The sequence below is a fragment of the Arachis hypogaea genome, chromosome 4 (genome assembly GCF_003086295.3).
Source record: "Arachis hypogaea cultivar Tifrunner chromosome 4, arahy.Tifrunner.gnm2.J5K5, whole genome shotgun sequence".
In the NCBI taxonomy this organism is placed as follows: Eukaryota; Viridiplantae; Streptophyta; class Magnoliopsida; order Fabales; family Fabaceae; genus Arachis; species Arachis hypogaea.
In genome coordinates this window covers 7,462,630-7,523,577 of record NC_092039.1, presented here as the reverse complement: position 1 = coordinate 7,523,577, position 60,948 = coordinate 7,462,630, and the positions used below count along the sequence as shown (strand labels likewise).

The 60,948-nt window shown below is 34.4% G+C and overlaps 8 protein-coding genes and 3 long non-coding RNA genes across 14 annotated transcripts; 7 read left to right on the top strand and 4 right to left on the bottom strand.

Annotated features, from left to right (window-relative positions):
• Positions 1-337: 337 nt before the first annotated feature.
• Positions 338-6,371, top strand: LOC112796104 (ferric reduction oxidase 6). Its single transcript, XM_025838393.3, has 9 exons — positions 338-1,005; positions 1,087-1,180; positions 1,450-1,638; positions 3,301-3,535; positions 3,762-4,089; positions 4,256-4,514; positions 4,649-4,904; positions 5,166-5,604; positions 5,781-6,371. The coding sequence occupies exons 1-9, from the start codon at positions 768-770 to the stop codon at positions 5,948-5,950; spliced, it is 2,208 nt and encodes a 735-aa protein (XP_025694178.1). The 5' UTR covers positions 338-767; the 3' UTR covers positions 5,951-6,371.
• A 9,322-nt stretch (positions 6,372-15,693) lies between these two features.
• On the top strand, positions 15,694-19,005 carry LOC112796100 (endoglucanase 25). The gene is made up of 6 exons (XM_025838387.2): positions 15,694-16,318; positions 16,741-17,054; positions 17,153-17,614; positions 17,735-17,870; positions 17,961-18,133; positions 18,254-19,005. Exons 1-6 carry the CDS (start codon positions 15,940-15,942, stop codon positions 18,653-18,655), a joined length of 1,866 nt encoding a protein of 621 aa, XP_025694172.1. The 5' UTR covers positions 15,694-15,939; the 3' UTR covers positions 18,656-19,005.
• A 385-nt stretch (positions 19,006-19,390) lies between these two features.
• On the top strand, positions 19,391-23,182 carry LOC112796102 (MLO-like protein 13). 2 transcript variants are annotated; one of them, XM_025838388.2, is made up of 14 exons: positions 19,391-19,705; positions 20,274-20,331; positions 20,484-20,704; positions 20,858-20,974; positions 21,064-21,121; positions 21,226-21,317; positions 21,453-21,527; positions 21,635-21,723; positions 21,821-21,870; positions 21,948-21,988; positions 22,088-22,279; positions 22,464-22,531; positions 22,619-22,679; positions 22,773-23,182. In XM_025838388.2, exons 1-14 carry the CDS (start codon positions 19,583-19,585, stop codon positions 23,040-23,042), a joined length of 1,515 nt encoding a protein of 504 aa, XP_025694173.1. In that variant the 5' UTR covers positions 19,391-19,582; the 3' UTR covers positions 23,043-23,182. The 2 variants fall into 2 exon arrangements, with proteins under 2 accessions (XP_025694173.1, XP_072091048.1); XM_072234947.1 differs by lacking the exons at positions 22,619-22,679; positions 22,773-23,182 and having other exon boundaries at positions 22,464-22,535.
• On the bottom strand, positions 21,727-23,875 carry LOC140184385 (uncharacterized). Its single transcript, XR_011880897.1, has 2 exons — positions 23,723-23,875; positions 21,727-22,349 (listed from the first exon to the last, which is right to left on the bottom strand). It is a non-coding gene; the product is annotated as an uncharacterized lncRNA (long non-coding RNA).
• Positions 23,876-24,994: 1,119 nt separating this feature from the next.
• LOC112796103 (uncharacterized) lies at positions 24,995-29,131 on the bottom strand. Of its 3 annotated transcripts, none has more exons than XM_025838389.3 (5): positions 28,587-29,131; positions 27,435-27,720; positions 26,448-26,684; positions 26,116-26,333; positions 24,995-25,320 (listed from the first exon to the last, which is right to left on the bottom strand). In XM_025838389.3, the coding sequence occupies exons 2-5, from the start codon at positions 27,687-27,689 to the stop codon at positions 25,089-25,091; spliced, it is 942 nt and encodes a 313-aa protein (XP_025694174.1). In that variant the 5' UTR covers positions 27,690-27,720; positions 28,587-29,131; the 3' UTR covers positions 24,995-25,088. The 3 variants fall into 3 exon arrangements, with proteins under 3 accessions (XP_025694174.1, XP_025694175.1, XP_025694176.1); XM_025838390.3 differs by having other exon boundaries at positions 28,640-29,052; XM_025838391.3 differs by lacking the exon at positions 28,587-29,131 and adding an exon at positions 28,294-28,485.
• A 1,320-nt stretch (positions 29,132-30,451) lies between these two features.
• On the bottom strand, positions 30,452-33,907 carry LOC140184387 (uncharacterized). The gene is made up of 3 exons (XR_011880899.1): positions 33,554-33,907; positions 30,911-31,828; positions 30,452-30,671 (listed from the first exon to the last, which is right to left on the bottom strand). It is a non-coding gene; the product is annotated as an uncharacterized lncRNA (long non-coding RNA).
• Positions 30,517-32,446, top strand: LOC140184386 (uncharacterized). Its single transcript, XR_011880898.1, has 2 exons — positions 30,517-30,726; positions 30,948-32,446. It is a non-coding gene; the product is annotated as an uncharacterized lncRNA (long non-coding RNA).
• Positions 33,908-34,247: 340 nt separating the features above from the next.
• Positions 34,248-43,587, bottom strand: LOC112796099 (vacuolar protein sorting-associated protein 53 A). The gene is made up of 24 exons (XM_025838386.3): positions 43,109-43,587; positions 42,860-42,954; positions 42,163-42,219; positions 41,854-42,004; positions 41,415-41,485; positions 40,806-40,930; positions 40,435-40,595; positions 40,188-40,329; positions 39,742-39,805; positions 39,290-39,475; positions 39,150-39,191; positions 38,494-38,598; positions 38,352-38,411; positions 38,082-38,159; positions 37,590-37,697; positions 37,398-37,463; positions 37,242-37,319; positions 37,034-37,167; positions 36,855-36,948; positions 36,535-36,612; positions 36,242-36,304; positions 35,629-35,697; positions 35,445-35,540; positions 34,248-34,796 (listed from the first exon to the last, which is right to left on the bottom strand). The coding sequence occupies exons 1-24, from the start codon at positions 43,155-43,157 to the stop codon at positions 34,509-34,511; spliced, it is 2,460 nt and encodes an 819-aa protein (XP_025694171.1). The 5' UTR covers positions 43,158-43,587; the 3' UTR covers positions 34,248-34,508.
• Positions 43,588-43,885: 298 nt separating this feature from the next.
• On the top strand, positions 43,886-46,404 carry LOC112796098 (ASI1-immunoprecipitated protein 1). The gene is made up of 3 exons (XM_025838385.3): positions 43,886-44,401; positions 45,275-45,718; positions 46,049-46,404. The coding sequence occupies exons 2-3, from the start codon at positions 45,275-45,277 to the stop codon at positions 46,199-46,201; spliced, it is 597 nt and encodes a 198-aa protein (XP_025694170.1). The 5' UTR covers positions 43,886-44,401; the 3' UTR covers positions 46,202-46,404.
• A 1,056-nt stretch (positions 46,405-47,460) lies between these two features.
• Positions 47,461-53,989, top strand: LOC112796097 (sodium/hydrogen exchanger 6). The gene is made up of 22 exons (XM_025838384.3): positions 47,461-47,490; positions 47,759-48,252; positions 48,346-48,405; positions 48,538-48,562; positions 48,678-48,763; positions 48,874-48,985; positions 49,505-49,567; positions 49,696-49,715; positions 49,813-49,907; positions 50,151-50,179; positions 50,290-50,321; positions 50,420-50,467; positions 50,570-50,630; positions 50,710-50,807; positions 50,900-50,975; positions 51,078-51,097; positions 51,242-51,339; positions 51,475-51,584; positions 52,262-52,363; positions 52,733-52,833; positions 52,912-52,991; positions 53,451-53,989. Exons 1-22 carry the CDS (start codon positions 47,476-47,478, stop codon positions 53,525-53,527), a joined length of 1,902 nt encoding a protein of 633 aa, XP_025694169.2. The 5' UTR covers positions 47,461-47,475; the 3' UTR covers positions 53,528-53,989.
• Positions 53,990-54,846: 857 nt separating this feature from the next.
• Positions 54,847-58,104, top strand: LOC112796096 (protein ENDOSPERM DEFECTIVE 1). The gene is made up of 4 exons (XM_025838383.3): positions 54,847-56,228; positions 56,746-56,865; positions 56,967-57,083; positions 57,489-58,104. Exons 1-4 carry the CDS (start codon positions 55,122-55,124, stop codon positions 57,825-57,827), a joined length of 1,683 nt encoding a protein of 560 aa, XP_025694168.1. The 5' UTR covers positions 54,847-55,121; the 3' UTR covers positions 57,828-58,104.
• The last annotated feature ends 2,844 nt before the right edge of the window (positions 58,105-60,948 follow it).

Sequence of the window (60,948 nt, the reverse complement as noted above, 5' to 3'; positions counted from 1 at the left end):
CCTCTTTGTCAGAGTTCTTTAATTATGATGTACGGATATTAGTATAGATACATCATATATATAAAATATAGAGACATCATAATATTTTTTAGATAAATTATAATAATATTTTAATATTTTATTGATATTAAAATATAAAATAATTTTTAATTATTTTTAATATTTTTTTTAATTATAAAATATTTAAAATAATTTTTGTTTTAATAAATAATAATATATACTATTTTTAAATTTATTTTAAAAATATATATTAAGAATAAAACTGAAGATGATATATAATAATATTTAAATATATTCAATTTTTATTTAGACAATAGACACGGTAAACACACAAGTCGGAGGAATATTTAATTTACGTAGACTTCTTAATTATTTTCATGTTAACTAGCTTAAGCCGCACCTAATACTCTACTTTAACTGTCCAACATTAATCTTTCATCATAACAATTTAATTTCCGATGTTAATAATGCATACCCTACAATACAACAATGTCCTTGGAAGAGAATTTTCATTTGGGTGGTTCAGAATTTCCCAGTACATATTATGATTAAGATTTTTTTTCATTTTTCTTCATTTATTTTTTTCCCACTTTCACGAATCATGATCAAAATGGGTTCCACATTGTTTGTCACCTTTCCCATTTCACCTCGTATTTGTATGAACCTCTGTGCTTCAATTTAGAAAGCAGGAACTGAAGAACTTTTAGTGGCTGAGTTCACTCTTTTAGAACAATCATACACTTTCCTCAGAGTTCCTGATTATTTCAATGGAGAAAGAAACTGTTGACAGCACTCCATTGTTGTCTCCTACTAAAGAAAAGACACCATCATCATCATCATCATCATCATTTCTTGTGTCAGCAACAAAATGGGTTATAAAGTATTTGATTTGCATAATCTTCATTGGTTGGGCAGGTTTTATTTTCTTGATGCCAGAAGAATCTGTCAATGAGTTGATGTCAAAATGGATCAATTTGACCACGGGGAACCCTCTTGGAACTGCAGGTTTGTTTATCTTCCATCTTCTATTTTTGTTTCTCACTATGTGGCTTGAGTTTAATGCAAAGGAAACTGTGTATTTTTCAGGAAGCATTTTTATGTTATTTAGTGCTCCAATTCTCATAATTGCATTCCTTGCAATTGCATACCTTCTTGTCTCTGGAGAAGACCACATTCCTGAGTATGTCATCACTTCCTCAATTCATAATCATGTTCTAAATTTTAGGGCAATTTTGTTTCATTTAAGCTTTAGTTTTCAATTTCCAACCAATAAGATTTTTCTTTTGAAATTATTATAATTCTAGTTATATCCAAATATGCAAAAATTGATTTTTTTTTTCAATTATAGAAGAGATTTTCTAGCAAAATAACCTGAAACAAACACACCTTTGTTGGGGGGTGCATTAATATTATTTATTTATTTATTTTTGAGTTGGGTTTTGTTTGCAGGAAGAAGAGTACTAAGTATCCAAGCTTTAGGCTATGGACTTTCCCTGTGATTATAAAGGGGCCATTTGGGGTTGTCTCTGCTACAGAGTTAATTGGGATTGTTCTCTTCTCTGCATATGTTATCTTTGCTATCTACAATTACACTATGAGGGCCCTTGCATCTCCTTCTCATCATCACTTAGATAGGAGGTACAACACTCTTGTTTGCCAATTTTCATTCATAATTTTGATTCTGCTGATTTACTTCCATATGTGCTTGTTTGCTTGATTGAGAGGCTTCTGTTTTGGATTTGGATCCTCTTTAAAGTGAAGATAACTGTAAACTAAGCAAGTAGGAAAACAATTACCATTAGTCCAAAAGAACTTTTGAGGGGGACTGTTATGAGTCTAGACCAATACTTTAAAAAATGTCTCAGCCTTATAAGGCCTTGGCCTTTCTCACCATAGCTAACTTTTATGGTAATGGTCCCAAGGTTTTGTAGCTCATTTCATTGGTGTTCTCTTTGAGAGTCGGCCAACTGTAAAGGGCTACCTGTGGAGGGTTATGGCCATTGGAGGATTCTGGTCGGTAGAAGGCTGACTGAAGCACCACTAAGTGAAATGCCATAGAGTCAGGATGCCGGCTCTTAAAGGGGATACTATGTTATGAGTTTTGTGAGACCAATACCTGAAAAGGAGTCTCAGGTTGAGGGGTCAACACCTGAAAAAGAGTTCTATAGGGCCTTGGCTCTCCCACCATAACAAGTAGCTTTTGTGGCCAATACTTTCACTTTTAGAGTCGATTCAAATCCGTTGGCTTTCTTGCTTTGAAACAAATAAAGGGGGAAAAAGGGTAGAATAACTAGTTGATGACTCAATCATAGCTAAGAACTTAGACGTAATATAGCATTTTTCAATCACCGTGTTATTTAGATGTTAAATATTTGAACTAATCCAGTATAACTTCAAAGCTTTCAATGGATAACCACAAATATTGTTAAGCAGATAAATATTTGCATCACATAGCATGTAAAACAGTTAAAGTCTAAACAAAATTTTTTACCCAGTAAATATGAATTAATTTATAAATATCATCAAGCCCCACAAAACAGAATCAAGTTCTAATAAGGAAGTACTATCAAATTCTTATTAACAATCATAACTTTTTGTCTATTGCATGTCAAAATATATTTCTAGCTTTTAAATACTAGCAGCTACCATAGTTATCTTTAAGCGAATTCTTAACAAACTGAATTGTATTCTTCACCTTGAATCTTTCGAAATAAATGCACTGAGGGAGTGTCTTGCATAAGCAGACGACCAGCTTTGAAGCGTTCTATGTGTGTGTGAGTTCATCCATTTTCATCAGTTCATCAGGAACAGGCCTTAAATCATCAAGAAAGTCTTGCACAACTCTCATACTTTCAGTTATTTCACCTATGTTATCAACAAAAGTTTCAACAATTTCTTCAAGATCAGTGGAAAACTTGTCCATGCTATTAGCCAACTCATTTTCGTCGCCTTGATCTTTCTCACTTGTTGTCCTTTAGAATCCATGTTATGAGCAACACAGCACACACCTACATATGACATAGCACATATGATTATCATCTCCAAAAAGGCTTGTTCCATAGGCCATAGTCAAGTAAGCTGACACTACACTCATGAATTTAGTCCTCAATTTCGGTCAAGACTTTTATTAGGACCCATACCACCTAAAAATTGAAAATATTAGAGTAGCAATTCCACCCAAAAAACAACCGCTAATAAACAAGTAAGCATGCATTTGGTTTTTAAGATACTACTCATTTATTCTGAAAATTTTGAATGCATACAATAAGCTAACTTCATCAAATTGTTCTTTCTTTTCAGAATATTCATGTTGGAGATTCTGGGACTTCGGTTTGGTGGAATCGGATTGATGTGCATGGCATTTCTATTTCTGCCTGTATCAAGAGGTTCTGTTCTTCTTCGGTACATAGACATCCCTTTCGAACACGCCACTAGATATCATGTCTGGCTGGGACACCTCACCATGGCCCTCTTCACAATCCATGGTCTCTTGTACTGTGTTGCTTGGGCAATGGATGGTCGCCTTGTCGAGGAAGTAAGTCCTTCTTCCATGTTTCCCTTCTCTTAAAATTTAAAACATATATAGCTTATAATTGCTTTACACATAGAAATAAACTTGTTTAGTTGTGTAAATTTATGTATTTTAGTTACCTCTTATTACTTCAATATGTGAACTTTTCAATTTTAATGAAAAAAAAAGGTTTTGCTTGAATGCATTGCCACTTATCATTTCCATGTTCTTATTTTGGGTCCTTCTGCAGTTAATACAATGGAAAGACATTGGTGTTGCGAACCTTCCGGGAGTTATAGCCCTCATAGCTGGTTTGTTCATGTGGGTGACCTCTCTTCCAGGAGTGAGAACATGGAACTTTGAGTTGTTCTTCTACACTCACCAATTATACATTATCTTTGTTGTCTTCTTGGCCTTGCATGTTGGTGACTTTGTTTTCACCATGGCTGCTGGAGGAATATTCCTCTTCATCCTCGACCGCTTTCTGCGATTCTGCCAATCAAGAAGGACAGTTAAAGTAGTTTCATCTAGGTGCCTTCCTTGTGGAACTGTGGAACTGGTTCTATCAAAGCCTCCAAGTAATTTCATATTACCATTCAGTATTTTTGTTCACACAATATGGTGTAACTCTGTCTTATACGCTAAACCGACACATACTTCAATCTAAGTACAAGACAGAATGAGTACAAATAACACATCTTATTATATGTCACATTTATGACAACTTTTCTTTTTGAATTGTAGATTTGAGATACAATGCATTGAGTTTCATTTTCCTTCAAATCCGGGAACTGTCATGGCTGCAATGGCATCCATTCAGTGTTTCTTCTAGTCCTTTGGATGGAAAGAACCACCTTGCTGTTCTCATAAAGGTTCTTGGCAAATGGACACAAAATTTGAGAGACAGGATTACTGATGCTGATGAACCAAAAGATTTATCTGTCAAGACCATAACAGCTTCGGTTGAAGGGCCATATGGGCATGAAGTACCATATCACTTGATGTAAGTAGTCCTCAATCTTGTATATCCTTTTCACTTTGGTTGACTAATCCGGCTTGAAGGACTGCAACCTTAGCCAAGTTAGCATAGTTTGGTTCTTTAATTAATGAAATGATTTCTGTAATCTTTGTTTTTAGGTATGAGAATCTTATACTAGTGGCTGGTGGTATTGGACTTTCACCCTTCCTTGCTATATTGAGCGATGTTCTCCACCGCGTGAGGGAGGGGAAACCTTGTAGACCAAGAAACATTTTGGTTGTTTGGGCAGTGAAGAAATCAAATGAGCTTCCACTTCTTTCAAGCATTGACATGGAATCAATTTGTCCTTCCTTTTCGGATAAAGTAAACATCAATGTTGATATTTATGTCACTCGGGAATCAGACCCTCCATTGGTAAGTCCTTTTACAAGCTTCAACTTCCTCCTAGTAGTGTTCTACATTGCTTTCTTTAAGAGTAAATTCTTGAATCTTTTCCCTAACCAAAAATAGGAAAAATTCGGCCCTCGCTCTTCTTACTAGACATACTACTACTAATTCGTCACCTTTTTTTGTCAGGACGAAATTGAGACGTTTACTACTCTCTATTTATTTCATTATATACATATATATGTTAAAATTTTTTGCTTAATGGCATTTGATTATTGTTATCTACAGGAAGAGGGACATGTATATAAACCAATAAAGTCTTCAATGTGTCCTATGTCTAGTGATTTCGGCATGTCAGTTCTTGTTGGAACAGGAGACAATTTTTGGTCTGGACTATACGTCATCTCATCTACTGTTGGATTTGTGATCTTACTGGTTTTGTTGTACATTTTCTATATTAACCCTTATGGTGTGTATAAATGGTGGTACAAAGGGTTACTATTTGTGATTTGCATGGTTGCAAGTGTTGTTATCTTTGGTGGTTTTGTGGTTGCACTCTGGCATTTTTGTGAACAGAGAAGTTCTGTGAAGGAAAAGTCCAATGACAGTGTGAAGGGTGATCATAAAATTGAACAAAATGGGTTTATGGCTCACAAGAGTTCAATTCAAGACAGTAGTGTTGCAAAATCAATTGTCACCCGTTATGGTTCCAGGCCAAACTTCAAAGGTATGTATAACTTCATGAAATTCATTTTCTTTTTTTCTCTTTTGCATTTGGTTTGCGTTTTCGTTTTCTATTTTTATTTTCGGTATCTTCTGTTTTCAGAATTTCGTGAGGAATACAATTGGAATCATTACTAATATCTTTTCTTCTTTTTTTTTTTCATTTTATAATTATTGCAGAAATTTTTGAAGGCATGTCAGAGAATTGGGGGCATGTTGATGTGGGAGTGTTAGTTTGTGGACCTCCAACACTTCAAGAAAGTGTTGCAAATGAAATCAGGGCACATAGCATGATACGACAACGCCATTACCCAATCTTCCATTTCCATAGCCATAGCTTTGATCTCTAGTTTGAGAGGCATAGCTTTATTCACTAATTAAAAAGCATATATATAAGTATAACCAACTTGAGTTGGCCGATTGGTCAGCTCACTCGTCTGCTTAAGCAAGTGTCCGGATTTTGAATCCCGCATGTAGTAATTCATTGGCCAGCCACAGACTTTTAAATGGAGCTCAGATTTGTGGCGGATTAGTCCTTGGCCTATTAGACTGAAGGATACCATGGACAAAAAAAATGCATATATATGCTGTATATATTAATTTGTATTAGTATCAATGCTATTCTATTATGTATCCTTTAATTTGCAGGCTTAAGTTATGCTATAGGTGTATAATTAATCATTAAGAAGTGTAAAAGGAATTCTTAGTGGAATGTATTCATAATGTAAATTATATTTATATATAAAATTTTAGCTAATAATTTTGCAGTTATTTGACCCTTTTACTAAAAAAAAGTGTTTCAAAAGGAGCTCAACCACTAATCGATGAATTGTAAGAACCAAGATTGGGAAAATACTATGCATTAATTTCTTTTTTAGTTTTTATACCTTCATCATAATTCATCATTTATATTGTAACGGTTGTTCAAAGTGTATCTATATGAAAAAAAAAGTTTTCTAAAACAGAAATATTTGTAGAATAATAAAATAAAAAATTAATTATTATTAAATTTATAATTTTTATTATGTTAAATTTTATTATCTTAATTTAATAGTAATTAAATTTTTATCTTTTTATTTTATTAATTTTCTCACTTTACTATCTTGATTCGAATGTAATTAGACCCTTGTTTCTGTTGAGGATAAATAAGAGATGAAACTAGCTGTAGTGTGAGGCATGTGATTAGGAGTTAGTTATGCTGAGTTGTCAAGTTTGTTAAAAGGATAATTAGTTGTTAGAAAAATCTGTTTCAGCTGTGACTATAAATTCAAGAGAAAACCTACTCTGTAATGTAGTTTTTCAGAATTAATAAACTCAATTTCTCGTGCTCTTCTCTTCTCTCTTCTCTCTGCTCTCTACTCTCTTTCTCTCTCGCTCTTTGCTCTCTTTTCAGATCTAACAGAGTTTTCTGATACCTTATCATGGTATCAGAGCTCTAGGTTCTGATCCATGGCGCTACCAAGTGAAATTCCAGCTTCCGCAATTGTGAACCCTAGAACAACGATCAACACCATCGCGTTCAAGCTCGATGAAAACAACTTCGTTCCGTGGAGACGTCAAGCACTGGCCTTCATAAAATCGAATAAACTCAAGGAGCATCTCGATCCAAGAAAAGTACCGAGGAGATATGGATCTGAACAAGATCGATTGATAAACACTGAAACGAAGGAGTTTGAAGCTTGGGAGCAAGAGGATCAATTCTTAGTCTCGTGGTTCTTTGCCTCAATGGATCCAGAGTTTACTCATCAGTTGGCTGAGTGTGAATTTGCTTATGAGATCTGGTTCAAACTGGAAGATTATTTTGCAAAAAGGATGAAATCAAAAGTAAAGCAGCTGAAAACACAAATTAAGACCATCAAACTTCAAGGATCTGTAACTGAATATATGTCCAGGATCAAAAAGGTAACAAACTCACTTTCTGCATTAGGTGCACCTCTTACTAGTGAGAAATTTGTCGAAGCAGTAGCTCAAGGCTTAAATGAGGATTACAGTGCTTTTATTACTATGATAAATTCAAAGGCTGATGAAATAACTGAGAGTGAGGTGGAGGCATTATTAGTAGGACAAGAAGAATTAGTTGAGAGATTTAAAAAGAATGTACTTGGCATTATGCATGTAAATTTGGCTCAAGGTTTAGAATCAAAACTGCAAGAACACCACCACAATTACTCTACATATTCACAAAATCAACAACATAACTATCAAGGAAGAGGTCAGGAGTTTCGAGGACGAGCTCGTGGTCGAGGATTTAGAGGTGGCAGATCCTTCTATTACGGCAATTCAAGGCCGCAATGTCAGCTATGTGGAAGGATTGGACACATTGTATGGGATTGTTATCACAGGTTTAATCAGAACTATCAAAGACCTTATGAAGCAGCATCAAATCCACCAGCTCCACCGTCTTCAACCTTTCATCAACCACAGTCACAAACAGACTCACAACCACGAGCATTGGTGGCAGCTGCACCGTCAACCACACCTTTGACAGATAGAGCGTGGTATCTGGACACAGGAGCATCACACCACCTTACATTTGATGGCAACAATCTAGTTACAGGCTCAGAGTATGAAGGCTCAGAGCAGGTGTTCACAGGTAATGGTCAAGGTATGAGCATCAATAATATTGGCAGAACTATATTATTTCCTGTATCCAACCCTCCTTATCATCCCAACACACACTACTTTAAACTACTAAACCTACTACATGTTCCCTCAATCACGAAGAACCTCATTAGTGTAGCAAAATTTGCGCAAGATAATTACGTGTTCTTTGAATTCCATCCTTTTGATTGTTTTGTTAAGGATCAGGAGACCAACGATCTGCTTCTCAGAGGGTCTCTTAGAGGAGGACTTTATCAATTTGACAACATTGGCATATTGGCCAGGGCAGCATCATCAAGCGGTTTACCTTCATCTGAAGGAAGAAGAGAAGCTTTGCAAGCAATAAAAGTCACTGCATCTGCTAGTAGTGACCAGGAATCTCATTTTAGTGTACAAGAGTCTAGAATAGGTAGTGTTGAGCATGAACAGAAAAGCAAAGAAAAAGAAAAAGAAAAAGAAAGTGAACAAAAACAGAAAAGAAAAGAAGAAGGAAATACACATTGTAAAGCTGTGTCTGTGTCGCAGTTTGAAGTATGGCATAGAAGGTTAGGACATCCGGCTGCAAAAACAGTAGCAAAAGTAATGCAGCGTTGTAAAATTGTGGATGATAATATGAATAAAAGAGACACAACAACTATTACTCCTTTGTGCAATGCATGTTGTCAAGGAAAACATCATAATTTGCCTTTCTCTGACTCACTCACTAACTATAACACAACTGTAGAGTTAGTCTACTCTGATATTTGGGGGCCAGCACCAATCATCAGTAGTTCAGGTTTTAGATATTATATAATTTTCATTGATGCCAAAACCAGATACACATGTCTATACCTGCTACAAAACAAAGCTCAAGCTCTCCAAGCCTTTACCCAATACAAATTGCTACTTGAAAACAAGACTGGGCACAAGATTAAAAGTCTTCAAACTGACAATGGAGGTGAATTTCTCTCTCACAGTTTCACAGAATTCCTCATTCAGCATGGCATTGCTCATAGGCTTAGTTGTCCTCACACTCACCAACAAAATGGTAGAGTTGAACGGAAACACCGGCACATAACTGAAATGGGTCTAACACTACTCTCTCAAGCCTCTTTGCCTCTAAGGTTTTGGGATCAAGCCTTCTTGACAGCCACTCATCTCATTAATCTACTACCCTCATACACTACAGATCAGAAAACACCATTTGAGCTCCTCAATCACAAAGAACCAGACTATTTGTTTCTCAAAACCTTTGGATGTGCATGTTATCCACAACTTAAACCCTACAACACTCATAAATTTGATTTTAAAACTCACAAATGTCTCTTTTTAGGTTACTCCTCTCATCATAAAGGGTACAAATGTCTCTCACCTTCCGACAAACTCTACATTTCTAGACATGTCTTATTTGATGAATCTGAGTTTCCTTATCAATCTCTCTTCTTCAATCAAACTCCAAAATTGAAATCTGTTGTCCCACACCTCCAAACTATCACATCTGCACCGTTGCACCTCATTCCAGCCCACACCATTGTCCAACAAAACCATCTCAATGCCCAAGCCACATCTCCAATTAGTACTTCCAACACCACTAGCCCTCTCATACATGAAACACCTGTTCCTAACTCAGATGCCAATTTACACCGTCAAATACTAGACCCTGCACAACAATCCTTTTCCCAACCATCTTCACCGTCCTCCACACCCTTAGCTCAACCTGAGTCTTCTGCCAATATTAGTGCTGATCATAACTGTCCATTAACTGATGATACTGCTATGACTACTTCTACTTCTGTGTTTCCCTCAAGTAATGCAGGGTTAGCTGAGCAGCCAGAAAGAGGACATGTAGCTCTGCCCACTACAACGCCTACTCGAACGCATCCTATGGTTACTAGAAGTCAGGCTGGAATTTTTAAGCCGAAACTATTCACTGCACTGGTTCCGGATAATGTTGTAGACCTCACACAAGTTGAACCTTCTTCAGTGGTACAAGCACTAACCTCTCCACATTGGAAATCCGCAATGGATGAGGAGTATGCAGCACTTTTGAAGTGCAAGACATGAAACTTGGTTGAAGAGTCACCAACAGTTGAACCAATTGGATGTCGCTGGGTATTTCGCATCAAAAGACAGCCAGATGGGACAATTCAGAAGTACAAAGCGAGGTTGGTCGCAAAGGGATTTCATCAGCGAGAAGGTTTGGACTATGATCAAGTTTTTAGTCCAGTTGCCAAGCCTACAACAGTGCGCACATTGCTGTCTATTGCTGTTTCAAAAGGATGGAGAGTAAGGCAGTTTGATTTCAACAACGCATTTCTCAATGGGGATTTACATGAGAAAGTGTACATGGTGCAACCTGAGGGTTATGCACTTGGTTCTGGCCTTGTGTGCAAATTGGAGAAGGCCCTATATGGCTTAAAACAGGCTCCAAGAGCCTGGTTTCTGAAGCTAAGCAGCACACTTAGAGGATTTGGTTTTGCAAGTACAACCTCAGATCCTTGTCTCTTTGTTCGACATAGTAAAGCTTCAACAATCTATTTTCTAGTATATGTTGATGACATACTGATGACTGGCACTAATCAAACTGAAGTTGATGATCTGATCCAACAATTAAATAAAGTGTTCACTCTAAAAGACTTGGGGGAAATGAATTTTTTCCTTGGAATTGAAGTTGAAAGAACTAAAGCTGATACTCTAGTGCTGAAACAGTCCAAATATGTCAAGGATCTGTTGAAGAGAGCTGAGATGTTAGAGGCTAGACCCGTTACCACACCAATGGCTAGTACCTTAAAGCTTGATACAATAGGTACAACATTTGATAAGCCATCTTTGTACAGATCCATAGTGGGTGGGCTGCAATACGCCACCATCACTAGGCTTGATATTGCCTTCTCCGTGAACAAAGTGTCCCAATTTATGCATGCTCCCCTGGAATAGCACTGGAAGGCAGTAAAGAGAATCCTTCGCTACCTGGCCGGGACAATTGAGTTTGGGCTTGAAATTCACAGAAGCAGCGACTTCAGAATCTTAGCATTTTGTGACTCAGATTGGGCAGCAGATCCTGTGGATAGACGATCAACAACAGGGTATTGTATATTCCTTGGGGTGAATCTCATAAATTGGTCAAGCAGGAAGCAAACGGCTGTAGCCAGATCAAGCGCCGAGGCTGAGTTTAGAGCCCTGGCTGATGCCATGACAGACACTATGTGGCTGCAGAAACTCCTCCATGAAATGCACATACCGGCTGGACTTCCTCCAACATTGTTTTGTGACAATCAAAGCACAGTGCTCATGAGTCAGAATCCAATTCTGCACAGCCGATCGAAACATTTTGAAATTGATCTCCACTTTGTTCGACATAGAGTTGAGGACAAGCAAGCACATGTAATCCATATTCCATCTCAAGATCAAATTGCAGATGTTCTTACCAAGCCAGTGAGTCATGATGCCTTCTTGAAGATTAGATGCAAACTAAGACTAGTTGACCAAGCCAAGCTCAAGTTGAGGGGGAATGTTGAGGATAAATAAGAGATGAAACTAGCTGTAGTGTGAGGCATGTGATTAGGAGTTAGTTATGCTGAGTTGTCAAGTTTGTTAAAAGGATAATTAGTTGTTAGAAAAATCTGTTTCAGCTGTGACTATAAATTCAAGAGAAAACGTACTCTATAATGTAGTTTTTCAGAATTAATAAACTCAATTTCTCGTGCTCTTCTCTTCTCTCTTCTCTCTGCTCTCTACTCTCTCTGCTCTCTACTCTCTTTCTCTCTCGCTCTTTGCTCTCTTTTCAGATCTAACAGAGTTTTCTGATACCTTATCAGTTTCTTCACTTTATCAATTCATTACTTTAGTGGAACTTGATTCATCTATTTTATATATAATGGGAATATATGAAGAAGATTTTATCTACAATCTTTGCCTTTTAAAGATAATAAACCTATGATCTTTTTTGAACATGAAATACTTATAATCTTAATTAATACCTCATTTGCTATTATTGCATGTATTTTATTTGGAGGTCTGCTACACATACAAGTTTTTTTGGCTTACAAATCTTACAAATTGGTACAAACCCAACAAAAAACACACATTACACTCCCACATTCAAGAGTAAATAAACGCATATTATTCAACCGTTTCCAAAGCGCGCTACTCACCATGCATTATAAATGACTCTTCTTCTTCTTCCTCCATGAAAACGAATTTCTTGCCAAATTTGAAGATAATGGAACTTCAGAAATACACCCAAACGATTACAGAAATACACTCAAACGATTGCAGAAATACACCCAAAGAATTACAGAAATACATCCAAACGGTTACAGAAATTTACCCGAATGATTATAGAAATATACCCAAAGGATTACAGAAATACACCCAAAGGATTACAAAAACTACACCCAAAGGATTTAAGAAATACACCCAAAATTCGTTGAAGTACACCTTATGCATAATTCAGAACTCTTTCTCTTTCTCCTCCTCATCTTTTGCTCCTTCTTCTTCTTCAAAAATAATTTCAGAGCTTGATGTCAAAAAATAATGAAAATCGATAATAACGAAAACAGAGAGAAAATCACGTAAATGAAGAAGGAGAAAGAGAAGGTAAGAAATGAAAGAAAAGAAGAAGAAGAAGAGGAAGAAGAATGTGCAGCAAGAAGAAGAAGAAGGTGCAGTGAAAACGTGCAGTAACGGTTGAAGAAGGAGAAGTAGAAGGCAATAAACGAAAGAAAAGAAGAAGAAGAAGAGGAAGAGGAAGAAGAATGTGCACAAAAAGAAAAAGAAAGTGCACTTATAAAGACTTGTATAAAAAAACACTTGTATGTGGAGAATTTCTCCTTAGTCAATAATAAAAATTAATACTTTAATAGACATGTTAGTACTTATTATTAATACATGAGGAGAAATAATGTAACTAATTCTTTTCTTTTGTTTTTGTTTTGTTTTAGTCCAATCAATTGAGACTAAAAAAAGTTGTAAAAAGTATCTTAATTCTTAAGGGTATGACCCTTTTAGGCATGTACCATGCAAGTGTGTTTTTTTTTTTATTGTCTTTTTTGGCATTGCTTACTGCTTTATTGCTTAGAAGAGAAGTATATTCTGCTTTTTATTTTATTTAGCTTCAACTTCCAGAAATTGCCACCTGATACTTGATGCAATGTTTATTTACACATGTGTGCATGTGTTCTCACCATGTTCCCAATTCTTTGGTCAAATGTCTCCTTCTCATATTTTATTTTGATTTTTTTCACATGATTGACATTATTATTATTATTACACTCATGAAGAAAAAGATGTTTTGCAGTTCTCTTATTTCTACATTCATTGTCTTTGCTTTACATTTTGTAACTTCAAATTTAAATTTCCATTAAAATATGATTTTTTTAAAATAAAAACTAAGTTGACATTTCTTAAAATTAAATGATATTATACATAGCAATACTCACCGAGTTATATGAAATCATTATCAAATTTTAAATAATTCTACAAAAAGTATACAGTAGGGTAAAGTATATTTTTTGTCCCTAAAATTTGGCAAAAGTTTTAAAAATATCTCTAAATTTTATTTTGTTTCAATTTTGTCCAAAAAATTTTTAATTTGCATCAAATATACCCTCAACAGATAAATAATGTATGAAAATTATGCTTGATTTGCTTGTGTTAAGGGTTTGTTCTTATGAAATTATTGTTGAATTAGTCTAAAATTATTTGAAAAATTAGCCGTCAGATGTATATTTGATACAAATCAAAAACTTTTAAAAAAAATTAAAACAAAATAAAATTTAAGAATATTTTTAAAATTTTTATCAAATTTTAGAGACAAAATATATACTTTATCTTATACAGTATTATGTAATTTGAAATTTAGATAATATGCTATGCATTTAGAAATGAAAGAAAAGTTTTATGTATTTATCTAATTTCAAAAGTTGTTAGTATAATTCACATTTTTTTAAATAAGAAAAGTACATCTCCAAATCAATGCCGTGGAAAGTATTAGTTAAATTAATTTCAGAAGTATGAGCTAATATATGAATTATGCTTGAAAAAATTTAAGATCACATTTTTACCTTTAAAGTAACGTTAGGATTTTTTTACCAAAGGAAAATTTAGCTAATGATAAAATTTGTTTGGAAATCAAGATAAAGACTCACTCTTATACAAATAAAAAAAATTTTGGGTACAGTTAATTTCATATAAAATTAATAGTTAATAATCGTTAAATAATTTGATAAATTTAACTAAATTATTATCTAACCACTCTTATTTATTAATTTTACATAAATTTAATTGTATCAAAATTTCTACCGTACAAATTTACATTAAATTATATAAATGAAAATAATCATAAGCAATCTCAAAAGAAAATCAGTAGTGCTACCTTACAAATATTCACAATTAATCTCCCAAAACTTATTGGTTGCCCCACCCCAGATAAAAATTAAAAAAAAAAAGTGGTAAGAAAATTCAAACCAACTACCATGTACGTGAACCCTGTAGAAAGAAAACAGAGAGAGCGAAAAAGCATGTAATAACTTTGAGTGTCGGCAAGCCAATTTGGTTGAAAGCTAAAGCTTAATCTCATGGTTGGTTCTTTTGTAAAACACACTTAAAAAAGAAAAGAAAAAGAAATGTTAGATTCGTGTACTACACTCACATGATAGTACATGATTATCTTCAATATAATAAAACAATAATTGTTATACGGCTTTGTTCATTTTTGGGATTAGAAACATTAGAATGGTTTATTTTATTTATTTAACTCAATCTTCAATGATGAGCATAGTATCTTTGAACATAATCTATCTCCTTGTCTTGCTTAATAGTACTGTATAGTCTTATATTATATATTATTATTATTTATTTATAGTAATGGTTAGTTGGAATATATGCTTGTGTCAACGTTTGTGTACGGCAGTTGAGTAAAAGTAGGCGCCAAGCAATCCATTTGTAACTGTAACTGTAAGAAACCTTAAAAACAAAATTACGATAATGTTTTTAAATTAAAACGAAGAGAATAATAATTAATAAAGTAATAAAAAAATGATCTCATTGTTAAACTGTCGCTGTCGATATCAGTAAGGTAGTCAGTTTCTTCCACCTAATAATTCATCTTCCTAATTAAAATATACGAAAGCTAAATCCCACCTCACGTGACATTATTGCCAACTAATTGTTGTTATTATTGCTTAATCAAATACACTTAACCAATGAGGCACCGTCACTTATTACTTATTAGTACACCAAATCACCAATGTTGCCTTCCCACCTGAAAATTACCAATTCAACTTAAAAAAAAAAACAAGATAATAATTCAACTAAAAAAGAAGAGACAATCATAAATAAATAAACAAGGTAAAAAATCAATTACATAAAAAAAATATAAGTATAGAAAGTCAATAGAATATTTGTATAATGTGTATAATAAAAGTTTAAAGAATATTAAAAATATAATTATTAATGTTATTTTTTTTCATGACATAATATTAAAATTCTAAATCTGAAAGTTTAAAAATTCAATCTTAGTAAACTTATACAAATATTTCATTAGCTCTCTATCTAGCATGAACTCGTAAAAAGAAAGTAAATATAATAATTCAGTTAGCAACAAGGCTAAAAAGAGAAGAAGAGAAAGCGTTAGTAGTTGAGTTGTAGTGTCTCTCACTCTCACAGTCTCACACTAACTCTCATTTCTCTCTTCATTCATTCTTCACACAAAAAGTGTCGGTGGGAGTAGCATTGGGAGTAGCATTACGCCAGCAACATGAGTATGTACGGTAGGGACCCCTGGGGAGGTCCGTTGGAGATCAACGCCACTGACTCCGCCACCGACGACGACCGCAGCCGGAACCTGCAGGACCTCGACAGGGCGGCGCTCTCGCGTCCACTCGACGAGACTCAGCAGAGCTGGCTCCTCGGCCCCGGCGAGCAGAAGAAGAAGAAGTACGTGGATCTCGGTTGCATCATCGTCAGCCGCAAGATCTTCGTTTGGACCGTCGGAACTCTCTTGTTCTCTGCGTTTCTTGCTGGCTTCGTTACTCTCATCGTCAAAACTGTGCCACGTCATCACCATAAGCATCCTCCTCCTGATAATTATACCCTTGCGCTTCATAAGGCTCTTATGTTCTTCAACGCTCAAAAATGTTAGCGTTTATTTCATTGCTCTCTGTTTTTCTTTTGCTTTGTTTTTTCATGTGCTTGCATTCAAAAATGAGTGAATTTTTTTTTGCTTTGATGCATTTATGTGATAATTAGTTATTTTGTTTTTATTACTATAATTGGCGATCCTGAGTTTGGGAGGTTGATGAAGGGAGTAGTACATTATTGTGAATTATGATGATTAGTTTCGCTTTCATTTTGAAAAGGAGTGGATACATGGTTTGAGTTTGGTTCTTATCATGATAGTGGCATCTGGTGATTGTTGTTGTTCCCATAATTGGAGATCCTTGATGCTGATAATGTGTTTTGGTGTTTTTTTTTTTTTCATGAAGGATCAATTTCTTGTGAGGATTTATTCTTGGAGTTTTTGTGTTCCTGATTTGGTTTCTATGCCTTTTGTTTGCAGCTGGGAAATTACCAAAGCATAATAATGTTTCATGGAGGGGTAACTCTTGTCTACAAGATGGGAAGGGAGACGGGGTTTCGGCCGCCATCAAGGATCTGGTGGGTGGCTATTATGATGCCGGAGATGCCATCAAGTTCAACTTCCCTCAGTCCTTTGCCATCACCATGTTGAGCTGGAGTGTCATCGAATACAGCGCCAAGTACGATGCTGCCGGCGAGCTCAGCCATGTCAAGGAACTCATTAAATGGGGAACGGATTACTTCCTCAAGACCTTCAATAGTACTGCCGATTCTATCACCACCCTTGCCGCACAAGTAAGCATCATGAATCATGATTAAAATAACATTTTTCTTTGAATTATTTAATTTTTGTAGTTAATTTATGTGTGTGAATCTCTTTATGTATTTGGCAGGTTGGGGTAGGAGATACTTCCGGAGGGAGTACAACACCAAACGACCACTACTGCTGGATGCGGCCAGAGGACATTGATTATGACCGGCCTGTAACTGAATGTCACAGTTGCTCGGACCTTGCGGCAGAAATGGCTGCTGCCTTGGCTGCTGCATCCATTGTTTTTAAAGACAACAAGGCGTATTCGAAGAAACTTGTTCATGGTGCCACCACCCTCTTCAGGTTTGCAAGGGAGCAGAGAGGCAGATACAGTGCTGGTAGTTCAGAGGCTTCAATCTTTTACAACTCCACTAGCTACTGGGATGAGTTTGTTTGGGGAGGGGCTTGGATGTATTATGCAACCGGAAATTCTTCATATCTTAAGCTTGCTACTGCTCCTGGTCTTGCCAAGCATGCTGGGGCCTTCTGGGGAGGTCCTGACTATGGTGTGTTTAGCTGGGATAACAAGCTTGCCGGTGCTCAGGTAATTTTGTTATTGTTTTCAATTACATCACCAGTTTGCTCTTTCTTGTGGATATTGTTGAGTTTCCACCATAAACCCAAAGCACATGTGACTAATTCGATCATGTATGCTTGTATATAGGTTCTTCTGAGTCGTTTGAGGTTGTTCTTGAGTCCTGGATATCCATATGAAGAAATTTTAAGAACCTTCCACAACCAGACCAGCATAGTCATGTGCTCGTACCTCCCAGTTTTCACAAGCTTTAACAGAACCAAAGGTAACCTTTCTTACTTCACACCGTTTCCCTAGGCATTAGAAGTCCTTTTCAATTCTTATGAAATGCCGGTATTTGATGCACACATGACAGGAGGCTTGATTCAATTGAACCATGGTAGGCCTCAGCCTCTCCAATATGTTGTCAATTCTGCCTTCTTGGCTGCTGTATTCAGTGACTATCTGGATGCTGCTGATACTCCTGGATGGTATTGTGGACCCAACTTCTTCTCAACCGAAGTTCTTCGTGACTTTGCCAGGACCCAGGTGCGTGAAACTCTCCTCCTCCAAGGCTGACATGACTTCTATGGCATCTAACTCTTTTTTAGCATAATTAAAATCATTAAGGTATCATGGTTAATTTTTTCTCTGATGGTGTTTTTGCAGATTAATTACATTCTTGGGAACAATCCTCGGAAAATGAGCTACATTGTTGGTTTTGGTAACCACTATCCAAAACATGTCCACCATAGAGGTGCATCTATACCAAAGAATAAGGTTAAGTACAACTGTAAAGGTGGTTGGAAATGGAGAGACACGACGAAGCCAAACCCAAATACCCTTGTTGGTGCCATGGTTGCTGGACCTGACAAGCATGATGGGTTCCATGATGTTCGTACAAACTACAACTACACGGAGCCAACACTTGCCGGAAATGCTGGTTTAGTAGCTGCTCTTGTGGCATTGTCAGGCGACAAAAGCACAAGCATAGACAAAAACACCATTTTCTCTGCTGTTCCTCCAATGTTCCCTACACCACCACCACCTCCAGCACCATGGAAACCATAAGGCGTGATGCCATTCGTCATCTCTATTCCAGTGTGTACCCGAAACGACGAGTGTATTGATAACCTTTTCTTATTTTGCATCAAACTGGAAGATCATGGTAATTTTGAAGACATGGGCATGGAGAAAACTCTGCAGTAATGGAACATGGCCTTGTGAATCTGGTTGTGCCTTGTACCTATGGACAAAACTCAAGAATAGCCTTGATAAAAGTGGTACTTTTTGAGTGTTTTTTTGTGATATACATAGTGTATATGTATCAAAATCAAATCTTGTATTTTTTAAACAGGAAAACTGAACAACTTGTAATTGTTTTAAAGTTTTCATCTAATGTCTCCTTGTTACCTACTTAACACCCTCTTTAACTTGTCTAAATGTTTTGTAGCATCATATAGATGACTCTACCTATTTTGTAAAGTTCAATTGGTGGTGTTCTAACTTGAGCATTATTCTGAGAGAGAGGATACTTATGGGTATATTTTTTATTTTTTATTTTTAAGGGAAGCATGCACACAAAAAGAATAAAATAAATAATTAAGTAAAAGATGACAAGGACACGCCACTAACAATGTTCTTTACATTTTCTCTTGTGAAAATGTGAATGGGAAAGGTCTTTTATGTTCTTAATTAAACCAATTCTGCACGCCACTTATGAACAGAACTTAGAATCTGGTTCTACGTTTGAACCCAACTTGACATAGCTGTACATGTACCTTATTCCTTATTGATTTGGAAAACATTCCTTTCTTGTTAGTATTATATGATACAGAATCATGTTTCAGCGTTCATTACATTGAGACAATAAAAACATAAAGATAAGTTAGCAGAATATGGTTTCCTTATATCATCATTCAGAGACAAATGTATATATATTGAACAGAAGAATTGTTGTCTACTCTTCATTCTATCAAACTACATTGCTAAAACAACATGGCAGAAGAAGAACTAAATGAGTCTCTGGAATATACACCAACATGGATTGTAGCTGTTGTTTGCACCATCATTGTTTTTATCTCTCTTGTTGTCGAGCGCGGCCTCCACAAGCTCGGAAAGGTAAAGTAGCACATATGTCTTTAGATTTCTAGAACCTTATCCAATGTATCCTTCTGTTAAGGTATGTTTGTGAGTTTAAGGGGAAGGATCTGAAGAGTAAAAAGGACTGCATTTTATCCTTTAGGCCAATATTTCGCCTCTTACCCTTGAAAATCAGAACTCACAAATAACACCTTAAATTTTAAGAACCAAAATCAATTGTTATCCTTTTTGTAATGCTAGAGAAGATTATAATCACATTATTATGCATGCATTGGTGCAATACTGTGATCTGAGTTTTCATACACAGGAATGATGCCTAATTGAACAAAGTTTGATAATTGTGATTGCTAGTTACTCTCCTATTTTTCTACATATTATTTTTCAACTAGACATAGCCTTAGCTCTGATAAAATAGTACCATTGAAACTTAAAGGTAAATTCTATTGTATAACCGTAAGACTAATAATGTTGAATAGGATGAAAGGCGTGTATATAGACCCGGCAGCGTAGTCGATTTTCCGATATTTAGTTCTGATTATGCTACTTAGTTATCCTAATATGACTTGCTTTCCTCATGATGTTGCAGTACTTCAAGAAAAAGAACCAAACTCCATTATTTGATGCCTTGCAAAAATTGCAAGAAGGTAGCTTCCTTTTTCTTCCCCCTCTAATTATGTTTAGACACCCTTAACTGCAGTAAACAATGTTTATTAACTCTTGTTCTTATTGAAACTTACATGACATGTTTTTCTTTATGATTCTATTGCCTAATCAGCTTGTACCTCATTTCTGCCAGAATTGATGCTTTTAGGGTTCATTTCCCTTCTACTAACTGTCTTTCAAACTGCAATAAGCCACATTTGCATCTCACCTGAGCTTACAACCACCATGCTTCCATGCAAGAGGCCACATGAATCGTCTGAAGGTTCAGCACACGATCAGATCTACTATGATGGTATAATCAACAAAAGAAGGCTTTTTTCTGTTGAAGATAGTTCTCAGCATTGTAGGAGTAAGGTGACAAGTCAATGATTTTATTGTCATCTGTTAAGGCTAATACTTCATTACTAAGAAAGTATATAGGAATATTTGAGAAGATACTTAAGATATCATATCATAAGAAAATACTAAATTTTGAACTGTAATGCATTTTTTTCCTTTGTTATGCAGGGGAAGGTTCCACTGTTATCACAAGAATCATTGCATCATTTGCACATTTTCATCTTTGTATTGGCTTTAGTGCATGCAATATTCTGTGTCACCACATTGTTTCTTGGAATCACAAGGGTAATAAACCGGCAATGCGATACTCATTATTAAAAGTTGATATATTTCATGATTAACAATAATCATGTTTACTTCTTACCTTTATGTAGATGCGTCAGTGGAAGAGATGGGAGGAAGAAATTAAGAGCAAAATAACAAGAACAGGAGGTAATTTAATCTGAAATACCAGATGATTTATATATAGAAAAGTGAATTGACTTGGATTTTTTAGATTCCAACATTCTTGCTATTCTTGCATTCATGATCATCAGATTCTAGTAGTATCCAAGCTCTCCATCACCATGAGTTCTTCAAGAAACACGCCGACGGATATTGGAGAAGAGCAGCTGTTGTTGGTTGGCTGGTAAGTTTTTTACAATTCTATGAGTGATTTTTTAACAATTTATTTAGTCTTTATGTTAATGCTACTGAGAATTTCAAACTACATAAGATGGCCTCTTTCCTGATGTATTCACCTTTGATTTTATGTTGTTGGCAGATATCATTCTTCAAGCAATTTTATGGTTCTGTTACTGAATCTGACTACATTGCGCTGCGTTATGGATTTATCAAGGTCAAGATCCAGTCTTGTTGTATATGGTTAATGCTTAACTTCTCTAAAAGAATAATCATTCCATCGTGTGAACATGTAAAATAATCTTCATTGTAACTGTTTTCCAGGAACATTGCCCACGCAAACCTCAGTTTGATTTCCACAATTACATGGTGCGGACACTTGAAGTTGATTTCAGAAGAATTGTAGGCATAAGGTGAGAGAATTCAAACATATCTGTTTTTTATTTTTATTTTAATGCTAGATAACTTGAGTTTTAAGGCAACTGTTCTTCATTGGTTTTTCTACCACAGCTGGTACCTGTGGCTCTTTGTTGTGCTGTTTTTGCTGCTAAATATTGCAGGTACTACCTCAATCCTGTTCAGCAATATTAAATTCTGCAATGGCCCTTTTAATCCTACTTATGATTTCACTATGCAGGGTGGCACACTTATTTCTGGCTTGCCTTTTTACCAGTGATAGTAAGTGATCAAGTTCTTTACAAATGGATTTTTTGTTAACATTACTGAAGAAGAGTTAGATATCAGTAAGGCTTACACTCATTTTGCTTGGTGAAACAGATTTTGCTTCTTGTGGGGGCAAAGTTAGAGCACATCATAGCGCGCTTGGCGCAGGAGCCGGCGCAGGAGTCAGCACGTGTGAAGCCGTCAGATGAATACTTCTGGTTTAGCCGCCCAACACTTGTCCTTGACTTGCTTCATTTCACTTTATTTCAGAACTCTTTTGAGATTGCATTTTTCTTCTGGATCTGGGTGAGTTGTCTCACACAAAATCTTGTCATTTGTTTTTACTTTCCCCATAACACAAGATGTCCTTAGCTTCCTTCAAATCAAAGCAACACAATTTCAACTTCATCTTTTATTGTATGAAAATATCAAATTGAAGTGAGTACTAAGCTAGTCACCAATTTTTTTTTGTTTTCTATCCCTTCTGCAGTGCACATATGGATTTGATTCATGCATTATGGAGAAAATATCCTACATCATCCCAAGACTTATAATGGGGTAATATTCAAGAGCTAGAATTGGCCCAAATTTTATTTGCTAGAATGTTGTGGCATTCTGTGATTGTTTGTTGGTAATGTCATGCAGTGTGATTGTTCAAGTGCTTTGCAGTTACAGCACCTTGCCTCTATATACTCTTGTTACTCAGGTTGGTTAATCTGCCTCTTCTCATTACATTCAAAGAACAAATCTAGGCTATGATTGAAATTCTAACATAGTGTATAACTTGGCTGAGTATCAGATGGGTAGTGGTTTCAAGAAGGGTATGCTCGATCCGCGGGTGGAGGAAGCCCTCTTGAATTGGGCAGAGGAAAGACATGAGAACTCCGGCACCAGTAGGTGGCGGAGCATATCATCCCATAGAATGACCAAAGAACAAACACAAAATGATGAACATGAAATAGCCATGGAGATGGAAGATGCAACAACATCTTCAATTGAGCTTCCTAGCAGCATTGTCCAAATTCCTTTGGACAGGCCTATTAGTTATTCTTTGAGACATGCTCAATAACATGAATTCATCATCACCATCTCATTGTACATCAAAGTGAGTGTTGATACAAGGATCTAAATTTATAGACAATAACCATTTGTTCTGAGACATATGAAAATAAATAAATAGGAAAAGGAAAGTAACAGATTGGAATGTCATAGTTGATTGTTGTTTGAGTTTCTGAGGCTATGTCTTGTTTGTCAAACATTCCAACTTGGAATGTAGAAAGCTTTGTTGCACAGTTATCCGTTTGTGTGAGTTTCAAATGAATTATTTTAGGAATTCATGTGATAAACAAATGAAATTTTCTGGGTAAGAAGTTATAGTTAGGAATTTATTTGAAAACTTATCTTCTTTCTTAATCTTTTTTATAATTTGAAAATTTATTCATTTCATTTTATGGGTATTCTTTCTTTCTGTTTAAAAATGTTATCGATTAAATTTTATTCTTAAAATCTTTTTTTTTTTTACCAAAAATAAGGAGACTCGAACTCACGACCTCTTAAAATGAATATGGAGATAGACATATTAGTTGTGTAATCCTAGACCCTAGTAACATTAGAACCGTTTCTTTTCTTAAAATAATTCATTATTTTTTCAAAAAATACAAAAATGACCATCAGTCAGTCCATCATACCATATCATTAATAGTTATTTAAGTAAATTTGATGACAAATTAATTATATGAATAAACAAACCTTGATGAGCCAAACAATGAAGAGACTTCTGTTGATTTAATTAGTGGAGAAGTCCTTAGATCTTTTTTTTTTCCTTCTTTGATTTTAGGAATTATAGTTACTTCATCTTTTAAAGCCACCTCAAAAAGGTTTCCATTAAAGCTACTTTAGCACAAAATACGTAAATGCAACCACACAGTAGATGTAACCCAAAAAAGTGGGAAGGTAGGGCATCCAATTCATGCGTTACACGCCAATCAATTGCAGTAGTTGGGTTTTAAATTATTAACTACTCATTAATTGGACAATCATGTGAATTTAGATGTTTTCCCTTTAATTGAACTTCGATTGTTAGAGCAATGAAAACTATTCAGTAACTATTTAGATGTTTTCTCTTTAAATGGTAAAGTGAAGTGTTTGTAAAAATAAATCAAATTTAAGCAATCATAATACTACGACGAGTAAATGGTTAAATTCGTTTTGAAAAATCACTCGTTCTTTAAATTGATCCCTTAATTTTTTTTAATCTATTTCGCCGTTCAAAAATTTTAAGTTAATCGCGTAAGTTAGTTCTTTCATCACTTGCTTTGTTAACGACGTCAAAGTTTGCTAATGTAACACATTAAAGTGATATCACAATACACATCTAAAAATCTTAATTGATTATTGACATGATAAAATTTTTGAAATTAAATCAAATAAAAACCTAACTGAAGAGAAAACTTGAAACATTGAAATATCTGAATTTAGAATTGATTTGATCTAATTTTATAAATTTATCATGTTGACTACCAATCAAGACTACTAAGTATGTGTTTTAATGCCACTTAACATTTTACATTAGCAAATATTGACGCTGTTAGCAATAAAAGTGACAGAATGACTAATATAATAAATTTAAAATCTTTAAAAGACGAATTTGATTAAAAAAAAATTTCGAACACCAATTTAAATAACAAATAATCTTTCAGAGACTAATTTTGACTTCATACTCTCCTAGGACACAAGCATACACGTCATAATTGCTCAAGAGTTCAAACTCGTCAACTAACAAAAATTCACAAGATGTAACCATAAAAGCAATGAAATGTGTAAGTGTGATAACTGTGGTTGATTTCTTTACCAATGGTCAAGTTATGCATTTTATCTCCTTATGTGTGCATCAAATCTATGGCCTTCTAACGAACTGGTAATTTTTTATAGCCTTACAGAATAGAGCCAAGGACCATAGAGGGGAAAGGGAGAAAAAAAAAGAAAAAGGAAGAGAGGGGGGGGGGGGGGGAGACAAAATGATACTATAAAATATGCATTCCTAAACCAAACTTTAGATACATAAATATACACGCTCACTATCAGCATCATGATTTAAAAAAAATACATGACATGCTTATGAATGGGAAGCTTTCTGCATCTCAAAATCAGCAATGCCAGAAACAGAGGCAGATTCCTCATTGGCCTCAGCCATCTTGAGTTTATTCAAAGTCCTTTTTGCATAAACAGTAAATGCAACCGTGGTAACAATTGCAACGATGAATGAAATAATGTTATACACTATTTCCACAGTGGTCAAGTGATGCCTCCCATACTGTGCATCTGCTAAGGTCCTTATTAATCTACCACTGCTCAAAATTGGGCCAACATTAGTGATAAGAAAAAGAAACAAAGATGTAAATATATTAAAGCATTAATAAAGACTAATACATGAAACAACTCATTAATCATATCATTATCAGGATTCAGGATCAATAATTTATTTGTCTTACTAAAGCAACAAGCATTTTTAGAATGGTGAAAAGAATAAGTGCTCTTCTACCATATGTTTAATCTCCCTTTTAATGTTTTATTAACAATAATGTACCTTTATGTTTAATCTCCCTTTTAATGTTTTATTAAAAATAATGTACCTTTATGTCCACTGACTTTTCATTTAGACTAAATATCTTTTTTGGCTTCTGGCCGAAAAAGGGGATACATTAGTCTATGTATCCTCTATTTTTAATGATGAGGACAAAACAGGAATTCTCAAATCCCGAGTATGTTCAGCGTGAGCTAAAAATGGGGTGAATTCTTTTTTTCTTTTTTTGTGATAAGTTCCATCTGTAAATCCAAAGTCATCCATGAAAATTTCCACCCCGTCCCCCCCCCAAACCCCAAAAATCGAAGATACAATGCGGAACTAATTTGCCTCCGGAAAATTGTGTCAAGGACCCAAAGGAGCATTTTGTCTTCATTTTATGATTAGAAGAAATTTTAAGTAGAAATGAAGGAAACACATATGAACTATGAAAGGGTATTATGCCACTGTTTGACCAATATAGTTAACCCAACCTAATGGGATAACTTTGTTGTTATTGTTGTTCATATTCCTAGTATTAAGTCACTGAAGAGCAGGTAGAATGTAGAAAAGAACGAACCTGTAGATGTAGATGAAAGCTTCTGGCACCATTCCTGCTATTGATCCACATAGGTAGGGCCAAAACCTCATATTTGTCACTACTATAGCATAATTGAATATAGTATAGGGAAATGGAGAAACTCTAAATAAAGCAACCACTTGAAATTGATGGAACCAATTTCCTTCACCAGCAAGCCTAATCATTTCGGCATTCGTGGGCCACTTCTTTAACCATTGCTGCACAGCATAGCAAGATAATAAGTAAAGTTGGTATTTTTTTTAAATAATAAAAAAAAGCAACACTAACTTCTGAGAGGACTTGTGATTAAATGTGAAACAAAATGACTTTACATGAATGCGTTCGCGGAAGAGTAGCCCAATTAGGTAAGGGAGGATCATTCCAATGGTTGTTCCAACCATTATTATAACGAAGCCAATGCCATAACCGAAAATCATGCCGGCCAACCACATGGAAGGGCCGGAAGGAATTAAGAACACTGGGAATAAAGCTAAAGAAGCAACAAGTACAAGGGCAAGAACTGGGCGGCCAAATGCAGTAGCTTCCCATTCCATCATTGGGTAAAGAACCTGCAGCAAAAGTATGAAAGTTTCCAAATATGAATAAATCAAAATATTCCAATAATACACATGGAATGTTTGCAACTACATGAGAATTAAATATTAGAATCTAAGCCGGTTCATAGGCAATAGCAATATATTAATAACAACTTAGTTTCCCAAGATCTTCAAGTTTATTATTAGTTTACTATAAACACTTAAAATGTCACAAAACTTGGCAGAGTGGGGGGAAAATGAATATAATACTTGGAAAGTGCTGAGCAAAATTTACTTCTAACTTGCAAGAAAAGACTAAAGAATCCCTTGCATCCCTCTTTTTGAATTTAATACGTCAAAGAACAAATTAACTACCAAGTCCTACTGATGGAGTGATCATTCTGAAAATCAGGGTATTTCTGCGATCACATATGAATTCAGTTCCCTAAAATTTCTCCATCAGATTGGATAACAGCATAATATTCTGCACACCAGTCCCACATAATTTACAGAAAGTAAAAGAGAGCACAGAACTAATAGTTCCTTAAACTATTCAGCATCAACCAAATACATAAAATTCCGATGCCAAGGGAAAATCCGAACTTCTAAATTGTTTGCAAAATAAAATTCAGTTTAAAGATATCAAATAAATCCATGACAACCAAACAACATTGTAATACTATATTGCAAACCCTGCATCCTAAGTGAAGCTACATAAACAATACAGCTCTAGTCTAAATGCTGAACTACTAGAATAATTTAGTGCAATGTAAGAGGAAATACCTTTTCAAAAATAAAAGGAACACCCCATTTCAGTAAAACAAGAGAAAGTACAACAATGATAATGCACCATAGAAAGACTTTCATCCACCACCAGAAAGCATTAATTCCTGGTTCTGCTTGAGGCTGTGAGATTTCAACTTCACCGGCCCTAGGCTCATCAGATATGGCTAGTCTAACGTATTCACTATTGCCTCTTGCACGATGCCCTGAGGTTGCATGTTTCTCCAATTCCTCTGATGGTTCTTGGGTCATCATTGAGATGTCAGAAGGCTATGAAACAAAACAACTGCAGAACACAAGCATCAAGCTGAGACAGTTATTCAAAATTTAAATTGTATATATGATCCTACATACATACCAAATTGACCAAGAGTAGATAATAATTCATCTTCAAGGCTTAGAGACCACGAATTAACTAGTCAGATAATTAAAGGCAACTAAGAGACACATTAAATGGTAAAAAATAGATGACAGATAATCTTTTTTTTTTTTTTTAAAATGTAAGTTGAAAAGCAGTTCTAAACTTTGAACTCAACCCTTAGCACAAGAAAACTCTCAAACTAATTCACTGGGTTTCTATTTTCTACTCCTGCAAATAGCCCTTAGAAGTTTTTTCAACCCCTTTTCTATGAACTGATCATGGTTCTCACAAGTAACAAAAAATCACCGCATACAACTAATATAGAGTTCAAGTACCTCAATTAAAACCTAGGTACCCCTTAAAAAAAATTTGAAAAAAAACCCTAAGTGCCCCATTTCACCCGCTCCCCCCTTTCAGCTGAAAATCCAAAAAATCAATCTTTATCCTAACTTCCAACAATTCTAGAATCATTCATCAGAAAAAAGGGGGCACATTTACCTCTCTACACTATCTTCTTCCTAATCAACCATCACTTGAAAACCATGATCACTCGCTGCTTCATATTCCAAAAACCGCAAAGTTACAAGCCTTTACACAAAACTTCCAAAACTAGAGAAAGAGAGAGAGAGAGAGAGGAAAAAGGGGTTTTGTTTTCTAGACCCAATAAGTTAAAGCCAATCCCTTATGATCACACGAATTAACCTCTTTTTCTATTTTAAACGGATTAAAATTTTGAAAAATCAAAATCACTTGACGAAACAAACGAAGTTCATCACTTTATTAAAACTTACCAAAAACAGAAAAAGAAGCACACCACGTGTTTGTAAGAAGTTCCGGAGCTAACCTCCTCAGAGAGAGGTTGGTCGGAGCAAGTCGCCGACCACCGTGGACGGAGGACGAGGTAGCTGAGCAGAGAGAGGAAAAGGAAGGAAAGTTTCAACGTTCAAAACGCAACAAAATAGAGAATCAAGAAAAAGCCTTGTTGCCTTGATGAGCTCACGGATGCTTCGTTTTCAAACTTAACGAGGTTTTCAACCTTCAAACAAAAATCCATGCGTGTTTTTTTTTTTTTTTTTAAATTGAATTTTCTAACCTACCATTCCATTTTGTTTGGGACAAAAGAGAAAAGAAGAATAATTTTACTTTATTCTCTTTTTTTTATATATATATGAAAGTTTTTTACTCTATGCTTATAGTGTAAGGAATATGAAATGTGAAATTCTAACTACTGAATCAGGCAGTTAAAAATTTAGCAGCAATTTTCAGATAATTAACTTCTTACTAAATATCTTTCTATCATAGAAATAAAATAAGATTTATGAAAATTTTCTGTAATACCATTGGATTCAAATATTTTTAATGGTTTTCATGGGGAAAAAGATAAGATTAATTTTTAAAGAAAAGAAATAATTTATTTATTTATTTAATATTTAGCTATTTTTATTTTTCCAGCTATTTTTCCTTAATATCATGTGTCATAGTATATCGAATCTCACGCGTGACAGTCACGTGCTTGACTTGTGTGGTGATTCCTGATAAAGAGTGTACAGTGTAGCAGAACAGAAAGCAGGAACAAGTGTGATGGCTTATTCTTATTCTTCTAGATGGTCTCTTCCTTCATATCTAGAAACTAGAAACATTTATATAATAATAATAAAATATACTTGGTCTATTCTTTTATTTATCTATAATATTAGATTGAAGGATTGACTTTTCAATGTTCCTTCTACCAGATTACCTGCAAAACTGGTTATTTGTCCATATTAATATTATTAATTTAATATAATTGGATAATTAAATTTACGTTAGATTAATAGTAGTATATCCTCTAAACATTTTTTAGTTTTTAAATGATATCTAATCTAATCTAATCCAATCTAATCTAATATCTTCTTAATATAAAAAAGAGTTATCTTAATTATCTTAGACTAATTTAATAATTAATTTATTATTCTATTTAAGTAAATATATAGAATTTAAATTTTTTTATAATAATTTTTTAATTAATAATAAATTTTTAATAAAATTTTAATTTATAATAAATTAATTTTTGTTTTATCAAATTAAAAGATATGATGAGAGAAAAAAAAAGTTGTGGTGGAAACTGTGCAAATGGAGAACTGAGAAATGAAGCACCTACCTATTGAACTCCACGTGGACACCACATACAAACCCCCTCATGCCCACGCCACACCGTTTCTCAAAAGAATTGTTATTTATATTCACTTTCTTTTGTATAATTTTTTACGACTATTTTTCTTTTGCTACCATATGATAAAATAAGGAACTAACCCCATTGAATTGGTGGAGAAGAATGAGTACTAAAATTCTCTCTTGTCAAATTAATTAGCTCTTGTAGTAAATTCTGAAACAGGAGCAAACAAAAACATGCTTCGCTTCACATGATCTTTATCCATATTTAAGTAATTTTAACCATTAATCTTTGTTATAAAAATATATACATAATTGAGGTTAAAATTAAAATGACTAAAATACTAATATTTGTAAAACACTTAAAATTTTCTAATAGTATATTAAAAAAATTTTAAAAATATTTAAAACACCAATATTTTAATAATTTTAATAATTAATTTCAATTAATATATATTATTTTTTATAATTAAAATTAATAATTAAAATTACTAAAACACCAGTGTTGTAAATACATTTAAAATTCTTCTTATACTATATATATATATATATAGCGATAAACACTTGCACAAACTTATTTGGTCATAAGGAGCCTTTGAACTTTATATTTATATCCTGCAATGAAATCCCTCCCTTGGATAATCTTTGCCTCAAAATAATACTACCCAAGAAATCATTGTTCTTGAATAGCAGCTGATTGGCATGGACATATAAACTTTCATGAACTGCATGCAACAGGGAAAAGGATGTTAGTTGCTTTCATTGCAAGTCATTTTTTGTGTAAGTAATACACAATTTTTACTGCAGAAAAACTTATACCCTGAATCTGCTATTCCATATGCTTTCCATCAACTATATAAGTTAAATGAAACTGAAAACTTTGATGAAGAAGGTACAAGTTAATGATTCACTTTTCCCAATCTAGTTGTTAAATTATTGCCTTTGGAGAGTGCAGAAGAATTACCTCTTTGATAATCCTTGATAGATTATTTGAATTTCAGGGATGTAAGACACTTCAGCCCAAAATGATTGGGTCCTTCTTCCGGTACAGTTTTTCCATGGAAGAGGAATAGTAGATTAGAGTTGTGATAAGCATGCAGGTAGCCTTTTCTCCATGCAGATTCTCCAGCTTGGGACAATCTGCAATAGTTAATTGTTGGAGGGAAGTGAGGGTGGCAAGCCCTTTACAATCCAATGTCTCTAGACTCAACAATCCGTTGAGTTCGAGGTTCATAAGGGAGGCCGGCAGCGAGGAGCCCTCGATTGGGAAGGACTTGACTCTATCACATGCACCACCAATAATGAGATGTGTAAGGCCCTGTGGATGCAACTCCTTTGATGTTACCAAGCTTAATAGTTTCACACAATTTGTGATATTGAGTGATCTCAGGTTAGGTAGCAGATCCCTTATAGGAAACAAATCAAGTTTCGGACAGTGCTTTATGGTGAGATTCTGTAGTTTTGGGAGAGAACAATTCATGCCAGCCACAACAATTCCTTCTCTGGCAAAGAATACAAAACTGCAGCAGTCATCAATGGTAAGGCTTTTGAGATTTTGAAGAGCAGCATCATGTGACACTGTAAGAGACTCCAGATTTTGACACCGAGTACATTCAAGAGACTTGGAAACATCTCCAATGGAAGCTTGTCAGTGAGCCACAGCTGTTGGTTATTCTCAGTAACTCTAGAAACTGGTGGGGGTGTTGTTGGTTTGGGAATTCCAATCTTTTACAATCCTTGATATGCAAGGCTTTTAGAGATGCTGGTAAATAGTCTCCCGGAAATGATACAGCAGACCAACAGCCTGAGATGCTCAAGGATTGGAGATGTGTTGGTATGGCGTTTGCAATGGCCTTGAACATAGATTGTACCACCTGGCTGCCTGAAAATGAAAGAGAATTCAGTGAGTGGCAAATCCTGCAGATCTACATTATCGCTTTTGGATATCACTATGCGAATTGCAGGAGCCCTTGGGAAAGAAGAAACAAGCTTCTGGCATCCTGTAATGCTGAGTGTTTCCAACACAGGAAGGTGATCAGGCAAACGTTTTGATAATATTGGACAATAAAATGCAGTGCAAGATGTTTAAGTTGAGGAAAAGCACTAGGCTCAAATGAATCCCACTCCTCCCAGCAAGGCATGTAACAGAATTCAAGATGTTCCAAGGATGGAAAAGGTGGTGCTGTCCTGAAAAAACTATCATTCCTGTAGAACTCAGCACCAATGGTCTGCGAAGAATTGAAATTCACAATGATCAAGGACTTGAGATTAGGAAGTTGTCCAAGTGAAGGAAGTATGCAGCAGTTTCTGCAGGAGTCAAGAACAATGCTACTCATATTGTGGTAGGAAGAGTGGCCTAGCCAATTTGGAAATGTTGTACCTCTGTAGCTATATGTCAATAGCTCTTTCACCTCATTGTGAGGTTGTAACTTGTCAAATATGTCTCTTTCATGCTGGAATTCGAGACCATACATAAAACAAAGTACTAATGTGCTTCTTCTCCATCATTCTTGCCTCTGATGGCTCGCTGCTATTCCGGACATTCTCTAATTTGCAAATCCCAAAGGGGCCATGGATATTTGCAAGTCCTCCAAGTTCTGCAATCATGTTCTCTTCAACAATGAAGTCAGTCAAGTGTTGCAGATTTTGTAGTTTGCTCATTCCCTTTGGCAACTCCAGCAAAGAACTTTCCCCAATGTCAAGATGGCGCAAATTCACAAGATTTTGCATGCTGCTTGGAAGCCTATGCAGATTATCACAAAAGTACAGTTTCAGTGTTTGTACAAGAGAGATCCAAACACGATCATTAGCGCTGCTAATGGTAACCCCTTACACTTTTCAGCGATTTGTCTACCAATCTTCTTCTTACTTGAATCTTCTCCTAATTCTAATGGAAGACATGAGTGGTTAGCAAACACCAACCAGCAATTGAATCTTCATCATCTAATTGACTTAGATGATAAGCTGGACATGTTTGGACAACGGAAGCAACCTTCTCGCTACGAGTTGTTGCAAGAATTTTACTTCCCTTTGGCCCTATGTTGAAGAGGCTTCTGAAAATCATTCCAAACACCATAGTTCTCATTCCAAACATCGTCCAAAACAACTAAGTACTTCTTCCCTATCAGCTTTTCCTTCAATTCGAGTTGAAGAAAACCCAAATCCTTCATATCACAGCTACTTGAAGTAACTGCCTCTATCATAGTCTTGGTGATCTTCTGAATATCAAAATTTTCAGAAACATAAATCCACAACTTAAGATCAAATATTTGCTCCAAAGACTCATCATTATACACCAATTGAGCTAAAGTGGTTTTTCCAAACCCACCCATGCCAACAATTGGAATCACAGATATTTTAGCATCTGTTGTATCATCAAATAACAATTCCATTATGGCTTCTTTGTCTTGATCTCTACCATATATAGTGGATCTTTCTAACAGGGATGTTGATGGTGTTCTCCACAACAAGCTCTCCCTAGCATTCTCTTTTAGACCAATAATGTCTTTGCTTTTTCCAACATATTCTAGTCTCTCAGTTATGTCTTCCAGTTTTGTAACAACCTCGGACTCTCAAAAATTTGAAAGCGAGAGAACAAGGTACTAACCTCCTTTTGAGCCGTTCCTGCTTCGGTTGAAACACGATCTAACAAGTCATCAACATCATAGACAGCATCTTTGAGATCATCGAGCCACTTTTCACAGCAGGATCATTGATTTCTCGCTGCTCAGCATCATTAAAAACAGCTTGAACTGCATACAGATTGGTCTCCAACCTTTTGATTAGCTTCTTGTGAAGCTTCTTTCCCCGAATGAAAATTCACAAACTCAGGTGAAACAACGTTGTCAAAAACAACTTGAATAAAACTAGACACTAAAGCTTGACTTACAATTGCACCTGCCATGATTGCAAAGATTACTGAGCAGAAACAGAATTACAGAAACGTACTTCAGAAGGCGACAATTTTCTTTGAGAGCGAGACTTGTAAGTCACCAATTATAGAAAAAGTTATAATATAAAAATGTTAGTTTATATAAAAAAATTGAATTCTAATATTGCATCTTTTGTTTATTGAACAAACTTCATTTTATGAAAACTATATTAAAAAATAGACTAAAATGGTGCTACAATAAACTGATAACTTTATGTTTTCTATAAATATATCATGTCAATATAAACTTATTTTGTTATAATAGAAAGGATAACATTCATCTACAATTTAGCCATCCAAACTTTAATTTCATAATTTCACATCAAATTGTTTAATTATATAAAAAATTATATTATATTAAGGATGTTAGTTCATATTAATAACATGATTTTATTATTATATCTCCTATTTTGAATATGTTTGTGGTATATGATCATATCTGGAATAAATATTCTTAGACATGATTTTAATAAACTACTCCAGTTGATAAAGTGAAATAAAGATAAACATGATCATAAAATTACAAAAAGAATCAGAGTAAAATAAACCTACAACAAAAAGATACACATTTTTTCCTAGAACAACGAAATACCAAAAGCTTTTGACAAAAACTTTTGTTCAATGTGCTTCGTTATGGATTAAAAAGCTTCCGGAAAGGCCCATCCTTCCTGTCTTTGGCGGCTTCAGTTAGAGCCAGGAATCGCTTGAACCCTGTGGTGGCTGCTCCTCGTCCAAGTGCAGCAGCCCTAGTTAGTACATCCTCCCGAGATGCCATGAGTCCAGCAGCAGAAGGATTAGGCACCACCGGAGCCACTGGGGAAGCTGGGACAACTGTAGGTGTAATCTGTGTTTGCTTAATTCCAGGGCCATGTTTATTGAAGTCATCAAGAATACTTTGTTGATCCGCTTTTTTAAGACCCTGGAATGTGAAAACAGATATAAGTGATTAAAGAATTGACATTCAATCAGTTGCATCTGAAAAACCATAAATAATCAATCCATGAACCATTCCTAAAAAATAACAGAGTTGGACGATTATGGTAATTATTCAAATTTAATGTTTCATACATATTCCATTAGAATTTTCAACCATGCATTACATGCTCCTCATCACTGTCCACGTTTTTGGAAACCTAGTCCGTATCTTGATAAGATCCAACACTTGACTTGAGCATTGTCTATATGCAAGTTTTATGTCATCAATAATAGACTACTTCCTTTTAGGTCTTAGTTTACTAACGATGTAATCTTCTTTACAAATAGTGAATCTTGAACCACTTTTTTTTTTTTAGTCTACACATAAATTAAGACTATGCTTCCTTGTTATTCTCCTCAAGCTTGGGACAATTACCCACTTAACAGGGCATCTCATTCACTTATGATTATTCAGCTAGAATAAGTTAAAGTCAAATTAGTCATGAACTTATGATAATTTTAATTATCATGAACTTAGAATTATACAAGTTCATTTTATGCATTTATATGATGAGACAGCCAGTCTCCGGTTTTTGAGGTAGTAATCAGAACTAGAGGAATTGAACGAAGAACTGATAGGAATTAGCAAAACCTTAAGGTCCAGTATTCGCTGAAATTCCATTGGTGTACCCTCAGGTAGTAATGCTCGGTATGTATCTGCCACGGAATCAACTGGAGACAGTATAACCTAAACATTCCATTCGCACAAACCCGTTAGAAAGAACTAAATAAACTTCAATTATATTAGTGTTTCTTTTCCACCAATAACAACAAACCTTCAAAAGTGCCTCAGCTTTGCTCATCTCGCGGCTTACAAACTTGGAATAGCCAGCAGCACCTGAAGTCTGTTGCAGAGAATAAACAATCAACAAGTGTAATGAGAGAAACATTGGCAAGCACACAAGAAATTGACAATTATATGACATGAAATTTCATAAGGATTCTTTTGCCCTATAGCATGCAAGATGATAAAGTCAGTTGGTTCAGACAGGCAGTCCATCTCTGCTTCCAATTCAGAAGAGAATTAAAGACCAATGAGGCAACAAGATATTTTATATGGGTAGAATATAACTAGGAACATGTAAATTGTAAAATGCAAAACATAAAGTCTCAGCTCTTAATTTTTTATTCATCTTAGTTCAAAAAATAAAATAACAAATTTTAATTATGTCTAAGGGTGAAAGTTGGTGAAAGTTTTCACTTGAAAATTTCATTATCAATATTTTCTATATAAAAACTATAGCTGAAAAAAAAAATTAAATGCTACTGGTAAAAGGAACAACAGCATAGTAAATTCACCAACTCTTGAAATGTGGAGGTCAGATTCCCTAGATTTAAGCTCCAAGGGAAGGAAAGATGACTAAAAAGTATTTGCAGAAGTTAGATCACCTGTCTACCAAGGGAAGGAATTTCAAGAAGGATTGTCTTAACAGCTTGTGTATCCAGTAGCATCTGCAAAAGTATCACTTTGTTAGCTCGTTCTCATAAGGTTTCAAGTGCTCCACAGAAAAAATAAAAAGTTTCAAACTCCTTTATTGTATCCTGTACTCCAGATAAAAAATGTTCAAAACTGTTGAGAAAAAAAGCCATCTTACATTTACAAACCTATCAAAATATGCTTTAGCTTTACTCTTGATGTAACCAAAAGGAAATAAAAACCAATTAAAGAAAGCGGCCAGTACCTGTTGAGCACCCGTTTCTGATATTTGCTTGCATTTGAAAATGTTAGAATAGAAGCGCGGACCAAGAGATGATGCAAGCTGCGGATAATAAATGGGAAATAAATGTAAATATTCAACTTGCATTATTAAGCAACATTGAGTATTTACCATCTAATTTAGTCCTTTACAATATCTGCAAGAAAAAAGCTATTTAAAACAGAAAAGCAATCAAGGAATATTTTATTTATTATTAATTACAACCAGCATGCCAGAAAAGAAAATGTCCTTAACACCAAGGTTGACATAAAAAATCTTAACTCAATGCATCAAATTGGTATTACCTTGTCCAAAAAGAACTGAAAGTAGACAGGAGAAAGAAGACTCCCAAGAGTAGGAATGCTAGTGGTAAGAATCAGATTTATGGCATTAACATATCTGTAAGAAAAATAGTAAGATTAAATTGATAATTTTATCAGGAACAAGGATTACTAATTGTTTGCTCCTTTGGAATTCAGCTTACTCTGACTGATCACCAACACTCTCAAGAGTACCCCATGGTACACGTGTCATTGCAGCCATTTCAATGTCAAACTTGGTTTCCAGGCCATGCACCAAGGTCACCAATGATTTTGTTATAACAGCTGAAAAATCATCCTGCATGATTGCACAATTCTCTTAGAATGACATTTGCAGAGAAAAGCATCATTTTAATGAGAAGATATTAGTACCTGCACTTCTGACATATCTACCCCATCTGCATACTGATGATCTATTATCTTGGAAACGCTCTCAGCCAGTTCACCGGCCTGCCATATGCAAGGCTAAGTAAGACTGGCATTTACTCGTCTTGAACTAAATTAAGCATGATAAAGAAATTTACTGACCGTTTTATGGCAATATTCGGCTGAATTAACAATGTAACAAATCACCCTTTCATCCCTATCAGATGTCTGTACAACAGTTCCCAAGAGTTCATAAAAAAATTTCAAATAAAGAAAGCTGTTTGATAAAATAGTAAGTTAATATGTAGCTTTAACTTCTGACAAATCACAAAAAGCGAATTCTTTACAAGATACCTTTATCTGTCCATCCATGCCTGTGGCAGCAGCAACAATTCCAGTACCACCCTTTGGGAGTCTTACAAAGAGCTTTGTAGCATATGCTTTAAGAATTCTTTGGAAAACCTAAGAGTGAATTGAAATAAAATCATATACATCATAAAGCTAGACCTCTAAATTACAGTATGTGTTGCAAGTTGCAACTAAAAACCAACTCCATTTCCACAGAGAAATTCAAACAGCATTCTTTTGAATTCCTTAATACCCAACAGTTAGTCAGACAATAAGAGTGCAGATCACATGTCCGTTTTTAACTCTTCAGCCGCAGCCAACTACATTGGCTACATTACATAACCACCATTAGGCAGGTCTCAAAGTTAAGTTTTTTCTCTTAATAGAGTGTCCCTGCTAGTCCCATGTGTTGAACTTTATAACAATTATTCAACAGCTCTGGGCACATGTTTTGTCATTTTTGAAATGGAGAAATATTAGCTATAACTCAGGAGTTACCTTGAACAAATTAAATAGTGTCTGGTTCTTTGTTAAAGCACTGCATCTCTTCAAACTCCTCTTGATTATGAGAAACAACTACACAACAACACAACCAAGTTAGCTTAAAGCATAATAACAAACTGGCCATCAGAAAAGCAGAAGGGGGCTCCATCATTCATCCGTGCCAGGGGGGATCTATATATCTAACCATATCTATTATTGGCAACATTAACCAAAAGCTACCAAACAGAATTCCTAAAGGCTCTAAGAAATGAAATGACCTATCACCTGCATGCTGCTGGATAAAACGCTATTCTGACCTCCCTCCTCAATATCCCATGTCTCCTCCTATATTGGATGACACGTTTAATCAAGGGACAGTGATAAGTAAATCAATGAGTACATACATCAAAAGCAAGACCCAAATTACCTGAACGAGTTTCTCTAAATTTTCCATTAGTGTTTTCTCTTCCAATTCTACATATACTCTTAAGTGAGGTTCAAAGCAAGATGAAATAATTCCACGAAAATTGAACTGCCAAAACAACAAAATGTTTATCAGGCCCATCTTAATGAAATAGATCATTAAGAATAAAATGAGGACAGCCACTATTACAACAAAGACTAGGAAGCACTCTACATCAAATTCATTTGACTTATTTTTCAACTAGGACATTCAATTTTCTTCACTCCCTTCTTTTACCCTTTGATAATTTGAAAATATTTAATAAAATATTAAATAACTGAGAGACAACATAAGAGTCCAGCTAAGCCCAAGCATATATGATCAGACAAAAGCATTTTATCAAATAAAAAAATTACATTAGTTCAATACAATTTCAGTGCTTCAATTGCACAGATAAAATAAAAGAGATAACCTTGACTAGGAGATTTGAAAATTTTAAATGATGTAATCAGAATGTAGCACATCGTCGTATTTTCTTCTCTAATACCATGAATTAATCTTAGACTAATAAGATAGAGAGATTTTGGATAACAGTGAATAGGAAGTACAACATCTATGTATGTAACACTTAACCAACAAAACCATTACATCAAATAGATAATAGTCACATAGATCCATACCCCAGCTCCAGGTACTGCCAAATCTTTACTTCCATTGTTTTCCTATTCATAACAACCAAACAAAATGGTCATAGACAACTATAATTTCAATGATTCCTTAGGGAGAGGTAATGTAAACTTCACCAATTCATAATACATACCCCATTGTTACTTCCTTGATGAGCAGCAAGCTTTTTCTCATATTTCCTCCGGATATCTGAAGCATTACTTCCAGAATTTGCTCCCCTACCTATTTCCTCAATCTCATTCCCAACCTCCCTGTTTTGAGTGCCTCCTCCAAATTTCTCAGCCAATTCATCTTCAAACTCTAAAGTTCGCTGTAAAGCCTGCAAAAATCAACAAGTGAAACACTGAATTAACACATAAGAGTCATAAATTCACATCATAAATACATTACATCAACAATTTATTCATCGTTACCACCATAAATGAATTATTACAAAGCCAGCCATCAACTATTTTGTAAATAAAAGCTCTGGTTAAAAAACAGTGGCAAGAAAGTGTAGTTGTATAGCATCACACCGTTGAAGCAATTATTGTAACAGCAAGTCAATATTTCATCGTTTAATGATTGGTCAAAACCATGGCTTACCAACAACAGGGTCCCCACATCTGGCTTTTCCTTTAGATTAGAAAGAATATCCTCAAGTTGTTTCCTGTAGAAAAAAGTATCATAATCATGAGTCCATACATAATATTCCTGGACTGAGTTCAGTTCATATCAACACATTATTCAGAAAAACGCCTAATAACTTTTTTTTTGGTTTTTTTTGTTTTTTTTTTGTTTTGGGGGGGGGGGGGTATTCTGCATCAAAATCATGGTATATGATTAAATTTGATTATAAAAGTCAGAAAATGTTTCTATGCTGAAGCCTGAAACAATAAAATTACCCATATTCAATAAATTATAATGTCACTTCATAACAAAACTAGAATAATGCTTCACTACAGGCATGCTCTCTTTTGCTGGAGAAAGCATATAACATATATTGCCATATACGATATTTTAAGAAATGTTGTAAGCAAGAAATAACATACCTTGTCTTCTTACAAAATAGGATACATAGACGATATAAAACATGCCATGAAGATGGAAAAATTTTCCAAATCTCTTCATTTGACCTCATTCGGCGCTTAATCCAAGCATATCTTCGTTCAGTTTTATCCAATTTTGCGAGCTCTGAAAGAAGTACAAATATTTAAAAGGTCAAACATAAGCACATTTGATAAGAGCTTGTTGTATAAATAAACACATAAGATTCACATTACAGAGACATAAAAATACCAGCTCCTTCAAAAATTTGTTCATATGAAGTAAGCTCCCTATTGCAGAAATTATTTACCAACTCTTCCCTAACAGAAGGTTCTAATGCATCAACAACCAAGCAAGCATCAGACAACTGCTGGAGCAAATTAGTTTCTTCTGTCTCCTTTCCAGTACCTAAGCTGAGACAAATACAAGGAATTGAGAAACCCAGTTAACACACAAGATTTATTTTAAACAAACCATGTCTAATGAATTTAAACAAACAAACTATGAGGAAAAATAAATAAAAAAATATTAGCATTCAAAAACATAGTATATCCTCTTTTTTTTTTTCATATTAAAACACCTGTAGATATTTCCAAAAATAGCGAAAAGGGAGTAACAAATACCTAGAAAAATCAGAAAACACATGTGACTTGAGTATTTGCTTGATATTCTTAAACTTCTCCCTTAGTTCTATGATCTTTGGAATATCCCTATAAGCCTCAAAGTGACTGCATAACTGGTTCACTGCCTGAGCAGATAAAAACAAAAAACAAATGTAAAAATTAATAAATTAGTCCATTAAAAAAAAATGCATTTCTTTCTGCATGAGATAGATGAAAATTAAGAAATTCATTAAACATTTTTAATTTACAAAGTAAAAAATATAGTTGAAGCACAATCCCAAAGTATATACAATAGCTTATTCAGCAATCACAAAACCTCAGTTTCCAACTGTATTCCTAAATAACTTATTTTCAACCCATAATCTCCAACTCCCAGATTATAAATACATCATAAAATGACACAATAATAATAAAATCACTACCTAATTGTGCAGTAGGAACATGGACATCAAGAAACACAATGCATTGGTTTCACAACCATCCCACCCCCCAGCAAAGAAAAAAAGACAGAAGCACCATAATGACACCAATCCAATGTAGTAAGCAAATACTTGAAAAGCAACACTGCAACAGTTATCCGAAAAGATGCCACAGGCATAGATCAGATACCTCCAGCTGCGCAGCAGCTTCCTTATATTGACGTTTTGAAGCCATGACTTGAAGCTGTTCAACAGCAGAGACTGCCATATAATAGGTAAGCTTGTTAAAGTAAAAGATTAGATAACATCTATGCATCTAAAGAAACTATCTAGTTAGTGCAATAAACCTATTAAATATTGTACCCAGTTTCCATGTGTATGCTAAATTTCCACCCAATTTGTCTAGAGGTTTTCATCCAAAGAATGGTCTAGTGGTTTACTTAGTGTTCATGCTACAAATATAGAAATACAAGGACATTGCAATCTGTGACAATAACCACGTATGTGTTTGTTACTATGAACTTTAGGGACATGTACTATGTTTGTGTGCTACGGCAAAATAATATAGTAGCAAGCTTAGGAACTATTAAAACAGAATTTACAAGAGTAAAAGGGCTACCAAGACCTACCAAGCATTGTAAGACGATGAAGTGCAGTAATTGTTGTAGTTATATGCTTCTTTGCAAAATCTAATTTCTTAATGTCACGACATATTTCTTGAACCATCGTTTCACTCTGTACAGCTTTTGTTTTTATTTCTCGGATCTTATACATAAGTTCCTGCATAATTAAAAAAAGAAAAATAGTATTAAAATACCAACCAGACAAGAATGGATGGAGCTAATAAATTACATGCAATACAACATAAATATTTAAAAAGAACTAATCTAAGCAATTGAACAAAGAACTAATAGAAACACAATAGAGCGGATGCAAACCTCCACAGCACGTGTAGCAGCAGCAAGATCTTCTTTTGCCTTAGTTCCTGAATTACTCTGAAATTATAGAAGCCAGGGCATGAAAAACCAGAAATTATGGAAACAAATTATGTTCAATAAAAAAATGTTAAAAATCCTGTATGGGAATATGCAATCACATTTCTGATGTATCAACACCTTAGTGATCTTAGAGAATCACATTTAGTAAGATAGTAACGGATCAAGAAGGCCACTCCACCTTAAAGAAGTTCCTAAGAAGTGGCAACTTGGGCTCACTTTTTATCCACAGGACTCAAACTTGATTCATGGTTTCTTTATTAATATCAGTATCACATCAAGTTTTCTTTTTATTCCTTTTATGTTTTGTATCTTCACAACCGATATCCAAAGTTTATTAAATAACTTAGTCTAGTTTGAGTCAAGTCAGCCTGATCTTCAACCACACTCTACCCGTGCTAGTCTTTTTCTATTCGCAATAACTCGAAAAATGAGATCTAACTTAAGGGGAAAACAGCATAACCACTTGAATATCTAACCTGAAAGCTAACATTAACTAGAACTCGGCAGTGGCAGAGTTTTCTAAGGATCAAGTATAATGCAGAGCAACAATGAACAATCAATACTGCATTACTTAGAAATATAATTTGCTTTTGTATATTGGATGCAAAATTGAAGATGAAAGGAAAAAGATCAAGACCTGTTGGCGAACAGCAGCTAGAATTCCGGCATCAACAGTGCGAATCTCGCTCTGAATCTTCTGCATCAGCGGCTCCACACCAGACAGAGATGCCTCTGCACAACATCATCATCAACAACAACATTATTTCAAATCTCGCCAAAATTAAAACATATATATTACATCAAATAGTAACAAACACACGCTACTCATCATCACAAACCATTACAAATCTCTGATTGAAAAAAGAAAAACGGAAAAAAAAAGTACCGTTTGGGAACATCTGGTTGATGTACTCCAAGGCGCTGGACTTGTCCATTGGTGGCAGATCTCGAAAATCGCGATGGTAAATCGAAGGGGTTTGTTAAGGCTCGCACTCGACCATTCCACACAGCGAAGATCGCATTGAAGAGAGTAATCAGAAAGAACAGTGAAGTGTTGTGTTGTGCTGTGAAGCAAATTGAGGTGCTTCGTTCTCTGTTCTCCTGCACCTTGTTTCTTTCTTCTTCAATATGAGGCCTATGTTGTAATATAAAGAATTCAGAGGGACTGGTTATGAAATTTCAAAAAGCAAATAGCCAACAAAAACAAACAAAAAAGTATAACAAAACTGTTGAAAGAGAGAGAGACAGAAGGGGGGGGGATTAATATGCTACAAAAAGAAGGCCTGAATTGATAATTACATATTTTACTATTTTAGGACTCATGACTCAAAAGTAATTTCAGTCCTTAAAAATTATTTTCCCAGCAACAAAATGTTACAGGTTTAAGTGGTTTAAATATTTAAATTAATAAATCAAATTATGATCGAGTTTTTTTAAGAAAAGAAAATAGAACAAAATAGTTCGTAAAATTAAAAAAATAGAGAATTTTACAATGCACTTAACAGTCCAGGAAAAATATTTGATGGAGTTGGTCATGATGGAACTGCAAAAAATAATTATAAAATTGTCTCAATTTATTTTGTTGTATTTATTAATAAGCAACAATTTTTTTTAAAATTAATTTTTAACCACAAAAGAAGACTGTTCACATTATGTGACAACAGTCTGAAAGAGAAGCTCCTCTGCTATGGAGCATTGTTTTGAAAAATCGAATCAGATTGACCGGTTCAATTAGATTAATTAAAAACTGATCATTTATTCGGTTTGGTTGAATTATAAAACCGTCTAATAAAAAACCGATAAAAAAAAAGGACTATTGAGAATCTTTACCACTGAGGTTCAAGAAATGCAGGGTGTTGGCAATAGAGGAGGGTGGTTAAAGAAGTTGGCAAAGGCAATGGCGACAGTCTGGTTCCAAGGCAATCTGTGGTTCCCAAAAATATTATTGCTACTCATTGTAAATACAGTAAAATAAATTGGGGCAATTCTTTAAATATTTTGGGCAGCTCCATCAAATGGAGCTATTGTGGACAACTCCATCAAATACTTTGCCAACAGTCCAAATTCACAATTCAAAACGCAGTTTTGAACGAACGCAGGGAAGAAGAAGAGACTGAGTCTCTCGTGCATCACGGAGAAGAACACAAGAAGAACCGTAATTGAAGCATTTTCATCTCAGGTAGCTACCTCTTTTACCAGTCTTCCAATCTCTTCATCTTTGTTTCGTTATGTGTTTGTGCGTTGAAGTTTGAACCGCCGCTGTCCTTCCCAATTCTCGGTCTACTTGAATTTAGGGTTTTCCAGCCATAGTTTGTACTTTTGGACCATGATATCGAATCTTCATCTCTTGCATGGTTGTTTGAGTAATAATGTTTCCACTTGAACTTCAAGATTTATGTAATTAAAGAGAATCGAAGGTTTTTTTAGCATCGCACAAATCGGTTGCTAAATGTGTAGGTAGTGTTATGTGCAAAGTCCTCCTTGAAGCGATTGTGATGATAAATGTTTCAGACTTTCTGCATTGATAGGTCTTCGTTGGGTGCTATGTTATTATTATTCCGTAATTTGAACAATTTGTCATTGACAATCTTTTTCTATCGTTTATGTAACCGGTTCATTCCTTTGTTTTTCATGGTTAACTTTTGTTTCTCTGAAGAGCATGGTAGTGCATAATTTGGACAAGTTCTCATTGACAATCGTTGATGCTGCTGATTTTCTGATGATTTCAACTTACATAGCAAAACTAGAATTTGCTTAGTATTTTTAGGAAATTAATATCAAGAAATGCTGTTGTCTTTTGTTCACTCCATATTCTGCAAATGTGTAAATATCTATCCTGATAGATTAATTTTCCCATTTCTACTTTGATGTGATCTCGTATATTTTTCCCTTTCTACGCTCAAGTTTCAGTTATATCTAGTACTTGAATTTTTTAGTACTAAAGTTTCAATTTGATCAAATACATTATATATAGATTTATCATTTGTTTAATGGTAAGGACTCAGAAATTTAACTATCAACTTTTAAATTCTGTTGTCATTCACATCAACAGATGGCATCAGCAGCAGAGAAGTATGCTTCATTTCAGGAGAAAGTGACTAGAACAGTGTTCCTTGACAACCTTTCACCCCAAGTCTCTGAATCTGTCTTGAGAAGTGCTATTGAGCAGTTTGCAACAGTAAAAAGTGTCAAGTTCATTCCCAACTACCTTGGACCAAGAAATCTGCCGCAGTGTGCATTAGTAGAGTTGGATTCCTCCAAGAAGGTCAAGGAGGTTATCACCATGATAGGGCAGTACCCGTTCATGATTTGTGGAATGCCACGGCCGGTAAGGGCTCGTCTTGCTGAGGCAGAAATGTTTGATGATCGGCCTCAAAATCCTGAAAGAAGGATAAGGATTCGCTGGTTGGATCCAAATCACCCGGATTTTGAGATGGCAAAGGAATTGAAGCATCTTACGCGCCAACATGCTGCAGAACATGCATATGCACAAAAAGTAAGTTCACATGTTTTTATTCTTTTCTCAACTGCATCAAAAGCATTATTATCCCCCTTGTTCTTGGCTTTTATTTTCCGTTGATCCCTTCTATTTACTGTTCATATCTTTCTATTATATGCAATGGATTTATGGGAATTGTGTGTCTACACTATGAAATGGTTTTTGTATCAAAAGACCACTTGCTCTATGAAAATGCTGCCCCTTTTTTGTGATGTCATAATGATGTTCAAAATATGTGGCTTGTTAATTCATAATCAGTATGAGATTTTGTGGTATTTAGGTTATTCTATTGTGATTTTATATGCATTTTGTGTTCTTTTCTTTTAGCTGCAACTACTTCTTGAAGAAAACCTTGCCGAGCAACAGGGAGAAACACTTGAAATGCATTACAAAAAGTATAAATTACTTGACAGCGTTGTATCTGATGGAACTGCCAAGCGTCTGAAAGAATGGTATAATCTCCGTGGTGCAGATGAATGAAGGCTTCTGTTGGGTTTAACATTTCATGTACAGGCTTCAATGCTGCTAATTCTACCAAAGAAAACAATTTGTAAATATGATGCTTCCTTAAGATGCTTTTTTAGTTTTTCATTTTGATTGTGGTCCAAATTACATTTTGATAGAAAGTTATCTTGTGAACTTTCAAATTAGACGGGTTAAAGTACAACATAGTGTTTTTGGTAGTATAGTTGTATGGTTTTACTGTTCAACCCTTTGCACTTTTGATATATCAAAAATATCTACAAAGTTAAAACGACAAAAATGGAAATATATATATGCTCATCCATTTCTTTTCGGGCAATTTACGTATTTAAATTGTTTGTACCTCAATTTTACGCAAATACATTGTTTCAGAAACGGATACGTAAATACATTGTTTCACTAATTTTACGCAAATACATTGTTTCAGAAACGGATACGTAAATACATTGTAGTAATGTATTTACGTATCCGTTTCTGAAACAATGTATTTGCGTAAAATTGAGGTACAAACAATTTAAATACGTAAATTGCCCTTTCTTTTCTTCATACATTAGGCATATGTATTTTGTTTCAATATCAACTTATTGCCTTCTTGCCTTTTAGAGAAAAGGATGATCCAATAAAATTACTATATTTTAGAGAATTTATTGAATTTATTATACTACTTTGAATAATAATATCTAGTCTGGGATTTTGTCTAAATATTTTAGAAATAGTTATCAATTAAAAAAAATTAGATTTGTTCATTCAATGCCAACTCATTCCATTTTCTTTATGGCTTAATCATCTCTAAACATACACATACAGTTACTTGGTTTGAGGTATTAAGAACTATAACTCCAAATTTAAAACTTGGGACTTTTTTTTTTAAATGCAAAGAGAGATTCTTCTCGTTCAAACATATTAATTAATCACTGCTAAATTAAAAAATATTTCCGGATCTAAACGCAAGAGATATGGCTAATTTTCTTATTTAAAATAGTGTTGTCCGATGCCACGATTACTCTTCTAGTGAACAATAATTTTGCTTAAGAAAACAAACAAACATTAACAACTATTGGTGTATGCAGGATTAGGAAAATGACTTGAACGTAAGTCAAACTTAGACTTTTTCTTTATGTTGTTAATTGTTACTAAACTGTTCGTAGATGATCTCAAATGCTGGGGACTCAACGTGAGATCATGTAAAAAGTAAACAGAAAAATTATTAGAATGAGTTTAAAGTTTGATGGATCAAGTCATCGAATCAGATTACGAAAGAAAATTTCACTATGCAGAAATGTTTGGTTAGTGTGTATATAATTTGTCGTGTCACATTAACATTTATAATTTATATCTTCTGATTCTATATATAACATACTTATTATTTTGAGTTTTTGAGTAATCTCAAATCTATTATTATTATTTAATATATAAAAAGATGAATTATTAACCACGTTAGTTTTTGAAATTTAATTTTAATGTATTTATTTTATATAATTTTTTAACTATATTTGTTTTTTTATTAATTATTGGTGAGATTAAAAAATTGAATATAATAAAATAATGCATTAGTGTTTAAGCATAGTCCAAGGCGTGAGGAGAGAGTGGAGAAGAAGAGAGGAGAAAGAGAAATCAAAGAGAAAGAAGAAATCAAAGAATTCGTTTGAAAATCACAACAACCGAACCGATTATTGCGAAGAATCAGCACCGCCATCACTGATCACACCAAACAACAACAACACAACCAAAAAGGAACAAAGCCACTCGCACAGAATCCGTTCATTCCCAATCGAATCGGAATCGAATCGATTGGAGGAACTTGTAATGGGGATGGAGGACGATATATCTCCGGCCGACGCTCACGGCAGCAAAACCCCCGGCAAGGAACAGCAGGCCGCCGGCGTCGGAATCCTGCTTCAGATCATGATGCTCGTCCTCTCCTTCGTCCTCGGCCACGTCCTCCGCCGCAAGAAGATTTACGTCATCCCCGAAGCCAGTGCCTCTCTTCTCATTGGCTTAATCGTTGGTGTTCTCGCTAACATCTCTGACACCGAAAATAGTATCAGGTTCTTCTTCTTCTTCAGTCACTCTCTCTTTTTTCTCTTCTTAGTTTTATTTCGCTGACTCTCTCAAATTTGGGGCTTTTCATTGTTGTGCAGGGCGTGGTTCAATTTTCACGAAGAGTTTTTCTTCCTCTTCTTGTTACCTCCTATCATATTATATCCTTGTCATCATTGATCACAATCTTTTCTTTCCATTGTTATTATTATTATTATTCTGTTTATTCAATTTAATTTATGTAATTTAGTTTTTGATACTCTATACTATGTTTCCTTGACTCTTTACTTTACTCAGTCTGGCTTCAGTCTTGCACCTGTAAGAACCTTTATAGTTCATAGCTCCATTTTTTTTAGATGTGTTAAATGAGTTCTAGTTTGTTGTTTGGAGAATATTTCTGACTTGGTGATGGTGGTAATGTGGGATTTTGCAGAAACCTTTTTTCTCTAATTTTGGAGCAATTGTGACTTTTGCAATATTTGGCACATTTATAGCCTCAATAGTGACCGGTGTTTTAGTGTGAGTTTTTCATCTTTCTCCTCATAGCTAGAATTTTGACTGGTTTATTTGGATTTTTCAGATTTTTTCAATGTTTAGGTAATCATGTTTTCTTCTCTGCCTGGGTGCAGTTATCTTGGTGGGCTGGTCTTCCTCATGTATAGATTGCCTTTTGTCGAGTGCCTCATGTTTGGGGCTCTTATATCGGCGACTGATCCCGTTACTGTTTTATCAATATTTCAGGTGATCTATTGCTTTGAATTTTTCTGCTTTTTTTTGTTAATTATTCCATTTCCAATTTGCATGATCGGTACAAAAGGCCATTGAGGGTCAGTGTTTAGGACTCATGGATTTTTTCTACTCCTGCTTGCTCAACTTTCAGCTGCTCATTTTTTACTTAATGATAATGGCATTTGTCATAATGGTGAAGAAGATATCAATGCAGAGCATAGTTTTATCTTGTTACTAATTAATATATCATGAAAAAGAAATATGAAGCTTCAATTGAGAAATCCAAGTTTTAAAAACCCTGATATGTTATGTTTTCAACTAAGCTAATCACGAATGACAATGACCAAATGGGCAATTTATGAATCAGATTGAAGGTTTAGGGTTTGACTATCTCTCCAAACTATTTTGTCCTTTATTGTCATTCACTCATGGTAGGTCTGAGTATTATATGTAAAATAGTAAGTGTAACATGCCATCTGATAAACTTCATTCCTAAATCATTGTGTTTGATTTGCTTGCTGTCATTTGCAGGAGCTTGGCACAGATGTCAATCTATATGCTTTGGTTTTTGGAGAATCTGTTTTGAATGATGCAGTAAGTTTCCGTTGCTTCTTCTCTTTGCATATATGGTTTAAAGATAAATGGTGCATACTGGCTGATATATTCCTTCTTTCCCTTTTATATTTGTTATTCCTCTTGTCCGACTTCCGTACTATTGGCAGATGGCAATTTCTTTGTACAGGTACCTTAATTTCTGAAATAGATCATATCATCATGCTTATGCGAAATAGCCGAAGTATCATGGAAGTTAACTTATAACTCAAGCACTTCCTTTGCAGGACGATGTCATTGGTTAAGACTCATCCATCCGGACAGAATTTATTAATGGTGGTTGTTAGATTTTTGGAGACTTTTGTTGGTTCAATGTCTGCAGGTTAGTCATCTATCCAATATTTTGTTCAGCCAATGTTAAGCTTGTTAATTCAGTTCAGTTTTGAAGGTATTTTAGACAGAACCTTTGCTATTCATCGTTTATTATGTCATCATAAGATTTCTAGATTTTGACTTGCCTATTGTGCCTTCACCAAATTCATGTTGCCGCAAGTCCAGGAAAGCAAGTGACCTTACTACTTTCCGATATTCCTGGTTTGATTTTTTACTTTTTGGTGAATTGCAGGTGTTGGAGTGGGATTCATATCTGCTTTAATATCCTTTTTAAGTTCATTCTTGCCCTGTGTATTCATAGTATAAATAATAAGGGGTTTAATTTTTTAAAAAAATGTTCAAACTTTATTGTGAACCTTAACCATGAGTACCTTTTTAAGTATGCAGGGTTGGATATTGACAAGTAAGTATATATAATTTAGAGTATACTTTTCTTTGATAATACGACTATTTACATCATGCCTGGAGAATGCTGATAAGGAAATTTTCCATTCTATACAGCCTTCAGAACTTGGAGAGTTGTCTTTTTGTTCTATTTCCATATTTCTCGTGAGTAACCTCACTGAACTATGTCTTCATAAATATTTTCATGGAATTGTTGTAAATTTTCGATTCTCAGTGCAAATCAGTGTAAACTGTTATCTGTTTCAGATACATGCTTGCAGAAGGCCTTGGTTTGTCCGGTATCGTATCAATACTGTTTACAGGAATAGTAAGTAAATTTCATATTTCTCCTTTTTGTCATGTATGTGTTGAAGTATTGTTATGACTACATTTTTGTTTTCTCTTAGGTCATGAAGCACTATTCATATCCAAATTTGTCACAAAGTTCTCAAAGATTTGTCTCTGCTTTTTTCGAGTTGATATCTTCACTAGCAGAGACCTTTGTGTAAGGAGAATTTCATTTACAGCAGTTGCTGTCTTGTATTTAAACATTTTCTCTAAATAATGCATGAATACCTTTTTTTGTTATGTCTACAGATTTATATACATGGGCTTTGATATTGCTATGGAGCAACATAGCTGGTCACATGTTGGATTTATATTCTTCTCCATTGTATCCTTTATTTGGCCCATAAATTTGAACTGGTGTGATTTTTATTAGAATTGTCTGTTGTTCGTGGTACTCTTTCCTTAACTCTTATGATGACCACTTCAGATATTCATTGGAATTGCAAGGTATTTGCTGATTGCTATCATTTAAAGTATTTGAATATGGTGGCATATGTTCTTTCAGGCTATGATATAAACAGATGCATGCACTTTCAGGTTTTTCCTTTCACTTTCCTCTTTTAAGTCGTAAAATTTCTTCACTTTGTGCAGGGCGGCAAATGTCTTCTCTTGTGCTTATCTGGTCAACTTGGTCAGACCTTCTCATCGAAAGATACCTCCAAAACACCAAAAAGCACTTTGGTATAGTGGTAAGAAATTAAGCCTCACATAACAATTGGGTTTTGCTTTGGAAAATTATCATTTGTTGATAAAACACATTACTTCTTGGCTTTGGTTTATTCTTTGCTACCATGCTTATGTTTTGTTCTTTATGAACATTTCAGGACTTCGAGGAGCAATGGCCTTTGCCCTTGCATTGCAATCAGTTCATGATCTTCCAGAGGGACATGGTCAGACCATCTTTACTGCAACAACAGCAATAGTTGTTTTGACGGTAGGCATGCTCATATTCTTCCTTTCTTCTGTTCACAACTTTGAATTAGAAGGAAGAAGGAAAGAGACGATGTTTATGAGGTTTACCCTTTTTCAGGAGTTTTACATTTTTGCAGGGGTTTTTTTTTATTAACTCATCAAGACACATAATTTCCCAGTTAAACTTTTTCCCCCCTCTTTTTTTAAAAAAGAGATTACAATCTTATTTTGTATCTTGCCCCTATTAAGATTTTAAAATGTTATTGAGATTGTTTAATTATCTCATCCTTGAGCTGTTTGGGAGAAAATCAAGAGTGCTGAAATAACGGAATCCAATTTTAAGCAAACACTGATCTGTTTATCTACTGATTCAATTTGATAGAGTGCCATTTAAGAATCTCTTGTAAGATAGATTGGCAGAGCTGTAAAAGAATATAGAAGTCATGGAAGTTGTAAAAGAATGTAGAAGAATATAGAAGTTATAGTTGTAAGAGAATATAGAAGTGCCAATTTTCTAACTAGAAAACTTAATGTAAACACCAAAACAACTAAGTTTCATCTTATTATTTATTTCTCCTCTTTAGTCTATTAGCAAGTGGCCATCCATTTTCCGCACTTTTTTCTTTTCTTATTTGTCTTTTCTTTTTCCACCATACCTAAACAGTAATTTAAATGTGTAACTTATTTTGTTTGTATCAGGTATTATTGATTGGGGGATCAACCGGTACCATGCTGGAAGCTCTAGAAGTGGTTGGTGACAGTCATGGTGATAGCCCTTTGGCCACAGTGGGCACCATCACAGTAAGTTTTGCAACAAATAATTTTAGACTTAGGCTTCTGTTTTTCAGTTGCATCTAAAATTAACTTTATCAAGCCTATGAAGTAGAGCCTGACAATCCCCTCACTGAAACAGAATTCTATGTGTCAAACATGTCTCAAATTTTTTATGTCACTATCCTGCTTAACTCGTGGCTGGAATAAACATTTCAACAACATATCTAGAGACTTTGTTTTGATTTTGAATTATGTGAATCCATCTTCAGTCATGAGTTTTTCTTAACTTAAGAGTTTTATAGCGAAACAGTTTTGATTTACAAAACACAATATTCTAATGAATATTTCATATATTTCTTTCTCTATCAACTAATTTTTTACCCTTTCTCTTACAAGAACAATTATGAGGAAAACAATGGTTATGTTGCTCCTTCTTATGATGAAGAATCATCATCAGGAAGCAGATTCAAGATGAAGCTAAAAGAATTCCATAAGAGGTATCATCTGAGCTGTGAAACTGCATATAGACTCATTGACGTTGCAACCACTAATTTCTCTTTGCATCTTTCTTGCAGTGCTGGATCATTTACTGCAATAGATAAAAACTTTCTGACCCCATTCTTTACAAGTCAAAGTGGAGATGAAGATGATGAAGGTAAGTTTGAGTTTTTTATTTAGCATTGCCAAAGAATTGATAAAGTAGGTAGGCATCAAGTATTGATGTCTGGGCTGATTTGACCATCCAAGGAAACAACTGGTTTGTAAGGTGTCCAACCAACTTGTATTCCAATAATCTTAATTGGTCCTGAATATTTGCTTTTTTAAAAAGAGAATTTTATATGGCATCTTTCGACCATGATGTTGGATTGGATATCTACAATCTTTACTGGTATAAGCCTTGTCTTCAGGCTTTTTGAACCTGCAGCTTCTTTGATTTAGAAAATACATATAGCTTCTTATTGGCTCATTGTAATATTTGTTGTGTTTCTAGTATCATTCTTCATTCATGATCTTAGGCATATTATACGAAAACTTTTTTCCAATAAGTTGCTTTGATTGATTAATTCTGTTTGGATGTTACATTACCGTGATTTGTTGTTCGTGTTCTGAACAGATGAGCCATTGACTTCAACAAGACCGGAAAGACCGGGACGAACGGGACTTAACCGTCACAATCCTTATTCATCATGATTCATTCCAACAACATAGCACACTTTTGAAGCCTTTTCTGTACATAAAATTCAGTGATGCAGTTTATAGACAGCTTGTAGGAAATTGGCAACAATACAAAGAGTCTCAAAATGGCATTCGGATATATACCATTGAGAATCTCATGGCAAAGTTTCATTGGGATGGAAGACCATCATCTCTGCAGCATTTATTTCATGCAAGTTTGATGAGTATACATACATATATATATGCCTCTGCCATGAAGTTGGAGGTTTATAATCTGGATCTAACCACACGTGTATTCTTAAATGTATTGATTATTCCTGTTTCTACCGGTTTATCACTTTGATTTGATATAGTTCTCAGGAGTTTGATAATCCTAGTTCACAGTTAAAGATAATTCAAATTCATTTGTCACAATGAGGTTACTATATGCCAAGCATGAATAGCGATATATATAGAGGAAAATTGAAGATTGGTCTAGTAGTTGGTACATTTGCATGTTAGTGGATGCAGTATCTTATCTTACATGATTAATTCTATAATCGGCATTTAGAATTTGGTGCTTTAAAGTTCAACGGGACTGTTTAATATTAAAAGTTATATTGAGTATCTAAACGTGTGGAACAGTGGAAGAGCATATCCATGGGAAAGGATGACATATTTAAGGAAATAAATTTTTGTTTGATTTAAAATATAAAAAAGCATATTAGAGAAATATTATTGTATTCTACTATACTATGACAAATTAAAAGTAACTTTGTATTTATCAAATTGCATATTATTGATTTCCTATCCGAAAAATAATTATGCTTTAGCCTTTATTGAAGACTAATAATAATAATTTTATTCGAACAAGTATTGTTTATATTTCTTAACAAAGAGATTATGCATAGATTTAAAATGAAAATTATAAATAGTTGATAATTATGTAAACAATTAAAATATATTTTAAAATAAGTAACAAATTGAGATATTAAATTGATATATAATAAGAATATAGAAAATGCAATATCCATATATCTATTTATATTGTTTATTTAGGTTGATCATATAAAATAAATATGTAATATAAAATATGGATTTTCCCCAAAAAATGTAAACTACTGTCTTTCAATTTTCAAATTTTAGAAAAATTTGTTTTGTTTGAACTGAATTAATATTTTTGGTACAAGAGTTTTAGACAGATATTAGAATTTAATTTTAATGTATTATTAATATAGAGTAGTTTTATACCTCTATCCAATTATGTAAGGTGTGAATATTGGTTTAAGGGATCCAAAGCAATGGAGAAGGCTCCTCTGAGCAACATAAATAAATGCAGTTAACGAGAAACAAGTGTTAAAATTAAAAACTATTACATTTTTTTCATTTTTTTGAATATAAAATTCCCCAAATCAGAACCGTTGCAACGTAAACCCTCCTTCCCAACGGCTACTTCAATAATCATCGTCTTTCGCTTTCTCTTTCACTCAAAACCTCTGCTTTCGATCCACCCAGGCTTCCTTCTTCCTCAAAGTCTCCATTTACCCCAATCCGAACACCACCCATTCTAGGGTTTCTGCTTGATCCAAGCACAAGAACCACGTAGTTTTGTAGAGCCCCAAATTCTGCAATGGATTCTGCAACAATCAAAGCTTCTACTGTCGTTCCAGATGCATCTGCCCCTCCTCCTCCTCCACCGCCGCCGACCCCTTCTAACCACCGCCGGCCTAGGGTCCGGGAGGTGAGCTCTAGGTTCATGTCTCCGGCGGTTTCTTCAACCGCGCCGAGGCGGCGGCACCACCAGCAACCGGAAGTTGATTCCTCGAATTCCTCTGATGAGAATCACAGGCCTGTTGATAATTCAGATGCAGGAACCCCGTTCCCAGTTGGGTGTAATTCAACTTCTCAGTGTAAAGGGAATTTGGGGAACACTACTACTACTCAGAGGAAACAAAGGGCTGTGAAGCTTTTCAAGGAGAATAACAATAATGGAGTGGGAAGAGACCCTTCAAGGTCATGTTCTGGAAGAATTGGAGTTGGAATTGGGAATGGTGGTTTCGGTGCCACCCCTTCTAGGCCTGATACCCCCACAGTTGTTGTGCCTTCAAGGTATAGGCTCACGCCGCAGCACAGGGGTAACACCTCGGCCGCTGCGAAACTGCTTCAGGCCAGTGGAATGTCACTAAAGGGCAATGCAGGTTCTGGTTGGCCTCGGATGGAAACCAACTCGGTGTCCGGGGATGCTTCATCGGTGTGCTCCGATGATGATTGTCGTAGCGATTCGGGTGTGAGTTGCAGCACTCAGTCACTTCCTGAGTTGTGTTCTGAGGTAGATATGTTGCCTTCTGTGTCAAATAGGTCAGTGGCTGAAAAAATTGGCAGTAGAAGTGTCTTGAGTAGTAGCATTAGTAGCAATAGTGGTAGTAATGTTGAGTCGAAAGTACATGCTTCGCCTTTCCATCGGTCGATTACTTGGCCGTCTAGTTGCGAGAAGCAAACTCCTTCACTGTCCAAGCTGTATGGAAATCAATTGAATCATGTTAAGGCAGGAGGACTGAGTTTGCCTCCGGTACCCCCTAGCGCGAAACCGGTGGCAGAAACAAGGAAAGGGAAGAAAGGGTCTAGTAATCAGGAGGATGTGCATTCCTTGAGACTGATGTATAATCGTTATCTGCAATGGAGATATGCCAATGCCAAAGCAGTGTCTGCCATGAAAGTGCAGCAAAGAGAAAGTGAGGTAAGGTTATATATAGTGCAAGAAAATGCATAATCATCTAGCTTGGTAATTTTATCTTTGTAATTTATATATAGATAGAACCCTGCACCTTCTGATAAATACAATCTTTGGAAGAAGATATAACTTGATCACAACTCACACCAGTGTAAAATAAAACTTGATTGGTCCACGGTGTATAACAGTTCTAGATCAAATGATGATAATTTTTTAGGGTAAACTGACTCTGACTTCATTCATTTGACATTGTAATTTAGCTTATTTCAAATTATACTCTGAAAAAGTTCGATATGGTTGTCAGATAAGTGACATGTTACCTTTGTTGGGTGTTTGTTATTTTACTAAACTATTGATAGCTCTCTTTTTTGTTTTTTTATTTAGGTTACAATTTTGTACAATCCAGTACAACTTAAACTATTGAGAGCTCTCTTGGTTGTTTTTTGTTTAGGTTACAATTTTGGACAATCCAGTACAACTTAATCAGTTCTGGTTCTTTTTGTTGTTTTATTAATCCTTGCAGAGAGTACTATATTCTCAGGCGATGAAAATATCAGAAATGCGGGATTCTGTAAACCGGAAACGCGTAGAACTGGAGCTTTTGCGGAGATCAAAGACTCTCTCAACAATTCTTGATGCGCAAGTAAGGCTACTAATAATTTTGAATGCTTATTTTTCATTGAAGTTGTCCACAAAGCAATGTCTGTATCAATAATTTGCCTGTTTTGTTTTATATAAATGCAGATTCCCTATCTGGATGAGTGGTCTGCTTTGGAAGAAGAATATTCACTCTCTATTTCTGAAGCAATTCAAGCTTTGTTGAATGCCACAGTACAACTTCCACTTGGTGGGAATGTTAGGGTATGATCTTCAATCCTATTATCATATCTACTAATTTTCTGGTCAAGACTTCGTAAGCATGATTCATTTTAATACTCACATTTCAAAATCAGTGTTTTGGTTCTGAAACTGCACTTGGTCGGTTCAAATCGACTGGGTGTCGTGTTAAATGACATGTGGCATGGCATGTTTCGGATTCAACAAATTCCTTATGACATGGCAGTTTGAAAAGCACATTTGGCAAGCTAACATTTTAGGAGATCCGTGATGATGGAACTAAAATGATTGAAATAAGAACCAAAATGCTAATGCTAATCCTGAAATGTCAGGGACTAAAATAAACTATGCTTATAAAGTAAATGACCAAAATGAAGCTTTATTTGTTTATTCTATTATGTTTAAAGAAAAATGTATTCTACCAAACAGGTTGATGTAAAGGAGGTTGGGGAGAGCCTGAATTCAGCATCAAAGATGATGGAAACAATTGTTCTCAATATTCAAAGATTCATGCCAAAGGCAGAACAAACCGATGTCTGTATCTCAGAATTAGCTAGAGTTGTTAGTGGAGAAAGAGCTGTAATTGGAGAATGTGGAGATTTATTGTCAAAGACATATAAGTCACAGGTTGAGGAGTGCAGCTTAAGGGGCCAATTAATCCAACTATATTCAACTTGTCATAATAATAATAATAATAATAATAATATCACAGAACAAGAAGCATTTGATAGTTCAGTTGCAATTTGTGCCGGCAATGAGCCTTGTTAGGTATAGATATAGATAGCTCATGATCATCATAGTTGAAACTTTGTTCATAAGAACTTGATGAGATGAATTTTTTGATATGATTGTTAAATAAGCCAAGCTTGAGTCTCTCCTCTGAATCATATAGCAAGTGTTGTAATTTGCTATGTCTATGTAATTTCATTTCATTCTTTGTATGATTGCATTAGCTAAACTAATAAATCTATAGAAAAAGTGGATTTTTAATGATATTCTGTTTGTATGAACACCACAATTAAAAGTAATAAAAAGGTGTTAGCTCTAACTAATAATAGTTTAATTATGATAAATATTCTTTTTTTTTCTCACTCAATGGATATAATCTCTCCCTGGTTTATAAACATTTTAAATAGTGGGATAGTGATCTAAAATTTTAAAATTTTCTGTAACTAAGGTGAGGATTAAATTCTCAACACTTGATTAGGGGAGAATGAATTCTTTTATTCAATTACACCAATATTTGATTAAATAGTTAATTCCATCTATTTGATTCATAAGCTTAAACAAAATAAAATAGAGACAGATTAAATTGATGGTTGTATATTATCATAAAGCAATTGGATATTTTGTTTTTATAGAATTTTGGGTGTGTTTGAAACAAAATATGTAGGAGTTAATTTGTACGAGTTAAATCGTGGCTGGTACTGAGAGTGTGCCAAATTGAGCATAAATCGAGGCACCCTGCTGAGATTAGGAAATGCAACTTGTTATTCTTCACAAGCCATTCATGCATAAAGTCCTATGGTAAAGTGGTTAATATATTATATAAACCACAAGATCTTGTGACCATTTATATATTATTAGAAAAATGGTATTCATGTTTCGAAAATGACTAAAAAAATCAAGTAAATTTGGAATGGAATTATTTTATTTAAATGAAAAAGCCAAAATTAAATGACGAATGAGCATCTGGTTACCGGATCCAAATATTAAAATTTCGATTAAGAGCACAACTGGCTAACCAAATATTAAGAACCATTTAAATGAACATAAGAAACACAATTTTAAATTTAAGAGTAAAGTATCATTTTTATCCCTAACGTTTGGGATAAATCCTATTTGTGTCTCTAATGTTTAAATCGTCCTATTTGTATCCCTAACGTTTATAAAAGTGATTCAATGTTATCTTGCTATCAATTACATCATGAACGCTTTAGTTTGAGTTTTAAAAATCTCTTCTTGAAGTTAAAATACAAATGTCTGAGATAGAATTGATGATCCACTTCAAAAAATAGCTCATTAAAAGTTGAAACTAATTCCTACAACATTTACATAATTCACTTTTCTATGGACATAATTTAATCGAAACACAAATATTGGGTATAATATTAAAATCGAACACATCCAAGTGAGACCTAATTGAGAATGAATACATCAAAATGAGAATAATTGAAAAATATAATCGGATTTGTTAGTATAATTAATGGTAGGGTAACATTGAATCACTTTTATAAACGTTAGGGATACAAATAAGACGATTTAAACGTTAGGGATACAAATAGGACTTATCACAAACGTTGAGGACAAAAACGATACTTTACTCTAAATTTAATATCTCAAATTTTTCTCTTCTATATTCAAAATACAAAATCAATTTCTCTAAAAGTTAGTACCTTTAAACTTAAAATAAAATATAATCTAAACAAAAATAACAAATTCTAAATCATAAACCTTAAATAGTTAAATACTAAATTCTAAATTCTAAATTCTATTTCAACATAACATCATTAAGCTAATCTAAAAGATTGGAGTTTGATTACTATGTTTTTTATGAAAAAAAATTAAAAAAGCATAATAATAATAATAATAATAATAATAATAATAATAATAATAATAATAATGTGTTCTATATATACTACATATATTGTAGAAAGAAAAGACAAAATTAAAATATAAATTATATAAAATTAATAAAAAAACAGTCAGAATTTATTTTATTTAATATTATTGATCATAATAACCTATATATGATTGGATCTTCCGTATCCCATTCTTCTTTTTCTTTGTTATTATAATCTTCCCAAATAGGTGGAGCAAACTGTAGCATCTTCTCTTTCACCGTTGAACATGTTTCACCATTCATGAGTTCTTGTGTATTATAATTGAAGAATGCGCCATTAACAAAACTTTCAACCTTTTCTTGATCATCATCATAGATGTTACAAAGAGCCTTCATGTACTGTAAGGGCAACTTTCCCGTGACTTGAACATCGTGCGAGACACGACGGAACGAGTCACGGCAAAGAACCCTAGAAAAATCCAACAGCTTAAGTTCGCTTTTAGTGGCGGTTGAAGGTGGCGGTGAAGGAGGGTTTATTGCTTTTCTTAAACAGTGTTCTATTGGGTGGGTGGTGGCGATTGTGGTAGGGACACGTGGCATCATCATCGTGGAAATAATTAGCATGAGAAGAATGATGATGAACTTTGATGAAGACATTGTTAAAGATTTGAAGAAGCTAAAAGTGTTCTTAAACAAGAATATTGATAATTTTATTAGTATGAGAAATATTCAACTAAGTGTGTGTGGTGTTAGTGACAATTGATGTTATTTATATACAATAATGTTGTTAAGTTTGATTTAGATTAGATTAGATTTTTATCTTATCTAATCTAATCTAATCTTATTTTTTTAAAATTTTATTTAATCTAATTAAAATAGTATTACATAAAATAAAATAAAAGATTACTATACAATTTGTTTAAGTTTAATTATCTCTCAATAATATTACATATATAATTTAATAGGTTCCTCCTATGTTTATTTATCTATTTTATTAATAATTCAAGTTATTAGCCTTATAATTACATGTCAAAAATGGATCAAACCAATTTAATTAAAATTAAACGGTTGAAATTGTATCAAATTGGATTGAATTTTAAAATTAACTTACATGCAACTAATTCAAATCAAACCGCGAAAAACTATACTAATCATATATCAAATAAATTAGCAATCAAAATTAGTTTTCAAACTAATTACATAAAAGAAATCCAAAACCAAATCTGCAATACACCCTTATCAGAAAAAATAGGGTGTGTAACTAAATAGGTCAATGCTAACTGCCCTTTTTTTAATTAATTAATTATTAATTAAATACCGATAGAT

Bases quoted from the DNA above. Each gene is read 5' to 3' on its own strand.
- LOC112796104 (XM_025838393.3), top strand. From the start codon at position 768: ATGGAGAAAGAAACTGTTGACAGCACTCCATTGTTGTCTCCTACTAAA. The intron at 3,536-3,761 runs GTAAGTCCTTCT...GTCCTTCTGCAG, and splicing joins ATGGTCGCCTTGTCGAGGAA to TTAATACAATGGAAAGACAT. The intron at 4,515-4,648 runs GTAAGTAGTCCT...CTTTGTTTTTAG, and splicing joins GAAGTACCATATCACTTGAT to GTATGAGAATCTTATACTAG.
- LOC112796100 (XM_025838387.2), top strand. From the start codon at position 15,940: ATGAGTATGTACGGTAGGGACCCCTGGGGAGGTCCGTTGGAGATCAAC. The intron at 17,871-17,960 runs GTAACCTTTCTT...CACACATGACAG, and splicing joins AAGCTTTAACAGAACCAAAG to GAGGCTTGATTCAATTGAAC. The intron at 18,134-18,253 runs GTGCGTGAAACT...GTGTTTTTGCAG, and splicing joins GTGACTTTGCCAGGACCCAG to ATTAATTACATTCTTGGGAA.
- LOC112796102 (XM_025838388.2), top strand. From the start codon at position 19,583: ATGGCAGAAGAAGAACTAAATGAGTCTCTGGAATATACACCAACATGG. The intron at 20,332-20,483 runs GTAGCTTCCTTT...CATTTCTGCCAG, and splicing joins CTTGCAAAAATTGCAAGAAG to AATTGATGCTTTTAGGGTTC. The intron at 21,528-21,634 runs GTCAAGATCCAG...ACTGTTTTCCAG, and splicing joins TGCGTTATGGATTTATCAAG to GAACATTGCCCACGCAAACC.
- LOC112796103 (XM_025838389.3), bottom strand. From the start codon at position 27,689: ATGATGACCCAAGAACCATCAGAGGAATTGGAGAAACATGCAACCTCA. The intron at 26,685-27,434 runs GTATTTCCTCTT...CTTTTGCTGCAG, and splicing joins TTCCTTTTATTTTTGAAAAG to GTTCTTTACCCAATGATGGA. The intron at 25,321-26,115 runs GTTCGTTCTTTT...AATTTTGAGCAG, and splicing joins GCTTTCATCTACATCTACAG to TGGTAGATTAATAAGGACCT.
- LOC112796099 (XM_025838386.3), bottom strand. From the start codon at position 43,157: ATGGACAAGTCCAGCGCCTTGGAGTACATCAACCAGATGTTCCCAAAC. The intron at 40,330-40,434 runs GTATTTTTATGT...TACTTCTTTCAG, and splicing joins ACAAATTTTTGAAGGAGCTG to AGCTCGCAAAATTGGATAAA. The intron at 35,541-35,628 runs GTTTGTTGTTAT...TGGAATGTTTAG, and splicing joins AAGCTGAGGCACTTTTGAAG to GTTATACTGTCTCCAGTTGA.
- LOC112796098 (XM_025838385.3), top strand. From the start codon at position 45,275: ATGGCATCAGCAGCAGAGAAGTATGCTTCATTTCAGGAGAAAGTGACT. The intron at 45,719-46,048 runs GTAAGTTCACAT...CTTTTCTTTTAG, and splicing joins AACATGCATATGCACAAAAA to CTGCAACTACTTCTTGAAGA.
- LOC112796097 (XM_025838384.3), top strand. The intron at 50,808-50,899 runs GTAAGGAGAATT...TTATGTCTACAG, and splicing joins TCACTAGCAGAGACCTTTGT to ATTTATATACATGGGCTTTG. The intron at 50,976-51,077 runs GTATCCTTTATT...TGACCACTTCAG, and splicing joins GATTTATATTCTTCTCCATT to ATATTCATTGGAATTGCAAG.
- LOC112796096 (XM_025838383.3), top strand. From the start codon at position 55,122: ATGGATTCTGCAACAATCAAAGCTTCTACTGTCGTTCCAGATGCATCT. The intron at 56,866-56,966 runs GTAAGGCTACTA...ATATAAATGCAG, and splicing joins CAACAATTCTTGATGCGCAA to ATTCCCTATCTGGATGAGTG. The intron at 57,084-57,488 runs GTATGATCTTCA...TCTACCAAACAG, and splicing joins CACTTGGTGGGAATGTTAGG to GTTGATGTAAAGGAGGTTGG.